The sequence below is a fragment of the Martes martes genome (assembly GCF_963455335.1).
Source record: "Martes martes genome assembly, contig: scaffold_248, whole genome shotgun sequence".
Taxonomy (NCBI): domain Eukaryota; kingdom Metazoa; phylum Chordata; class Mammalia; order Carnivora; family Mustelidae; genus Martes; species Martes martes.
In genome coordinates this window covers 4150-76238 of record NW_027666493.1, presented here as the reverse complement: position 1 = coordinate 76238, position 72089 = coordinate 4150, and the positions used below count along the sequence as shown (strand labels likewise).

At 47.1% G+C, this 72089-nt stretch overlaps 1 long non-coding RNA gene across 1 annotated transcript; it reads left to right on the top strand.

The window, feature by feature from the left end:
* The first annotated feature begins 36703 nt into the window (after positions 1–36703).
* Positions 36704–55535, top strand: LOC308337989. The gene is made up of 3 exons (XR_013966354.1): positions 36704–36765; positions 52254–52360; positions 54723–55535. It is a non-coding gene; the product is annotated as an uncharacterized lncRNA (long non-coding RNA).
* The last annotated feature ends 16554 nt before the right edge of the window (positions 55536–72089 follow it).

Genomic DNA, 72089 nt, shown 5'->3' with positions numbered 1-72089 from the left:
TAAGCCCTGCTCAGTGCAATTCTGTGTTTCTGTATGATTTGGTTAAGCTATGAGCTTCTTGTTTTTGCATCAACAAGGCCTAGAGAGGGCCTGGCATAGAGTGAGGAATCACTAAATAACTTCCGAAGGTATCAATGTCTAGTACAAAAATGTTTTTCTATTTACCTCTCCTCTTGTCAATTCCCAAACCCTCTAAAGTCACGGTCAGTCAAAGCATCACAATATTAAACTTACTGCTGACATTACAGAGTGCTTACTATTTGCCAGGTACTTTGTAAGCATTCTCTCATTTAATTATCCCCACAACAGAAGTGACTTAACTGACATTAAGTCACTTGTCCCCGGTTACATAAGTGGCAGAGCCAAGGAATGGATCCAGGCTGGAAAATCTCCAGTGTTCTCAACTACCAGCCTGGCCCGGTCTGACCTACTGCCCTCCTTCATGGTCAGAAGCCAAATCCTGGGGAGATGGTCCTGGGCCTGCTGAAGGATCACTCGGACGGGCCCCTTTGGGAGTACAATGAAGCGACCAGGCAGGCCGTGCCCACGGCACAAGGCCTTACCACGAAACAGCCACCGTGGCCTCTTGCCTGAGCCGTGGGACTTGGCAAAGTCACCAGATCCACAGTCACCCAGCAGAAGACCAATCAAGGCAGCCTCTTCACTGATTCTAGAGATGTCTCTTTTTCATTTGTAAAATAACCCACACTTTGACATTTAGGGATTTTCCTGCAAATGGCAGAGGCTAGCACAATAAGAGATGAGCTGTTGTCTTTGAAATCTCACTAAAACAATTTTTTTTTTTTTTTTTTTGGAGAGAGAGGTGGGGGGCAGTGCAGAGGGAGAGGAAAGAATCTTAAGCAAGTTCCATGCCCGGCTCAGTCAGAGCCCGACACGGGGCTCGATCTCATGACCCTGAGATCATGACCTGAGCTGAAATGACCCTTGACTGACTGAGCCACCCAGGAGCCCCTAAAAACACACTTTAAAGATTTTAAACCTTAAACCGACTGAGGAGGTAAGTGGGCGTCCAGCGACACCCGAGGGGGAGGAAGAGTTTTGGCTCCATTTTTATGACTGGATTCTCTCCACACAAGAAGGCCACAGCTGGTCTTTCTTCACGCCAGTCCTGTGTCAAAAACCGTCTGAGGTAACAGAGGTCGACTTCCTCCGGTTTGAGAAATGCTGCTTGGCTGCACAAGTTTCTGTCCAGAACACAGGGAGTCTTATCTTATAAAAACCAGCTTCAAACACGGTATGAAGTCGAGGAGGGAGACAAAAGTAAGAGCCACCTTATAAAAGCTCCTTCCCGCTTCTCGATGTTGTTACCAGATTCTCCGTAGGAAAGGTCCAGCACAGGCACACGGCAGAAGACACAGCCATGTGGTTTCATTTTTCCAGGGATGAACCTCTCAGGAGAAACACTCGTTTTGGAAAGAGAGGCACGCATATCTGGACAGCGAGTCAACCGTGACCTCTAATCCTGGGTTCCTTTTCTTTTGCTGGGAATCAGCATGATCCGGGGAGAAAAAATCCTGGCTGGCGGAGAGCTCCGGAAGTCCTGGGGTTTGGTTCTGGCTTTGCCACTTTATGACTTGAACAAATCATTTAAGCGCTCTGGGCTGCAGCCTTTCCCAGAAGTGAAGGGATCGGGCCCAACTATCAAGAAGTCTCCTTTCAGGGGCACCTGGGTGGCTCAGTGGGTTAAAGCCTCTGCCTTCGGCTCAGGTCATGATCCCAGGGTCCTGGGATCGAGCCCCGCATCGGGCTCTCTGCTCAGCGGGAAGCCTGCTTCCCCACTCTGTCCCTCTGCCTGCCTCTCTGCCAACTTGTGGTCTCTGTCTGTCAAATCAACAAAAATAAAAAATCTTTAAAAAAAAAAAAAAGTCTCCTCAGCTCTGGAGCTTTCTGCTGTGATAGAGTCTATCATACGGAGGATGAGGACACGGGTGACCCACTCTTAGGGATCCCACCCCAAGGCAAACCTCTTCTAGCAGCAGCGATGATTACATTGGTGAGCTAGCATACCCTCCCCCCCCCCAGCCACCATTCCCTATACTTAAGCCACAAAGGTGGGAGATAAGGGGACAAGGATGAGTTTCAGAGGGAGGGACAGCTTTCTGTGGCTCTCACTGGCTCTCGTGGGTGTATATTTAAACCTTAGCAGCCACTGGGCCATGGTGGATTAGGAGTCCAGGTCTCAGCCAGGGATGCTGGGGACTGGGGCAGTCTGACTGCCACGACCCCATGTGGGGGTCGATGGCCACCAAACCTGATCGTCTTGGGCAATGGCTGAGCTGATGCGTCGCGCCGGTTTCCTGTTTCACCTGCTCGTCTTCCTGATGACCTTCAGAGAGGCTAGCACAATTAAACCGCAGAGCCCTCAAAAACCTTGAGAGTGTAATTCTACTTTTTGGCACTTAAGAAAACAATCAGATGAAAAGTAAGCCGGTCACAACAGCTACCATGTATGGAGAGCTCATGGTATGCAAGGGACTCTGCTAAGTACCTTATGTGTATCATTCTATATAATCCTTGTCACAGTACTTCCAAATGGGTATTATGACCTCCATTTTACAGAAAATGAAACTAATGCCCTTAATCTCGTTCTACTATTCAGGACACAAAAGTCTATGTGTGAGAATGTTCATTGCAACAAAATGGCCCAGATTTCCAAAAATGGGGACTTGCTTAAATGGTATTTCCATCTAATGGCATACTAGACATGCATGAGAAATCATGTTAGAGCAATGAGTGACACAGAAAAATATTCACAGCAAATTGTTAGGTAAGAATCTCAACAATTTGGGGCACCTGGGTGGCTCAGTGGGTTAAAGCCTCTGTCTTCGGATCAGGTCATGATTTCAAGGTCTTGGGATCGAGCCCCGCATCGGGCTCTCTGCTCAGCAGGGAGCCTGCTTCCCCCTCTCTCTCTGCCTGCCTCTCTGCCTACTTGTGATCTCTCTCGCTGCCAAATAAATAAAAAAATCTTAAAAAAAAAAGAATCCCAACAATTTACATATAATTATATATAACATATATGGTATGGTATTTGTTCTTCTTTATGTTTCTGCATTTTCCAAAATGTACAAAATACGCCTGTATCACTTTTTAAATTGTGGGGCTTTTTGAAGGCCCCATAGATGTGACCAAGAGCCTATCCCCATCCCACTTAGCGTCCAGATCCTGGGGAAGGGGCTTTCCAATAGATTCAGTTTCTAGACAATGGACATCTCCCCAGTCAGAACCAAGAGGTCCCCTCAGTCGGTCTTTTTATTCCTGAGACGTACGGTGCGTGAGTGAGGGACTGAAAAAAAACTGAAGGCAGACGAACACTTCTTTAACAGCTGTGGCTCCCACCAGATCCACTGGCCCCGATCACAATGCCCTAAAGAAGTCAAGCAGAGACTCCAAAATGAGGCCACCTGATAAAACAAAATCCACAAACACTATCTCTGCTTCGTTATTGCTATTCTGATCATCATTACGTAGTAGTTACTTAAATGAGGCATTAGTGTCTAGACAGGGAGATGAGATAGTACAGAGTCCGCTTCATGACTTGGAAAATTCTCTCAGCTTGGAGTCCTGGGAACACGGGGGAAGTGGCTGTGGAAAAGCGGTGAGATTCTGAGGTGCAGGGGGGAGGAATGTGGGCCTAGTCTTCAGGCCGCCAGGAGTTGGAACCTTGACCTCATTTACCAACTGAAGGACACTGGGCAAATCGTTAACTTTCTCATCTGTAAAATGGGTTTACAGGGGCTGTCGAGAGGGATAAAGATCGCATTTAAAAAACACAGCATAGCAGAGGCCTTGCAACTGGCTTGATCTCCCTCTTCCAGGCCCTCCTCATCCATCCTTCCCCCCAGAGCAACACACCTGCTCTCCATGATTCTCAAGTTCTAAAATCTTCCCCCTGGTGGGAGCATAGCACAAAACCTCCCATTTGAAACCCAGTGCTGGGGTGCCTGGGTGGCTCGGTTGGTTAAGCCTCTGCCTTCGGCTTAGGTCACGGTCTCAGGGTCCTGGGATCGAGCCCCGCATAGGGCTGCAGGGAGCCTGCTTCTCCCTCTCCTCCCTGCACATGCTCGCCCATCTTGGTTGTGCTCCCTGGTCTTGCTCAGGCTCTCAAATAAATAAATAAAATCTTTCAAAAAAGAAAGAGAAAGAGAGAAAGGAAGCCGGTGTTATGAGGGGCTGTCTCAAACAGAAGGCTTGAGTCAGAGGGCGAGGCATGTAATTAGCCATCCCCACCAAACTCGACTCAGGCAGGACCCTGCGGACGGCCGAGTGCCATCTGATGCACACCTGGAGAGGTCATGGCCTCACCGTACTGATTGCATCCTCCAAAACATCTCAGCGGAGGGTACCAGAATCATCTCCTGTTCGTGTGGCTTAGGATAAACGTGCAACTTTTCATATTTACTTACTTCACCTCCCCGGAGGCACAGAAAAGCTTCATTTAGGAAAAAACAGAGCTCATGCAGAGATCGGTTGACTTGCCCGAGATCAGCTGGTGTGTGAGAGCAGAGGTGGGGGAAGAAGAGAATCCAGGGGCGGGGTGGAAGTCAGTGTCGTGTCTGTTACTCCCATGAGGACAGGGAGAGGAGACGGGATATTCGGCCCTCTACCCTCTTCTCAAGTCCCCCACCCCGAGCCCTATTCATATGCCCACATGGCCTTTCCTCCAAGGCCACATTCTTTCCCTTTGCTTTGTGGCCAAGAGCCCACTCAGCCTGCACAGATCTAGTCCCCAAATATGCGTTAGAGTCATTTTCCTAACCTTTCAGACCATGTCAGCAGCATTTCACCCTTTCTTGTAAATCTGCCGCCGCACAGCCCACAGCATCCCAAAGTACCAGCTGCAAGAAATAGCGGCCGCAAGCTCTAAGCCCCACCGCCGCAAGGCTCTGCCCTTCCTCGCGGAACTGGATGTGAGTCTTGCTGACTCTACACCGGGCCACACGCTAACCAGTGTTTTGCATACCCTTCCTTGGTGGGCATTTGTCTCCGACTTGACCTCTCTCAGCCTGATGGAGACCAAGTCTGCTTCTGCTGGACCCACTCAGGCTTCCTCTGGTGGACGTTCTGCTGGGCGCTGAAGCGGTCCCCGATATCGTGTTCCCCTAAAAACTGAAAACCACTTAAGGCTGAAGACGGGTTCAGATTTCGCCAGAGGGCCTTCTGAGTGGCCTGGAACGAAAGCTGCTTTGTGTCGGTCTTTCTTTTCCACGGGCAGAGAAAGGGGATGGGCCTGAAGCTCTGACAGCACCATACGGGAGAGTGTGGTGCAGACTTTCCCGGCCCACCTCCCTCCTCTCTGCCTCAGTGACCTTGTGCAACTCAGCTTCTCGGAGCCATTGCTCTCCTCATCCATTCATGGTGGTGATAGCACCTGTCCTGCCCTCACCGTAACATGGCTGCTGCGTACGACAATGAAAACAGAAACACCAGGTCAACCGTAACGTGGAAGAACAAGGAGAGGGGCCGTCACAATCACGGAGATGTTCCTGCTCGTCACGCTTTACGTTCCCTAAGCCCGTTTTCCGCCTACGGGCTGCAGCACTCACACGAGTCACCGTCCAGAGGGAAAGACCACCCCGGGGAGGACGAAGAGGGACACAGCGATGAATTGTACGCGCTTCAGCGCACATGCTCTGGTGGACTCTTCTGGAAAACAGTAGCATCAGGACAATGAGGGAGATGGTCAAGGTCTTCGCTCTCAGGAAGCTACGTTCCAGTGGGAGAGCAGGCAGAGAATAGGCAAGCCAGCAAAGGAGGTCGAGATACGTGATCCTCCCACTGTGGGCGCAGGGAGGGGCTCCCACCTTCCCCATCTCCTTCTGAGACTGCAGGAATGGTGGCCACAAACTCCGTGTGAATCCTTGCCCCTGCCAGGACAAGATGTGAAGTTTTTGGCCAGCGCACATGAGGATGTGTTGGTTCTTTATATTTTTGTTATAGTGACAACATGATGAAACGTTGATGAGACAAAAAAGTTAGGGCATGAGAGGGGCGCCTGGGTGGCTTAGTCGGCTAAGCGGCTGCCTTCTGCTCAGGGTCCTGGGTTCGAGCCCCACGTTGGGCTCCCTGCTCAATGGGGAGTCTACTTCTCCCTCTCCCTCTGTCCCTTCCTCCCATCCCCAGTTTGTGCTTTCTGCACCTTCTCTCTCTCCCAAATAAATAAGAAAAATCTTTAAAAAAAAAAAAAAGGTTAAGGCATGAGAGATCCAGACAAATGATTTTCCAGTTATAAGAGGATTTCTAGCCTCAGCTTGGAATCCTTGTTGAAATCTTTTAAAAGGAATGCAAGCCTGCATCCCTTCACTTCCTCTCCATTTTTCCAAACCCAGGAAACTGCACCAAATACTTTCAGTTCTAAAACTGTTTGTCTCTCATCCTTCATAACATGTCACCTCCTCGGGGCGCCTGAGTGGCTCAGTGGGTTAAAGCCTCTGCCTTCGGCTCGGGTCGTGATCTCAGGGTCCTGGGATCGAGCCCCGCATCGGGCTCTCTGCTCAGCGGGGAGCCTGCTTCCCCCTCTCTCTCTGCCTGCCTCTCTGCCTACTTGTGATCTCTGTCTGTCAAATAAATAAATAAAATCTTTAAAAAAATAAAAAATAAATAAAAAAAAATGTCACCTCCTCAGGGAAGCTTCTCATCACCCAGTGAGACAAACCTCCCCTTTTTCTGCAGTCATGGCACTGAGAACCCCACACAGCACTTTCATGATACACTATCACCCCTGACTTGTTGGCTTGTCTCTCGCTAGAGGAAAAGCATCCCCGGTTAGGGCTATGCTCCATTTGATTTTGAAGCCCCAACACCTACTGTCATGGCGGACACATAGTAGGTACTCAATAAACACCTGTTCACAAGACCATGTCTCACTGGTCAATCTTGAATCTATAGCCAATTTAGAAGACGCGCTGAACGGAACACAGACCATAGGACATGCTGTGACAGTTGGTTTAATAAGACAAATACCCCACTTTTCAGTGATTTTCCCACTTCTCCTATAAGGACTTGTATTATAGCTCATGTCCTACGGAGAGTTCCTGGTCACGTGAGGTTTTGACCCAAATGATATCTACATAAGAACTGATGAGCATGGAGTAATGTACAGAATTACTGAATCACTATATTGTACACCTGATATTAATATAAGTTTATGCTCATTATAGCAGAATTTGAGGAAATTCATAGTGTCCACTTGATCTAACTACCAGTTTGTAACAACTACCAGAAAAAGATGTGCCATGACATCCTGGGGCTGCCATCAGCATAATCCAGACTATGGGAAACTACAGACACATGACCTAGTTTTGTCAACCAAAAAATTACAAATAAAAAATAAGAGAAGGATGGGAAGAGAGAGAGTAACCACACTAAGAGACATACATGTCAGTTCAGGTATGGGCCTTATTTGAATCCTGGTCCACACAAAAAAATTACTAAAAAAAAAAATCTATAAGGGGCCACTTGGGTGGCTTAGTCTGTTAAGTGTCTGCCTTTGGCTCAGGTCATGGTCCCAGGGTTCTGGGATCAAGTCCCGCCCGCATCAGGCTCCCTGCTCAGAGGAAAGCCTGCTTCTCCCTTTCCTGCTCCCCCTGCTTGCGCACTCTCTTTCTCTCTTTGTCAAATAAATAAATAAAATCTTTAAAAAAACAAAACAACAATAAACAAAACCCTCAAAACTATAAGGCAATAGAGGGTATGTGATCACTGACTACATACTTGATACTACCTAATTATTTTTCAGATGTGCTAATGACCCTGTGGTTATATTTTAAAAAGAGTTATAATCTTTAAGAGATACCTCTAGATGAAATGATACAATGTCTAGGAATTAATTTTTTTAAACCTGGAGTAGAGAAGTGGGTAAGACGTACACAGAACAGATGCCAAAAGGGCAAGCAGGAAGGGTCCGACACATTTGTTTTCATTATACTGTTCTTACTACTTTCATAAACGTTTGAAAATTACCATTAAGTAAAAAAATCAGTAGTTTATGGAAGTTTTGTTCCCTGAATTCCTTGGAGCAGGCAGCCTATGACAATGTTGCGCAGACTGGGTGGCGGCCCTTTCTGGGGGTAGGGGGCGGCGCAGGAAGCTACAGGCAACGGGGCGATTCCGCCAGTGCTACCGGAGAGAATGAGAGGAGAGCCGGTCCCCAGAGACCCGATCACTATCTTCCGAAGAGAGGCTCCTGGTTCCACAGAGATGTGTATCCCAGACTCTGGGAACCAATGGACGGAGATATTTCTCAACTTCTCAGATGGAAAAATAAATGCTCAGGAAAGGCCGACTGTTAAGGACATGGAATTTGGACCAGAAGGTGTGGATTCCCTCCTTGTTCCACGGCTGGGACCAGGGCACATCCCAGGGCCTCAATGTTCTCATCCGTAAAATAGGAATACAGTTCCCACCCATATCAGAGAACTGGTGTGAAGGTAAAAATGGGATCTCGTATGGGAACTGGAGAGGCAGCACGAAGCGGTGGGTTGGACGCTTGGGTCTGGACCATGGCTCTGTTGTACCATCCACACAGTCAAGTACTAAATAAATGAACGCTGTGAAAATTAATTATTTAAGAAAAAGCAATTTGTTCAAGGCCTCAAAGTGAGTCAGCAGGGTACTACTTGAGGGGGAGGATTTGCGCTCTGCTGTTGCCCCCACTAACCTCTGGGCCTCTCTTTCGGCTCCTGTCTGGGCAGCTGACTCACAACCGGTTGCTTTTTGCACAGTGCAGGAGAGTTGGAGACGGAGAGACGGGCCACTCCTGTTCGGACAGCTGGGCCACCCCGGGGGACAGCGATGAATCAGCCTTTGCTGCTGCCACACTCAGCACATAAGGCTTCTCAAGCAGAAGCAGAGCATCTGACCCAGGGCTGGGTGGATGATGGCAATGGATGACTGCCTCCTTGTGCCCCCCCCCCGCCCCCAGCACTCAGCAACGTCAGCCCGCTTCTCCAGCTTCTCAGTAGAAGCGTATTTTTTTTTTCGAATGCAGGGATCAAGCTAGCGAGAGGGACACGCGTGCATGTGCGCGTGTGAGTGGATATATGTGCACGTGTTGGAGGATGCTTGTAAACCCATGCCCATTACAATGGCTGACAAGACATCCACTTTCCTGGGCCCCGAGTCCCTTAGAGGTGCACAGAGTCATGATCCCAGAGGACCTCGCGGCACACGTGGTTTCAGAGCGGAGTCTTGAGTTTGAGTGATCCAAGACCTATATCCTGAATCTCATCATTGTCTGTCTAGAGCATAAGAGGGACAAGGAAGCAGGAATTCCATTTCCTTTTCGCGAATGACTGTTTCTGTTGGACCGAGGATTTGGGCTGGGCAAAGAGAAGGGTGACAGCTCAGGATATGCATTTATGGATGTGGAATTAATTGGTGGATTTATTTTTTTAAAATTTTATTTTATTTATTTGTCAGAGAGAGAGAGAGAGAGTGCGCACAAGCAGGCAGAGGCGGAGAGAGAAGCAGACTCCCTGCTGAGCAAGGAGCCCTGCGGGACTCATTCCCAGGACCCTGGGATCATGACCTGAGCCGAAGGCATCAGCTTAACCAACTGAGCCACCCAGGTGTCCCTAATTGGTGAATTTTAAAAAAAATTTATAATGTCTTAGATTTTGCAGTAAGAATCCTTTAGGCTTGCTCTATTGTCTGTAAGACAATAGGTGGGACACTCCATTCATTCTTTTTTTTTTTTTAAAGATTGTATTTATTTATTTGACACAGAGAGAGATCATAAGTAGGCAGAGAGGCAGGCAGAGGGGGAGGGGAAGCTGGCTCCCTGCTGAGCAGAGATCCTGATGCAGGACTCGATCCCAGGACCCTAAGATCATGACCTGAGCCAAAGGCAGAGGCTTAACCCACTGAGCCACCAGGCGTCCCCAATTCATTCATTCTATCATGCTTGTAAATAATGACTGAAATGAACAACCCATTAATTACCATGAATGAACAAGGTTGAAATAAAAACAAATAGGTATACATAAAATAATTTCTAGCCAAACTTCATTTCTTACAGAGTAGCACCTACTCTAACTTTTATTTTGCTAAATAATTAAAAAAAAAAAAAAAGCCTCGATGTCTTATTTTGGGCATTGAAAAGCCTCTGCAGAATACATTTTCCAAGGAAAAGCTGCTCACAGCATTTGGCTTTGACATTAAAAACGCTGTAACTAATTGTTTGCAATTTATCAGAAAGAAAAAGGTAATTAGTCTTTTAAGGTTTGCTTATTCTGCTTACGCTATGAAAAAAGATAAGACTCCAGTTCTCCTTTCAAATCGGTTATACGTGGAGTAGAGGATGAGCATTTGCTTGGAAGTAAGCAGGCCCATGTCTGAATCCTAACCAGTGAGCAGCTGTGTTGCCCCGAGAAAGTCATTTTTCCCACTTGGGCTCCACCCCCTCATCTGAAAATAGGGTCTGCATGTCATTCCCAGCTCACTCAATTTTCACAATAAATCATTACGGTCAGGAGGTTTATTATGTGAAAGCTGAGTACCTGACTCCTATAGATCAGGGATCAGCAAACTATAGCCCAAGGTCAAATCCAGTCTGCCACTCACTCTATATACAACCCACAAGCAAAAAATGGGTTTTTACATTTTTAAATGGTTGGAAAAAATAATATTGTTGTGACAGGTGTAAATAACATGAAGTTCAAATTCCAGTGTCTGTAAATACCCTTTTATTGGAACACAGCCATGCTCATGGGTTTACATGTCATCTGCCTGCTTTTGTAGGATGACAGCAAAGTTAAGCTGTTGCCACAGAGACCCCGAGGCCCGTAGAAAATATTTATTCTCTGGTTCTTTATCAAGTTTGCTGACCCTTACCATAGATCAGTATGTCTCCAGCTTTAACGTACATACCGATTACTGAGGGATCTTACTAAAATGTAGTTTCTAATTTAGAAGGGTTGGGGTGGAGTGGAGGTTTTGCATTTCTAACAAGCTCCGGGGGCTGCCTGAACTGCTGGTCTGGGGACCCCATTTTGAGTGGCAAGGCTAGGCTCGATCAGACAGATCTGGGGACACCATGATTCGCTCGACATCCTTTGGGGCCTTTCCAGAGGCTTTAAAACAAACTCAGACTTACTACTATGTGATTCTTAACAGTCTGTCCAGTTTCATTGCCTGCCCCCGACCCCATGCCTCTCACACACATACCTGGAAACACACTCCCACATGTACACACACGTGCCTTCTGCTCCCTGATGCTTTAGGCTTTCTCATTCACATGCCTATGCACACTCTGGACTTTCTGCCTAGAACATTCTCTCATCACCCCACCCCTCCACCCCGGACATGGCCAACTGTCCGGTATCTTGTCCTTCATGCTTCAGCTCAAGTGGCATCTCCTTTGAGAGGAGCCTTCCTGGGTTCCCGGAGGCTGAGGTAAGTGGCGCTGTCGTGAGGTCCCTTTAGGACCTCATCTCCCCTTCACAGCCTGAATCACATGCCGCGTGACCTGTGTCCTTAGAGCAGAGGTCATCTCACGAATTCCTGCTTGTCTACGAACCAAGCCCGGTTCTTGGCACACGGCAGGGGTATACTGCGTGTTACGTGGAACAGGATAGCAGGGACGCCTGGGATCAGCCAGCAAATCACGTGGAGAGCGGGGACTACAGCCTACCCTCTCTGAATCCTGGCATGTTGCTTTCTTTTCCCCGAGCCATGCTTCAGAAATCGATGTCCTCTGTTGCAACTGATGGATGTTTTATAGTGTTTCAGTGGGACAGAAATCCAGCCTGTGCTCTGAAACCCTCAGAGCCTTTGGGAACAGCAGCCTCATCCCGTGGCTGGCCACACTGTGGAGTACAGAGAACTTCTGAGCCTGGGGAGCAGCTCCTGAAAACATACCCCCCACAATGCAGAGCCAGTCCTGACAGCTGGACCCGCAGGCTCAGCACCCAAGTAGGGAGTTCCTTGTCTGGGGCCTGACTCGTGCAAAGTGCTGAGAAGGGCTCTGTGAGAAGCTCTGGGAAACAGACATCTTCTCATTTCTCGTGGCTTCGATTTCCTTACTGGTTACCGGAAGCCCGAGGAATGTGGATCGGCAGGACAGACTGTAGGCTGAGTGCAGCCACAGTGGAGAGAAGGGGAGGGAGCACCCGGCAGGGACCACCAGCCCTTCCGACCGCCCAGCTAGTTGAGAAGGCTGAGGAAGGATGACGGAGAGGAGGGGACAGTGTGGAGGGCCCTGGAACCCACCCTGAGTATGCCCTACCTGCTCGGTATGGTATCTTCCCCACCCCTCCTCCACCTGACCTAAAATTCCCTACCGGAAATCCCCAGAACTACTCTCTCCAGAAGGTCATTGAGAGTTGGTATGGACTGAACTGAATTGGGTCCCTTCCCCACAAATTCCCATGTTGAAGCCCCATCCCCTAACTGATAGCATTTGAAAATGGCGACTTTGCAACACCACGAGGGTTAGATAAGCTCAGGAGAGTACAGCAGAGATCTGACAGGACTCGTGGGCTATCAGAAGAGGCACCTCGCTCCCCACCAGCACCCACGCAGGAAAGGCCACGTGAAGGCACAGTGAGAAGGGAGCCCTCTGCAAAACCAACCCCAACCCCGCCCGACCTTGATTTGGACTTCCAGCCTCCACAACCGTGAGAGAGTAACTGACAGGGGTTTAAGTGGCCAGCCTGGGGCTCCGTGACCCGGGAGCCAGAGTGGACCACGCCGCAGCCTTCCTTCACAGGTAACCTGATCAAATGCGTTTCCACCAAGGATCCTTCATGAAGCTCAAGAAGGCGGCAGGGACCAGTCCAGTTTTCCTCGCCATCGTCTCCCCAGCACGTAGTACGAGGCACAGAAATAATGAATGTTAATGAATGAATGAACGTACTGAGTGCTCACTGGGTACTTGGCACCATGCAACGTGCTACGGAAAAGGAAAACGAAGATACCACCACACCAAGGAGACGGTGATGCGAATATGCGAAGCGCTCCAACAGAGCCACAGGACCGCGACCTGCCGGGCGGCGCACAGAGACGCGCATGCGCACACGTACACACGGGACCCGCGCGCTCGTTCCGCTTCAGGGTGGGAGTGGGTTGAGCCCGACCGAGGAGTGAGAAACGGCTAATGCAATCTGAGAAATTTTCTCAAAGGGAGGCGTATGTGAAAAAGACGTTTATGATTTCACTTGAGAGCGAAAAATGCACCCGGGAAAAAGGCACCTGTTGATTCATTGATCAACAAACCTGAGCAAGCCCCAGGGGTGTTAAAATTGTGGGAACTTGAGCTGTCAAAGATAGCTGGGTGGGGGTGCCTGGGTGGCTCAGTGGGTTGAACCTCTGCCTTCAGCTCAGGTCATGATCTCAGGGTCCTGGAATCGAGCCCGGCATCGGACTCTCTGCTCAGCAGGGAGCCTGCTTCCCCCCCACCCCACCCCCACCCGCCTCTCTGCCTACTTGTGATCTCTGTCAAATAAATAAATAAAATCTTTGAGAGCTTGTTTGGAGGTTCTAGCAGGGGAACGCAGCTACTCGTATACCCTTGACCGAAGAACGGTCCTCTCCTCTATCGGGGAAGGTCGTCCTCTTCGACCGAGCGCGCAGCTTCGGGAGGGACGCATATGGAGCGGTGAGGGAGGAAGGGGACACCCGCCTAGCCAGCCAGATCAGCTGAATCAACCCTGGCGATCAATGGGGTGACAGATGTCGCAGCCAGATCGCCCTCACATCCAATAAATAAAATCTTAAAAAAAAAAAAAAAAAAAGATAGCTGGGTGCTACAGAAGAGTACTGGGGCGGAGGGGAAGGTGAGGGCAAGGGGACCAGAGAGACAGGCAGCAAGCAGAAGGTGATCACCTCCTAACTGGAGTTATACCTGGAAACACAGAGAAGAGAACCAAAGGAAGAGAAGCGGAAGACATTACAGCAGCGGAGGAATGTTTGTTGGTCTCTTGAACTGTTAAAATGAAATCTTCAGGGCGCCTGGGTGGCTCAGTGGGTTAAAGCCTCTGCCTTCAGCTCAGGTCATGATCCCGGGGTCCTGGAATAGAGCCCCGAATCGGGCTCTCTGCTAAGTGGGGAGCCTGGTTCCCTTCCTCTCTCTCTGCCTGTCTCTCTGCCTACTTGTGATCTCTGTCTGTCAAATAAATAAATAAAATCTTAAAAAAAAAAAAAAGAAATCTTCAGAGGGTCTTGGGGGGTGGGTGGAAGGGGAAAGTCTCCAAAAACATACTAACCCAGGGATGTTGGTACAATCCCTTACAAGTTGGAAAAAGCCTTTAATTGATCTGCCTGGCTTTTCTCATTTGTAAAATGGAAACACTACTTACTGATCCCCCCTCAGGATGCAGAAGAGTAAGACACACACACACAGTAGGTTCACAACAAAAGTGAGCTCTTACTAGCTGTCTCTAATTAATAAGTTCAAAAAAAAAAAAAAAAAAGAAAAAGAAAAAAAGAGTTCCAAACACCCTGCAGTTTCAAGGCGGCCCTTTGAAAACTTGGAGGAAACCGGGCTTCCCTCACTGCACGTCGTACCTCCTTGTTTTGTAATTATCCCTGCTTCTGTATCTGTATGTCCCTCTCCTAATCTCAGGGATTCTCAGGGGCCAGGAATGCATCTGTTTGTCTGGGGCCCTTGGATCTACATGGTCCTGGGCTCATCAAGAGGCACTCCTTGAAACTCTGGATAATTAATTGCACAGATGGGCAAAGCAGACGTAAACCATCTTACCCAGAGTCACAGGAAAGATCAGCGGCAGAGCATGTTCTAGAACTTTGACCTCACAGTCCATTGATCTGGAGACCACATGGTCACAGACCAAACAGAACAAAGCCTCTGATCTCATCCGGGGACAGACACATTCTTCTCCAAATCCCCACCAAATGGGAACCGCCACCCAACACTGAGCAGCCCATGTCACCTTCCTCCCTCTCAGAAGTGGCATCCACACTTTCACAAGGAAAAGCAGACACAACACTCGAAACAACTCTTAAAACACCTTCCTGCAATGTGGGCTATAAACACAGGAAACGGCAGCTGGCTGAGCTGCCAGTAACGTTTATTTGCCAGTCAGGGTGCGAGAGCTCTGTGTGTGAGTTTAAAGCTGTCATCCAGGAACAAAAATAAACCGGTAAAGCAGAAACTGAGGCACCCTGACTGTAGATCTAACGGAAGGGGCTTTGGAGTCAGAAAGGCTAGGGTTACAAACCCAGCTCTGCCATTATTCATGAGGCATGTTCAGTCACCTTTTGAGCCCCCATTAGCTCATTTGCAAATGGGTCTATTAATACTAACTGCATGGGTTTTCAGTGAAGAGTAACTGACATGGTGATTGTAAGGTGCTGAGGCTAGCGAATTTGGCACAGAAGAAGATGATTATGAGTGGTATTTACCACCAAGCTCCTTGGTATTTCCCCAAAGCTGAACACTTTTATTTTTAAGATTTTATTTATTCATTTGTCAGAGAGAGAGAGCACAAACAGGAGGAATGGCAGGCAGAGAGAGAAGCAGGCTCCCCGCTGAGCAAGGAACCCGACGTGGGACTCAATCCCTGAACCCTGGGATCATGACCTAAGCTGAAGGCAAATGCTTAACCGACTGAGCCACCCAGGCATCCCAGAGTTGAATGCTTATGTCCACATGAAAACGTGCACACGGATGTTTACAGCAGCTTTATTCAAAATGCCAAATCTTGGAATCAACCAAGACATCCTTTATTTGGTGAATAGATAAACTGTGGTAATCCAGACAATGGAATATTATTCAGTGCTAAAAAGAAATAAACTATCAGGGAGCCAGTGGTTAAGTCTCAGTGGTTAAGCCTCTGCCTTCCGCTCAGGTCATGATCCCAGGGTCCTGGGATCGAGCCCTGCATCAGGTTCTCTGCTCAGCAGGGGGCCTGCTTTCCCCTCTCTCTCAGCCTGCCTCTCTGCCTACTTGTGATCTCTCTTTCTCTCTCTGTCAAATAAATAAATAAATAAATAAATAATCTTTAAAGGGAAAAAAAGAAAAAAAACGAACTATCAAGCCAGGAAGACATGGAGGGACATTAAACATATATTTTGGGCAGAATATAAAGATATATTCCAGATGGGCAGAAGCAGCCCATCTGGAAAGGCTATATAGTGTATGGTGCCAACATATGGACAGTGAGCTGAAAACGCAATGGAGTGGTTGCAGGAGGAGGAAATGCCAGGGTTTTGGGGGTAGGTGGAGTAGGGAGCGATAAATAGGCAATAGGTAGAACGCAGAGATTTTTAGGGCAATGAAAACACCTTGTATGATACTATGATGATGGATACGTGTCCTTACACATCTGTCCAAACTCATAAAAGGCATAACACCAGCAGTGAATCCTAAGGTAAGCTACCGGCTTTGGGTGATGGTCATGTGTCAATGTAGGGTCATCAGTTTTAACAAAGTTACCACTCTGGTAAGTGATATTGATGATGGGAGAGGCTGGGGCGCGTGTGGGGGCAGGGGTATTTGGGAAAACTCTGTATTTTGCTCTGAACCTAAAACACCTCTAAAAAAAATAGTCTTCAAAAATGCTGTTTCTCTCCAACACCCCGGAGGGCCTCATGTAAAGAAAGGCCCTTGACAATATCCAGATCTTTGGAAGACCCCCAGACCCCCAAGCAGAGTCATTTGCTGGCTCCCACGCCATTCCATAGCCCCAGCTATCTGTCTCTGTTTCAGGGCATGTGGCAGAGTGCGACACACTTATGTGACTACTTCTTGGTCCTCCCTATTAGACGGGGAGCACCAAGGCAGCAGGGGCCATTCCTTATGCATCGTTTTTTCTTTTGATCCTAGCAGCAAGCAAGCAACCCCAATAATTGCATGCTGAAACAAACAAACAAAACCACCCCTTGAATAGGAAACTGGCGCAAGGAAGAGAAAGAGGCACTCTGGACCCTGACATACAGCTCTCCGATGGTCCCCCCAATACTCTGGCAGGAGTCCAGCAGAGAGCAGAAAAAGGCTAAAGAAACATGGTAGTACTTCCTCCTTGATGGTGATCTTCTTCTTTTTCTATTAAAGAAGAAAGCTCCCTCTGTGAAAGGCAATTCCAGAGCAAAGAAAGCCAAACAAGGAAATAACCTCAGATCCTTTTAGCAAAAAGTGTTGCAACATACATTCTCTCCATCATCAGAAACTGCAAGGACAAAAGACAGAACATCGGCCCTTCTGGAATCTTCTATTGCAAGGAGTTCAAGGCTCACTTAAGGCTACTTCTTTTATGGCTGAAAATTCCAGTCTCCTGAGTCTGTTATAAACTCAAAGCAATCCTCCTTTCTTACAAGTTCTGCCGTCCTGCCCTGGCTCGGGTACACTGGACTTGTCCCTCTCCTCTGCCTGTGGCTCACTGCTGCTTGTCTGAGCCTCTGCCTACTCCTTCTGTCCCAAAGTGATCACATGCCCAGAGCTGACTACACATCGGTGAATACATGCCCACCAAGTGTGAGTCCCTTCAGCCCTTGTGTGAGGACAATGGAATCCTACCAACCTTCGTGGGGCTGATCCAAAAGGGATGCCTGGGAAGGGGATGTTCAGAGAATCCAGAGACTTGGCATGAACACACTTTAAAGACAGCAGGCTTGGAGGTCAGGTCAGCCCCCACTTGTTCTTCCTAACTCTTGGCTGTTCAATGAGTCAGTGAGTTCCCTCTGTGGGCTACTTGTATGCGCACGGTCCTAGGACCACCTAGTTGTACCCTTGAATAGCTTTGGGTGCATTTCTGTAGGCTCCTTTCTTTCCCCCCATATTTTATCTTATTTTTATTCTTTTTTTTTTTTTTTTTTTTTTTTTTAGTTTCAGAGATAGAATTTAGTGATTCATCAGTTGAATATAATACCCGGTGCTCATTTCATCACGTGCCCTCCTTAATGCCCATCACCCACCAACTCCATCCCCTCACCCATCCATATTTTAAATAGGGGAAATGATCTCTTTTACCGTCAGCACTGTGGAATCATGCATGTGAAAGCACCTATCCAGAAGGTTCCTCATAAAAAACACCCTCAGATTTCATATCCTTCCCCACAGACCTCAGATCCCAGGCTGGCCAATTCTAACCCTTGTGGCGGCTTCAGATATGTTCTCCAACCTATGTCCTTCTGAGGAGGCTGAGAAGGAAGCTTAGTCACAGTCGGTCATAACTGGGCAGAGAAGGTCCTGGAGCATACCACAGCCGAGCCATTGGTTTCCAAACTGTTCTTCTGGTGAACTGGCATTTGCCCCACCCCCCAGCCATATAACTGCCACCAAAGTCCACAAAACAAGCATCCTCTTTTCTTATGACAGCCCCCTAGATATCAGAGGAGAGAACCTTCCTCCCTCCCTATCTTATCACACGATATCGCCGTCTTCTGCTTGAGCCTATCTTGCCCAAGAGCTTGAGAGCAACTTGTGGTCAGGGACGGGGTCTTACTCATATCGGTCCCTCGAAAGCCTTCCCCAATCACACAGGACACACGCCATCTTGCCGAAGCAGTTTTACTGGTGTCCAGCCCCTTGTCCTCGGCCGGCCCACCTCCCTGCTCCGCTGGCCCGCAGGGCTGCCAGCCACCGGCCAGAACGACACAAGCACACTAGTCACCTTCCTGCCAAGGCTTGATGGATGAAGTGACACCCGGAGGTCTGGGGCGCCTGAAGCAGCTAGACAGCAAAGGGGTTATGGCTGTGCATCCGGCCTTACAGCGGACAGCCTGTGCTCCTACACTTGGAGGAAGATAGGGACCTCAAACGTCCTCCTCAATCCTGACCAAGAAGCTGCTGAAGATCTCTGGTGAGGCTGGAGATGCCTAAAGGCTCACCCCGATGATCTGTTGATTCTTCAGACCCACCTAAAAGCCGACTCCCCCAGGGTCCCCTGCCACCATGACCACCATGCTGGTGCGTTGGGGATCTTTCCTGATAAGGACAGTAGCTCTGAGTAGTTGTGAGCCAGAAAGGAGAATGGGGTGGTGTGGTTCTGCACGGAGTTCTGTACGGAGGAGAAGAGCCATTCCACACGCCTCAGCCAACTCCCCGCATCTCCCTGCCCCTCCCCAGAAGGCTTACCCAATCAACTGAATGCTTAAGCTATCCCTAGGCCCCAAGTCTTACAGATGTTGGGAGGAGAACTTGGGAACTCACCAAAGACTCGCAGTGACCATTAACTTATACCCAGAGCCCCCTCCTGAGTCCCACACAACCCTGTGATTCCAAAGTTAGTGATCTGCACCACTATACAGCTACCATTCATGGTGCACTGAAGAGTCAGGCTCTGGACTAACTATCTTGTGTGTATTACCTCATTCAAATGAGTAGCGGGCAAACCACCATGTACTCTGCCCAAGGAGTCACTCCCAGAGGCCATGGGGATAGGAGCACACTTCCTGTGTGTGTTGTGGAGGGCTCCGTTTGCAACACGGATAGAGGCTGGGAGACACGGCTCACGGGAACGTGGTATTCTGTAAATTCCTGAGTATAACCCCATGCCTGTCTTCCCCAAATCTGAAGCCAAGATGGGTAGTACACATAACACGTACACACGCTTTCGGAAAGGGTGATCATGTCATGGTAACTCTATACAAAATTAGTAGACAGTCAACCACACTGCAACTATTTGGGCCCACTGAGAGATGAAACCAATGAGATTAAACACGTGAGCAACCAATCAGGTTGCCTTCTTGACCCCAGTTCTATGTAACCTAAAGACATCAAGTCATTTTTGCTTCCTTCTGCCAATCGTCAAACGTTACTAAACAGCAGCTACGCATCAACACGGTGGGTGCTGGTTAGGAACCCAGACTTGGGAATCTGACTGCCCGGGGTCTGCCCCTTGGCTCTACCATTACGTGCTGTGTGGTCTTAGGCGACTCAAAAATTTCCGTGCCTCAGTTTTCTCATCTGTAAAATGGGGATGATAACGATTTCTATCTCATAAGATTGTTATGAAGAATAAACAAAATAATGCACATGTCATGTTTTAAAATACCGCCGGGCACAGAGTAGGCACTCGGTGAAGGTTAGCTAGGAATATTCAGTGCTGGGTTGGAATGGGGTGAGGGCGAAGAGACAACCAACCAGTGAGGAGTTAGGGATAAGAAAAGCTAATGAGGAGACCTGGTAGATCTCTGTCCTCTGCAAAAACATCACGAACTAAGAGGACATGCAGACCGAGAGTGCTACATGCACACACGTGCCGTGGTAGAAGAACGATGGCTCCCAAAGATACCCTCGTCCTACTCCCTAGAACCTATGACTATGTTCCCTTCCAGGGCAGAAGGGACTTTGCAGATGTGACTAAGCTCGGCCTCTTAAGCACTGTACAGAAACACTGGAGTCAGTAGGGTCTTTTTCAGGGAGATGGTGAGGCAGGAGAGGCAGAGACAGATGGAAGCCCAGGTGGGAGGGGAGCCTTCTGTAGAAGGAGGAAGGGGCGATGAGCCAAGGAATGCAGGCACACTCGAGAAGCTGGTGAAGTCAAGGGAACAGGCTCCCTCCTTGAGCCTCCAGCAAGAGCACAGCTCTAGCAACATCTCAATTTTAGGCCATCATGCCCACATTAGACTTCTGATCTCCCGATGTTAAGAGAACGAATTTGTGTTGTTGTAAGTCGCGACAAGTTTGTCAGAGTAGCAATAGGAAACTCTACTACACGGGCCTTTGGTCACATGTGCTGTATTTCACAAAACCTCTTGTTGTTCACAAAAGCCACTTGCTAACTCATTATGACTCACGTTCCCTACTTCCCAAAAAGGGTGAAGTGAAAATTTCAGCTTCCAGAAGGAAGTGTTCACTTTGATGCGGCTGGCCTGTCAAGGGGTTCCTCATGTTCCTCGTTCACAGCGTTAGCCTCTCGGAAGCAGCAGAGCTTGGTTAGGGAAGACCAGAACGGCCCAGCAAATGTCACACAAAACCAGCAGGACACAGGCTTTCTGGAAGAGCCTCAAAGTACCAGGACCCAACCCCTGACGACGGTAGTATCATTTTACACGTGCATGACCTTTTGTGATTTTTATTGCTTGTATATACATGGCCTCACTTTGATTCATCCAACCCATCGAAACACTCGATCAAGACCACATCCCGAGAAAGTGCCAGATCCAGAATTTGAAGCCAGTCTTTTGTCCCTAAAGCCAGTCTTCCCTCCACCATAGCGGAAGGCAACATTTGTTCTTCCCCTCTGAGGTGGGTAACTGAGACAAGTAACGGTCCCCTCCCACATCGCCCCTATCACCAGTGTGACACTTCCTCCCCCACCCAGCCCACCCTTCTTCTCGGAGGTGACCGCTCCAACTGGCCACAGACGCATTAGCTGCTTCTTCCACAGGCTGAGATGTAAACACATGACACGCACAAGGAGGGCAGCCAAAGGGAAAGAAAAGGCAGAGAAACTGTGAAAGGGTTAATCGAGGTAACAGCCCAGTCTGTTCCTCCAGAAAACAGAGCCCAAAAGCCTTGTTAGCAATCTCCTTCTCTGAGGCAAAGCCCGGGTCTGCTTCTGTCACTGACCAGCTGGTGGTCTTGAAAAAGTCACTTCATTTGTTTGTCTCATTTTAGTTCTATGTAGAAAGAGGAAGCTGGACTGGAAAAGTTCCACCAGCAATGCTAGCTGGACATTTCTGAGATGCTACCTCTACAGGTCTTTTCCATGCAGGAACAGTCTGTTTCAACAAAGACACCGGAGTCATCCCCGATGGAGGGCAGGAAAGTTCCTTCTTCACCCTGAAGCAAATCCTACCATCCCTCACGTGTACCTCTGGAGCCAGGGAAAGTGATCTCTGTCATGAAGTCAAATACGAGGCACAGTCTAAGATGGGAATAATAACTAACACTTCTTCTTTTTTAAATAAAGATTTTATTTATTTATTTGACAGAGAGAGAGAGAGAGAGATCACAAGTAGGCAGAGAGACAGGCAGAGAGAGAGAGGGGGAAGCAGGCTCCCCCCTGAGCAGAGAGCCCGATTCGGGGCTCGATCCCAGGACCCTGAGATCATGATCTGAGCCGAAGGCAGGGGCTTAACCCACTGAGCCACCCAGGCGCCCCATAGCTAACACTTCGTGAACACCTCTATCTCCGTTCACTTTCTGTCGTCTAGAGCTCTCTCTAAGTATGTGTTCAAGAAGTTGTTCATGGGGCACCTGGGTGGTCTAAGTTCAGGGGCTGGGATCGAACCCTGTGAGCCTGCTTCTCCCTCTCCCTCTGCCTGCTGCTCCAGTGGCTTGTGCTCTCTCTCTCTCTCTGTCACATAAATAAATAAAATCTTAAAAAAAAAAAGATGTCATTCATTTCCACATCCTTTGGAAACCCATGAAGAGCCACTATCACTCACCAAATGTCCTAAACTTAAAACCATGTATTACCCTGTGTTGACATTGTCCACGTCCACCGACGCTCAGAAATTCAATGCCCACAAGCATAAAACCTACCATGTAAAGTACAACTTCCACTCTTTGGGGTAAATGTACTCTCTCCAACCTTGATTCGGGTACCCCCATTCCAAGGTCTTCTGTTTCTTTCTCCCTCTTTTTTCCTCTAGCCTTTCCTTCCAGAGCACCCAATAAATCCATCATCCATTCACATTCCATACAGCCCTACTCGTGTCCAGGTTGTAGGTGAATGCAGGTGGGCCCGTGTGTGTAGGACAACTTGCAGTGACTTTGAAGAATGGACAACACCTTCCCTCGGGGTCACAGAAGGTGCTCTGGTCCCTGACCACTGGCCACCCCATGAATCCTGATGTCTTACAGACAGAGCATAGATCCCTGGGCGTTCCTTGGGGAGCTCTTTCTAATAGAGAGGTGGTGGTGGCAGGAGCTTACTGGAGAGAAGAAATTAGAGAAAATGAGCTTAGTGCATGGAGGGCTGAAATCTCAGCCGAGACCAAAGCAAGGAGGAGCTGAGGAGGTTTCTCAATGCTTTATTCTCAGTCCTTAACACATTGACCAGCAAGCAGCAACCACCAGGAAAGAGGCTTTGAATAATGAGGGAAGGGTCACTCCAGCAAGGATCCTCTGGTGATCTCGGCATGGTTTCCAGTGAGGGCACCTAAATGCAGATACGGATGGGTGAGGCTGGGTACCGAGGTATGGATGGGAGAGCACATAAAATCTCTAGAAGTGAGGGAATTCTAAAGCAAAGATGATTCTTATATCTAGATGGGTGGTCTAGAATCTAGCTCTCACAGTCAGATCTCAGCTGCCTCAGTTTCAGAACGAAGATTCTAGATGTCTGAGGTAAGGGCTGTCAGAGGGTAGGGCAGGATCCCAGGGTCCTGATCCTCAGGAGTCTGGGGGTGCTGGAGAGGATTACCAGAACCCCACAGAGAGGCTTTGGAATCTCCGTCCGGGAACGCCTCATTCACAACCAACTTTACGGACTTGGGCATTGGAAAGGGAACGGAATAGTTCGTTGACCTCAGTTTTGTCACGAAATTCTCTTCTTCCATGACACCTGTCATTTTGTTCTTTTCCTGCCTCTTGAACCATCCTCCTTAGCTTCCTTCACCTCTTTTTTTCTCTCCCCACCAGCTGGTCCCCAACAATACTACCCCTGGGGGTTGGCTTCTTTCCTCTCCTTTTCACTCTGCCTGGTCTTTACACCTACTGCCAGGCCTTCTGCTCCAACCTCTAGCAAACAGTCTGGTCCCAACTGATTTCTCCACCTCACGTCTCACAACCTCTCTGTCTCCTGTTCACCAATCCCAGCCCGCAGGGCGGCTGGCTCTGAAGTCAAGCTGTTCTCTCTGACTCGAAGGCCTCCCCTCCTCTCCGCCAAGAAAAGCTCTCCTCATTATTTAAGGTCTGCCTTAATTATCACCTCCTCTGCTTTCCTCAACCTTCTCAAGTTACTCTAATTGTTTTTTCTGTGGTCCCACATGGGTTTTTTCAAACTTCGACTACAGCCATAATTGTTATCGTGATATCGCCTTCAAGGTTTCTATGTCCTGCCCTCCTGAGGAAGGTTGAACTCCTGGAGAAGATAACCTTCACATCCCTAACAAGTTCTTGGCATACAGCAGGCACTCAGCAAATGCCCAGTAGAAGAGTAAACAAAACAATGTCAAACCTAAAGTCAGGCCCTACTATGGGCCAGCTCTTTTGGTAGCCAACATGTTTCCTTTTCTTTCTGAGCTAGATGGTGACAGAGAGGGAGAGGGTGGGAGAGTGATGAGCAGAGTGAGTCAAGAGACCCAAGTTTAGATTAAAATCTGCTTCTATCTTCCCTTGTGGTGTAGTATGAAATCATTCAAACGGTCTACTGATCTTCCCAAACTCCCACCTCTCAAACTGAAGGGTCCTGACGCCATCTTGTTCACACCCTGAATTCCCTTCAGGGCTCCCTGTCTAGTTACCAACCCTCCTCACCTCCTCACCTCCTCACGTACAACCTGCATCTACCTCTGCCAGCACACAGATCACACGTTAGCATAATTGTCTGTCTTCCACACTAGACTGCCAGGTCCTGAGGGCAGAGATTTTATATGTATATAATATACATAATTAATATATATTCATATCTTAAATATATATATATAAAATATATATATATAATGACTCTCCGTCCTCCTCCTAACTCCTGTTAGAATAGGCTAGCACAGTTGCCCATAAACACGGGGTGAAGTGTACACACGCACACAAAGTTGGCATTACCAAGGAAACGTTTGATGGAGAGAATACATATGTGATACTGGATTGTTGTTTTTTAAATTTCGTTGCAGTCTAGTTAACACATGATGTTATATTGGTTTCAGCTGCACAACAGAGTGATTTGGCAAGACTTTATGGAACGCTGTGCCCACCCCCAACCGTGAGTGTGGCTACCATCAGTCATATACAACACTACTGTGTGTGGAACCTTTGACTATATTCCCTACGCTGTGCCTTCTATTCCTGTGACTCATTCATTCCGGAACTGGGGGCCTGCACCTCCCACTCCCCTCCACCCGTTTTGCCCATCCCCCCACCTTTGGCAACCATCACTCTTGTTCTCCGTATTGATGGACCTGTTTCTGCTTTTTGTTCGTTTGTTTATTCATTTGTTTTGTTTTGTTTGTTTGTTTTTTAGATTCTATCTATATGTAAAACCATATGGCGTTTGTTTTTTTTTTCTCTCTCTTCTTGTTTTGTTCTCCAGATTTCATTTGTCAGGATATATCAGAAGAGGCCCCGAAGCGGAAAAAAAATCACGGTGCGTAAGTGGCCGCAGACCTCGGACAAAGGACTTGGGATCTTTGCAGGTAATCTAGGGACGACCCTGTCTCTTCCCTGCCTGCTTCACAGGGCGAAGCCTAACAAGGCTTGAGGGAGAAGAGACCAGAAAAGAAAGGGAGAGGAAGAGAGAAGAAGGGAGGCAGGGAGGTGGGGCGGGGCGTAGGGGTAAAGGGAAGCTCAGGGAAGAGAAGCCAAATGCGTTGTGATTGAACTAGTTCCCCAGGGTGGGTGAGATCTGCTTAGGCAGAAAGCAGACACATGCTGCGTCCACAGTCAACTCAAGGACAGGCTGGTTAAGGGATGACGTAGGCGATGTTACGGATTCAGAACTCCAGCAACTCCATGCTGTTGGGAGCGTGCGTCTGGGTTTCAACAAGACTGTACACAAAAGCAGCCATCGGGGCAGATTTCTTCCCTGCTCTGAAAGTGCTTCCTACCTGAGATCAGAGAAGAAACATTTAGGGAGTCAATGCTCACAGTCAATATTTTTGAATGGGGTCCCGTCAACTCAGAAGCGGGATTCTAAACAAGCCCGCCACCTGATTCATAGAGAAGGCTGAATCCGCAACACCTGAACAGAAATCTGAAATGTTCGGCTGCCTCTGGCCATCTGTGCTATCAGCTTCCTCTCGGCATTTTCCAGACGGCTGGGAGCTGCTCTCTGCTGGTGTTTCTTCCAGCTTCCCACTGTGTGTGGCAACAGCCCTCGTCTTGGTGGAGTTCACTGCCACTACTGGCTTTCTGTACGAGAATGTTTGTGCTTCCACTGGGGCAACGGAGCACAGTGTGAATTGTTACACAAGCAGCTGGTGACTTCCAGAAGGGAAGGTGCCCCTTTAATTAAAAAGGTGCCCAGGAGCCATTTGTTTCCCCCAGGGGCGGGGCTCAAGGCACTAACCTCCTCTTTCATTCAACCAGCACTTTGGCTGTTTTATGCAAGAAAGCACATTATGTACCAATTTGAAAATTATACCATTGTATACTACTTAAATGGCCCTCCCCCTCCCCATTGTAATTGGCCGCTATCATTCTTTCTGCTTATTTACTCTCTAGAATATCAATGGGCAGTCCTGAAGGGTTTTCTTTAAAGGGAGAGAAGAATTTGACAGTAAGGTACTGGGGAAAATAAAACAAAACAGAAACAGAAAAGCATAGGAGACACAGTGAAAACATCCTGTGCTGTCCAAAACCATGGGTCCATGTCACCCGCGGGTCCCCAGAATGCAAGAGATGTGGTTGACTTCAACCCCATTTACAGCTGGGAAGACTGAGGCCTGGGAAGAGACGGAGATGGGTGTGAACTCAAACAGCCGATAAGCAAGACCAGAGCAAGAACTCAAAGCCGGGGCCTGAAAGAAAGGGAAACTGAGTTTGCTTTCTGTTACCGCGGGGCTACCGGTGGGGTGGGAACCGAGTGCAGAACCTTCACACTATCTGTAAAGTGTTGTTCACCACGCCCAGAAAAAGCACACCTGCTCCCCGGAGGGTCACTGCGGAGGGTGTTCAGCCAGCTAGAGAGAGTCCCAGGCCGCCTCTGACAGCTGAGTTCAGAGTGCCAGGTGGTGAAACTTAGCATTCATCTTTTCCTCCTGAGAATGGCACAGAATTTAGTAGGGTACCATGCACCTAGCAAGAACTCAGACAATTTCTGGATGTTCATCGGAGGCCTTCCCAAGAGGCCTCACCCCCATAAACAGGAGGTGGCCAAGAACATGCCGGCAAAGCCATCAGGAAAAACGGGGGGTGTGAGCGAGAGGGGCCGACAAGAAAGGAGATGTTCTATCACATAATCCTGAACCCTGACAGAAGGTCTGGAGGGCAGAGGCCCCTGCTCCAGCTCTCCGTCTGTCCTCCAGGGACATTCTCCCACAAGCCTCTGGGTGATGCCCAGTGGCCCCTGGGAAAATCCTCCAACGAAGAAGACAAGAGCTGTCAGCCTGATGGGGACCCCGGGCATCTTCCTCTCCAGCAGCCGCGCCAACCTGCGGGGATTGTGCCCATCTCGGAGCAGAGAAGCACACTCTTGAGTGAGATTTTTTTCCTCTCTCTCTCTCTCTTTCCAGGGATGGAGTCTGATTCCATGTGAGGCTAAGCAGAAGACAACCATCTGGCACTCCAGCGCAACTCCAGCCCGGGCCATTCGTTACAGTCCGCAGCTGGGGCGGCGCTGGGGGCGGCGCTGGCTGTGCCCCGGTCTGCTTCTCCTCTGCCTTGCACCCCTCAGGGCACTCTGCAGACAGAGGTGCCGGGGAACAGAACCCAAGGGCTGGGGAAAGGCACAGCGCTACCTCCTACTCACGACTCCTTGCCATGAGGAGTGGGGAGCTGAACCTTGGAGACAGCCCATAAAGGAGCTGAGCAGAATAGAATCACCATTGCAGTAGAAGGACCGTCCCCGTCTTCACCGAGGGCTCACCGGATGCCACAGACTCCTTGGCCATGGGCATGGAATGGCACTGCTGGCCTTTACAGCAGCCCTTCGAGGTAAGGACTGCTACTAGCAACATTTTCCTGGCTAGGAAATTAAAGCATGGCATTTCCAGCCACTTGCCCAACATGTCCCGGCTGCCTGACCAGTCGCAGGCTAGACTTCTGTGTCTTGGGCAGCCAATGCTGGGGTCTCTTCCGTGCCTGGCTGCCCAAGCAGTGGGACACCCCATCACACACACGCAGGCAGGGGATGCTGCTGGCTGGCACCAATCCCTCTGCCGCCCCTGTCACTGGCCGGAGGAGAGCTGGCGGGAGACTCAGAGTCCCCTAGGTTTGCATGTGGCTTCTCTGAAAAGCCAAGCGTTGAGCTCTGAGAACGAGTGCCCACGCCCTTGGTGAAAAGCAGCTAGAGTTTGAGGCAGTGGAGGGCAGGGGGCGGGGTGGGGACAAAAAATCACAGGACAGAGTCACAAAGCACGACGCTCGTCACTCTCTGTGGCACTCACTCTTCCAAACCTTAGTAGAAACTCTCAAGGTCTGAGACTTGACAGTAATCATGCATATGAATCTGCTTCGCGGTCTCTAAAGGGATCTAAAAACCCATGGTACTATTTCCAGGGCGCAGTGGAAGTTCCGCAGAAGGTCTGTGCGAGGGGCTGTAATTGCGTTACCGGTCATTTCAAATCCACCGCGGTCTGCTAGCAACCGGAGGAGACGAGCTACTGATTCACGCAGCACCACGGAAGTCTCCAAAATATGCAGAAGGGAAGAAGCCAGGCGGGCACGAGAGGGTACACTGTGGGACTCCCCCCTCCGTGCAGATCTGGAAAATGCAAGCTCATCTACAACGACAGAAAGCAGGCTGGTTCCCCAGAGAGAGGGTGGAAAGGGGAACGAGGAAACTGTCAGGGGTGACGGGCAAGTGCCGGGTCTTGTGGTGGTGATGCCACGGGGGTACGCTTTGGACAAAACTGATCAATCCATAAATAGACTTAGTTTCAGGTACATAAATGATACCTCAATAGTTGAAAATAAAAATGTGTGTCGAAGTCTTCCCTTTGGAACCGGGGCCCGTGTGCGGCCTGGGAAGCTCCCTGGACTTGCAGGGTTAGCTCAAGCCTCGCGGGGCGACCGGACTGCACCCAGGTCAAGTGCCCGAGCTCCTCCGAGCCTCAAGCCTCTTCATCTTTAAAACGAGGCTGTCACCCCGAGCTTTGCCTCACGGGACAGCTGCGCCAATCAAGAGGGCTGTTTGGCGCACGTGAGAGCAATTTTCCGACAGCAAACTAACAGACGTAGGGGACTGTGGCGTGGGTGCACGGAGATGATGGGTGACTTCGAGGGAGTCCTTTGCCCTGCCCACCGAGAAGATCCCTTCAGCTCTGGGGCGCCCACCGCTGGTGTCCTCTCTCTACCCCAGGACCCCGGGGAAAGCAGCTACAGAATCGGCCACGACTCAGAGACGCTGAGTTGACCAAGGACTTCCACGGGATCCAATGTCAACCCCCAGGAAAGCTGGAGAAGGCCAGAGAAACTGGATACTGTAATTCACGGCGGGGCAAGGTGCCTCTCAATCCCGTGTGAAGGCAGCTCTGAGGGCCTTTTATCTTTGGGCGGCGAAGCATAGCTAATGCAGCTCACTATCAAAGCCAAGTCCAAGGTGCTTATCCCAGATCTTTCCTTCCTCCACTGTCCTGCTCTTTGACTAGGTAGGCGTTGTTCAAATATTCCCTGTAGCCAAAAAGGACGACCTGAGAGCATAGGTAGGTAGGTCTATGCCGGAGAATTCAACCAGCCACCACCTCACCTCCTGTTCCTCCAGTCAACACAGTAAAACCATAATCCTCTCTGTCTGGTGTCCAGATTATATGTTCAACTACTCTAAGTCCTTTCCTGCCCGGGACTCATTTGGTCTTTACAAAGCCTCGTGCGCAACACAGGACGGGCGCTGCTGGGTACCGAAGCTGATCAGGAACGCTGAGGAAAACGGAACGTCCGAAAGCTTCCTCCGTCAGAAGCTGGACAAGCGCTGGGCCATGGAACCCCCGCCACCGTGTCCTTTGGCAAGCCCGTTGTCTCTCCATCAGCAGCAAACATTAAAGCCATTTGCTAGAGGCAGAGTTCTCGCCACAGGCAGCCTCCAACAGACCCAACCAAAACAAAATTAAAGGTCAGAGGTGTTATCAGCCAAGACTCCTCCGATTCAATGGTGAGGTGATGCTCCTACCTTTGGCCTCAAGCTGCAGAAGAGATAAGAGATAAGAGCCTCGCTTCTCCACTAACCGTAGAGGCCAATAGGGGATGGTGTGAAATCAAGTAGCAAAGCAACAGCCGGTCCCACACACCCCCCCGCCCCCCCCCAGAGTTATGGGGCCGCCTTCCCTCCTGGCCCCCAGGCGTGCCTTCCCACAGACCTCCCTCGCTCCAGTCTTGACCAATGTGGACCATTCTTTTTAGAACTTTTGGAATAGGAATGTTTAGAAGAGCTACTATGTATGGGGGAGGGGGAGGGATAAGGCCATTTTGGCCCCTTGAAGGTTTCCTTCCTAAGACTTCCCTTAAACACCTCCTAACCTGGTGCACACCCACACAGACACCCCCGAAAAATCGTGACTTCTCAGTCCTCTCCATGGCAGGTCCTTCTACAGCCGTGTTTGTGGACTGAAGGTAATGGGGTGGGATGGAAAAAACCTAGTAAGAAGGAACATACCCTGAGGTCACCCAGCCGGCCCAGCACTCCTACTCCTCTCCCTTAGCTCTGCCTGGTAGTTAAAAGCGAGCATTAATTACTCAATTACTCCCGTACCCCTCAGAGGGAGCCAGTGAGGCCCCGAGGGGTTAGGTGACTTATCCAAGACCACAGCACAGCCCGTCTGGGATGGGACCGAGGCCTTGCTGGCCTGAGCTCTCTGCCAGCTCACCCAGAGCCCCGTGGAAGGTCTCTTCTTGCTGCTGCATGATGTCAGACTCAGTTACACACAAAAGGAAACCAGAGCTGCTGGCCTTGGCTACCACCCGTCTCTCCAAAGGGCCATGTTCCAAATATCTCTCTCATCCCTCCTTGAGGCATCCCAGCCACATCTCCCATCACTGCTCCCTCCTACCTGCAATTTCTTCACACCCTTTCCTCCAGGCTTAAGGCCCAAGAAGGAGGCTGCTCAGAAGCTAAGCCCATTGCCCTGGCTCTCTGTCTTCTCAACTCGGCAGCCCAGGGAGAGTAGCACTGGATCAGGGGACAGCCAAGGGCTCCGCCTCCTCCCGGGCAGGGAATCTGATGGAGACGGAACAGGAAAGCCAACTCCCCTCCTGGCCAGGCTGTTCCATTAGGACCCCCTCGGTCACCTGTTCAGTAAAGAGAGACAGTGCTAGCCATAACACCAGGAGCTGTGATGGGCTGAATAATGGCTCCCCAAAAGCTCTCTAAGGCCTAATCCCTGGAACCGTGAACATTACCTTACAGTAAAAATAAAAGAAAAAAAGGGGGAAAAAAGATCTTGCAGATGTGATAAAGGATCCTGAGACGGCTGATCCTGGGAAGGCTCTCCTGAATGATCTGGAGAGGCCCTAAGAGCCATCACTAGTGACTTTGCAGGAAAGAGGCAGAGGGAGCTTTGACACCACCAGCAAGGCAATGTGACCTTCCATTCCCAGGTCCAGGTGATGCGGCCACAAGCCAACCGAAGCCGGCAGCCAAAGACGTGGGTGAGGCAAGGAACGGATTCTCCCCTGGAACTTCCAAAGGAAGCCCCGCCCTGCCGACACCTCGATTTCAGCCCAGTGACACTGACTCAGGGCTTCATGCCTCCAGAACTAGGAGAAAATACATTTCTGCTGTTTCAAGCCAGCCAGACTGTGGTCATTTGTTATAGCGGCAGCAGAAACTAATACGGCAGCTAACACCTAATCATCACCCGCTGCGTGCCAGGCACTAAGCCTGACATACACTAAGCATGTCACTTACATTAACTCCCAGTGCAAGGGCTCTGGAGGTGAGGTTAAGCAGACCCCCTGAGGGTTTGAATCCCAGCCTTACTACTTAGTGTTGTGACTCTGAGCAAGTTACATAAGGTGACTAAGCCTCTGTTTCCAAATGCGTAAGATGAGCATACGTGTTACATTTCTCGCTGTGTTGCTAGGAGGATACAATGGTTAGGAAAGGCCAAGTGCCTATTAGAGTATATCCTAAGTACTCCATAAATGCTCACTACCATGAGATCTCAGGGGTTGAGCTGGCCAAAATTAGACCATCATCCTGATCTGTTGGGACATGGACAAGACCTCCTGGACCCAGCCCGGGAAAAAAAGGCACCCCCTTTAAAGCAGGCGTGAACAGCAAACATGACAGTCTGAGAAGTTCAGTTAATTCTTCTCTTAACTGAGCTACTTAGGTCCTTAATGCTGGCCTAGATGCCGGGGCCTATGCTAATTCTGCAGCCCTGCCCAGCAGACTCCCCAGCCTCTACCTCCCCTTGCTTAAGCAGAGCGCAGCCACCCACCAGAATAAGGACACAATCTGCAGCATCCACACCTGACACAGCCCTGCAAAGCCATCCCATTTTCCCTGTAACTCTGGCATCGGGAACTGGAGCTCCATTGCTTGGAAGTCAACCCGAGTCAAAAACGTCAATGTATTTCCTGACTTCCCAAGGTCCACTTTCCTGACTGTCTGTCCCAGTGGGCTGGGTGGAAAGATAAAACCAGGGGTGTGCTTTGATTACAAGGTCACAGTCAAGTTAGTAAAGAATAGAGTAAGGAAGGTTGACCCAAAGGCTGGGGAAGGGTTACCTAGACTTGCCACCTGAAAAAAGCGGGGAGAAAAATGTTTTTTTCATTAACTTGGCCCTTCCCCATAAAGTTTGTCCAACTCTCCCATTCAGGTGATGTCATTCAAAGGAGCAGCGCCCCCACAGGATCGCAGGCCCTGTGCCCCCACCGAAGAATTCTGCACGCGAGAAATTAACCGAAGGAGAAGGGCCTGGCCGCCCGGCCTTGGTTTCCTCCTAGGCAGGGTTCCAGCCCCACGGTCTTGGTTGGCCAGCTTAGGAAGACTCCTGCTGCCACTGCCTGGTGCAGGCGGCCAGGCCTCTTCCCAGCGGGCTGCAGGGACTGCCACCTGCGCTCTCTCCGCCCTTCCCCACCCCGCCCTCCAAGGGTTATTAGGATAAGGGAAGACAGCTCCCCTCCTTACTCTCAGGCACCCACAGATTTCCGCGCTGCCGTCACCACTGACGAGAACCCAGGTCCCCAGGAGGAATCGCTTCTCCTCATTCCATCCTCCCTATCAATGAACACGCAGCAACACCCACGCTCCCGCTCCTCCTACTCCGGAGGGAGACCGAACCCGAGAGCGACATCCGGAGCTGGAAGCCGCTGCGGTGAGAGCGCCGGCCCCTCCGCCCCGAGGTCCCCTGCCCCTTCCCAGCCGGCGGAGAAGATCCTAAACCAGCCCTGCGGTCCGGATCCGGAGGGTGCCCGAATCCTCGCTGGGGCCCCGCCTCCCCGGGGGCCGGGCGCCGGAGACCTCGGGGAGCCGGCGAGACACCCGCATAGCCCCACCACGGGGGCCGCCCGCCGGGCACCGTACCTGGGAGCCGACCCCGGTGCCCTCGCCGGGAGGGACGCCTCACCTTCGGCACCCCCGGCAGGCGCCCCCGCCCAACCAGCGCTCCCCGCCGCGCCTGCCCCGGCACCCGCGCCGGGAGGGGCCGAGTCCCGGGCCGCCCGCGCGCCGGTCCTGCCCCAGCAGGTGGTGGGCAGCGGGGAGCGCGCCGTCCGTCCGGCGGGCGCCGGGAGGCGAGCCGGAGCGAAGCCGAGGGCCGGCCGCGTGGGGCGCGAGGGGCGCGAGCCCCGCCACTTACGCGCGGGCTCTGGGGAAGCCCATGGAGAGCAGCACGTCCAGCGCCGATCCATGCTTGATGGTGCCGGGGCGCTGCTGGCGGCTCCTCCGCGGGGTGACTTTGCTGTACAGCTCCTCTCTCGCAGCCATGCCGAGCGGGCCGGGGTGGCCGTACTGAGCCATGGCTCAGCGGCCAGCCATCGCCGGGGAAAGCGCCCGAGCCCGAGCGTCCGGGAGGGAGCAGGGAAGGGGGCTCGGGGACCCGGCGCCGGGCGGGAGGCGGCGACGGAGGCGGCGCTCGGAGCTTCCCCAGAGTCGAGACTGACGCTTCCTGGTGAGGCCACCGGAGCCAGGGCGGCCCGCGGGCTGCTTGGGCCGGACCCGCCGTCAGCCGCTCGGCCCCCCGGGTGCCCCCAGCGCGGCGCCGGCAGCGGCCCTCTCTCCTCCGCCCCCTTCCTTCTCTGCTCCTAGCGGTCCGGGAATTTGCAATGAGTAATTTTTGAATGGATCAAAAAGGAAAAGGAGCCTTGTGGGCCGGCCCTGCCTTGCCAGTACCCGGGCCCCGCCCCTCTCTTAAAGCGACAGCGCCGCCCGAGCCTGCTCCGGGCCGGGCACGGGCGGTAGCGTCCGGGAGCTGCTGCGCGGAGGACTCCAGCGCACGAGGGCTGCGGGTGTGCGTGGGTTCCGGGGAGTCGCTCCCCGCGCCTCACCCTTCTCCGCGGCTCGCCCATTGAGTCAGCTGGGCCTCCAGGCGCCAGATCAACCCGTGTCAAGTTTAATGTGGTTCGTGTGGTTCTAGATGGGTTAATAATGGAAATTGGGCGAATTGATGGATGACAGTAATGAACCATAAAGCCAAGCCCTGTAGGCCCAGATAAAAGCCTTTGCTTCTGGAAGACCCTGCAAAATCCGGAGGATAGTTGTGGCCGGTGGAGACCAAGCTCCTGCCCGCTGGCCAGACCAAAAACCTACCGTGCTCTCCAGGACTTCTCGAGATAATGACTTCAGGACAAAGATTGGGAGCTCTGGCTCTCAGACTTGGGAGAGGAGAGGGGTGGAGGGAGAGGGCAGGGTGGAAAAAAGGAGAGAAAGGGGAAGGTGGAAGGAGGAAGGAGGAGGACAGGGAAAGTGGGAAGTGGAGGGAGGGTGGGGAGAGAAGGAACAGAGAAAGAACGCTTTCTAATTATAAAGGTGTTCAAAATGCAGTGGGTTGGTTTTCATTCGGGAATGAGCAACTTGTCAATGAAAGAATTCAACGGAAGACTAGATCATCCTTGCTCAGCGGGGATGCATAAGTGAATTCACATCATAGGTTGGATAAAACTACTCCCACCTCAAAGAAGGAGGGAGTCTTAACCACACTCACACCCACCCCACACTGCACACGTGAACTTGGCTTGGGGTTATTAATGCTCTTTCATTTGGAGACAAAGTTACTGTCTTCAGTCAAGGACAATGGCCCCACTTGGCTTAATGGAAGAGAGAAAGAGTAAACCCTGGCTGCTCTTTTTCAGGTAATAATAATAATAATAATAAGACCTAGCATGTATTGGACTCTCGTGTCCATCATTGTGCTAAGCATAGTAAATGAATTGACTCATTGAGTGTTTATGACCCTTATGGGGTGTATACAATTATTATCCCAGTTCGCAGTTGACAAAACTCAGCTCAGAAAGGTTGAGGAAGATCATAGAGCTGGTAAGTGTATGATGAAAGCTTTTATTGACTGTGGTGCCTGGATACGTTGCTTCTACCTCTCCAGCCCCACACCCTTATCCATGTGCATCATAGTAACCTAGCCTCACACACATGGGGTTCTCCAAAAGTGTCAACTCCTTTCCCTGCTTGGAGGGTGGGGGAGGGATGGTGACCAGAGCCCATGAACAGTTTTTTGATGCTGCTTTCTAAGGCATCTGAAGGTTTTACCAGGGGAAATGACACAGCTGAATTCTGTTACAGGGCTAGAATTGCTTTTCTAAAGAAAGTCCAGTGGTGGTAGAAGTGGGGAGATAAGGACTACTAGGGTTTAGCAACAATGTGCATAATTCTGCCTTCTGCTTGTGTAAGGGAGGAGGGAAAGTTCATGCTTCCTGGGTGAGAGCTTCTGCCAGAGCGGAGGAAACTTCCTGGAGCCTTTTGCAGAGTGCTTTTCCAGAGCAGCGAACAAAAAGACAGGACTGGGCTAAGAAAACCATACCTAGTAGACTAACCTCCGGGGGTGCGTTCCGTAAAGGATGCTGGACCTGACCCAATATTCTGAATTTCTTCCAAATGCCTGGGCTGAGAATCAAAGGATCTGGAGGCTAGTTGGGAGGTAGTAGTTGGGAGTAGTCTGTGGAAGTATTTTGTGGAAGCACGAAACAAATAATAACTCGAATTTATCAAGAACTTACTATATGCTGGTGCTGTTCTTAGTTTCCTACATATGTAACTCATTTACTCCCTTAAGACATTAAAGTGGATCCTGCCATATTATCAGTGGTCCCTTGACGAGTGAAGATATTGATGCAGACAGAGATCAAGTATCTTGTTCAAGGTCACAGAGCTAGTAAATGGCAGAGCCAGGATTTGAGCGCTTAAAATTTGTCCTAACAACCACTTACTGCCATGGTTATGATGATGAAGAGATGTCGACCATTAAAATAACCTGGTTACCTTCTGGACTCGTCCTAAGCCCCTTGACACAAAATTGGTGGATTTCTGTTTCTCCAGAAAAATTGAATTAATGGGTCTCTCTCCCTGCCTTCGGGCAGACTGTGAGAGGAAATGATGGATATAAAAATAGTTTTAGGTAGCCTGGAAAAATCACTATGGAAAACCAGACTCCTTGGATGGGAGCTGTTTGGTCTAGAGTGCTTTGACAGAAATCCCAGGCTGGCTTCCTCAGCCTGCTTCCCTGCTTAAATTTAGGACTGCTGCCGTTTGTCCTGCCCAGGATAGAGCCCTGGCAATCAGGATGCAATGTCCTTCCATGGTGTTAACTTTGAAACGCTAGGGGAAGCTTTATACATGTTCCTGTCGCTATAGTACACAGGAAAGAGGGATGACTCTTCACCAGACAGGGTGTCTGACAGCAGTGGGAAGGAGGAGGGGGGAAGGAGAGTGGTCCCGACCCATCAGCATCAAGCTACTCCCTCAGAAGGGACAGCACATTGTCCTGTCCCTCTGCGCCAAGAGGTCATACCAAAGTCCGCCCTGGACCGTGAACTTGTTTTTGTTCACGTCAGCACTGTTTAATTCCAGTGGTAGCCCTCCTGAAATGGTCACAGGGTTGCCAGGATGGGTCCAGTTCACTGCACTCGTAAGTTCAGAAGCCTGTCTTTGTCTTTTTCTTCTCTTTTTGAGAAAAGGTCAAGTGGCTGCAGAATGTTTCCAGTCCCGAGGGTTGGGATGTTGCTTTGGCAATGGAAGGCAGTTTTTGCCTCACTGGGAATGATTTTAGCCCCTGGACTTCAAGGGGATTCCTCATGGCCGGAAGATTTTGAAACCGTGCGGTAAGGAAAAGAAAGGACAGGCATGGGAGGGCTCCGGCACTGGGAATCGGGATGCCAAGATGTGTCGCCTGTAACTTGGATATGTTCTCTGCCCATTTCTGAACTTAAGCTTCCTCACCTGCCAAATGAGGGTGTTGGCTTTGGCTGGGGCTCCCTTGGACTTTGCCAAGGGACCCTTTATGGGCAGGGGTTGTTGGGGTTATCAACTGGAGGTGGTGTGGGTGAAGCATAGCATCCTTTCTTCCTCTTCTCAGAGCGGGTACACTTTGTCAGCTTTGTATCATGGGCGTTTTATGTAAGGTTTTCTGTGGGAAGATGGTTTAGAGGATCAGAGAACATTTTGAAAACCACTAAACTAGCTAATCTTTAATGCCCAGTCTAGTTCAGAGAGACCGTAACTTAGGAAAAGTGAACGTAAAGAGGAATGGAGTGGAACTGGCAAAAGGGGAGGGGGCTGCTGGGAAGAGGGTGAGGGGTGGGCTGGGGGGAGAGAAGGTTCCACGCAGGTAACATGTTAGAGAACAGATTCTACCATTAGAAGAAATTATAATTATGTGACTCAACAGAATGCTACAGTGTGAATCAGATTGCAATACAAATGTATCAAATCAGTATATCTTAAATTTACAGGATGTTATAGGTCAATTACACCGCAATAAAAGAAAACATTAAAAACAAAAAAGGCATGTCAGTCCTACCTTGTTCTGAGGCACAATTCTAACAGATCTAAGGACCTCAAGATTCGGGACTATTTCACAGTATTATATTTGTCCTTAAGACTTACTATAGGCACACGGAAAGTCTATGGTTAGGGTTAGGGCTAGGGTAAAGCCTACCCTAACATGGTAAAGCCATGTGACACAGGAGGAAAACTAAAGCAGAAACACAGTTTGGAGCATCACTCCAAACCAACACAAAGCTTGTATTTTTCCTCACACATTGGAAAAATTAAGATCCCTCCCTCCGTTACAAAAGGAAGATAGAGAGGGGGAGAGATTTATTTATTTATTTATTTATGCATGCATGCATGCCCATCTTTGAACAAAAATCCCAGCCTGTCATTCTGGAATCCTAGTAGGAGACACTCCATTGTCCCTGTTTTCTCTTTGTAAAGACCTTATCCCAAATATCATTGCCCCAGGGTTTGTGTTTCCAACTTGCACTTAACAATAGAAGCGTTGTGAAATAGGTACAAGCTAAAAGAAAAAAAATAAAAAGGGTTTTCCCTGCCTCACACCACTTCCTTTTTGTAAAAGCAGCAAAAGGGGAAATTTTATTTCTAAGAAATAGAATAAAACTTAATAGCTAGGTATGAAGCAAACCAACCAACCAACAAACCTTCCCTTGGACTTAAAAGAATGGGAGGGGCATCTGGCTGGCTCCTTCCGTAGAGCACGCTTGATCCCAAGGTTGTACGTTCCAACTCCAAGTTGGGTGTAAAGATCACTTAAAAATAAAATCTTATGAAAATAAATAAAAGAGTGGAAACCAAGATAATTGGAAAAATAATTTTCACCATTTAAAAATTCAGTGGGGTGCCTGGGTGGCTTAGTCAGTTAAGTGCCAACTCTTGATGTCAGCTCAGGTCTTGATCTCAGTGTCGTGAGTTCGAGATCTGCATGAGACTGCACACTGGGTGTGGAGCCTACTTAAGAAAATTTAAAAATAAATAAATAAATAATAAAATTAAATAAATAAATAAAAATTCAGTGATCTTAGGGTTATATGATACAATTTTTCAATATTTTTAAAAATATAAGTTTATTTTAAAATTCTACAAAAGACATTTTAATGAATCTTTGTGGGATTGTGTACATTGCTTTTTTTTTTCTGTACATTGCTTTAGATATATTTTTCCAATTCATGCATAACACACTGGAAAAAAAAACAATGGGCTTCAGATGGAGTCAGATTTGCTAAACCCCATGAAGAATTTTTTAATTTTTATATTTTAATTTAATTAACATGTAATGTATTATTAGTTTCAGAGGTAGAGATCATTGATTCATCATCTTATATAACACCCAGTATTCATTACATCATGTGCCCTCCTTAATGCCCAACATCCAGTTACCCCATCCCCCCACCTCCCTCTGCTCCAACAATCCTGTTTGTTTCTTGTGATCAAGAGTCACTTTTGGTTTGTTTCCCTCTCTGATTTCATCTTCTTTTATTTTTTCCTCTCTTCCCCCATGATCCTCTGTTTTGTTTCTTAAATTCCACATATGAGTGAGATCACATGATAATTTTGTTTCCCTGATTGACTTATTTCACTTAGCATACCACCCTCTAGTTCCAGCCACACCATTGCAAATGGAAGGAGTTCTTTTTTTTTTGATAGCTGAGTAGTATTCCTTTGTATATATATATGCCACATCTTCTTTGTCCATTCATCTGTCAATGGACATCTGGGCTCTTTCCATAGCTTGACTATTGTGAACATTGCTGCTATAAATATTGGAGTGCAGGTGCCCCTTCGGATCACTACATTTGTATCTTTGGGATACAAGTGTGTGATTGCTCAGTCATAGGGTAGCTCTATTTTCAACTTTTTGAAGAACCTCCATACTGTTTTCCAGAGTGGCTGCACCAGCTTGCATTCCCATCAACAGTGTAGGAGGGTTCCCCTTTCTCCGCATCCTCGCCAACATCTGTCATTTCCTGACTGGTTAATTTTAGCCATTCTGACCAGTGTGAGGTGGTATCTCACTGTGGTTTTGATTTGTATTTCCCTGATGGCAAGTGATGTTGAGCAATTTTTCATGTGTCTGTTGGCCATTTGGATATCTTCTTTGAAGAAATGACCGTTCACTCTTCTGTTCATTTCTTGATTGGATTATTTGTTCTTTGGGTGTTGAGTTTGATAAGTTCTTTATAGATTTTGGATACTAGCCCTTTATCTGATATGTCATTTGCAGATATCTTCTTCCATTTTGTCCGTTGTCTTTTGGATTTGTTGACTGGTTCCTTTGTTGTGCAGAAGCTTTTTATCTTGATGAAGTCCCAATAGTTCATTTTTGCCTTTGTTTCCCTTGCCTTTGGAGATGCAGCTATCAAGAAGTTGCCTCGGCCAAGTCACAGAGGTTGCTGCCTGTGTTCTGCTCTAGGATTTTGATGGATTCAAGACTCCCATTTAGGTCTTTTATCCATTTTGAGTTTTTATTTGTGTATGATAAGAGGATGGACCAGTTTCATTCTTCTGCATGTGGCTGTCCAATTTTCCCAACACCATTTATTGAAGAGACTTTTTCCCATTAAAATTTTTTTCCTGCTTTGTCGAAGATTAGACAACCATGGAGTTGAGGGTCTATTTCTGGGCTCTCTATTCTGTTCCATTCATCTATGTGTCTGTTTTTGTGCCAGTTCCATACCGTCTTGGTGAATACAGCTTTGTAATAGAGGTTAAAGTCCAGGATTATGATACCACCAGCTTTTGTTTTCTTTTTCAACATTCCTTTGGCTATTTGGGGTCTTTTCTGGTTCTATACACAAGTTAGGATTATTTGTTCCAACTCTGTGAAAGAAGTTGATGGTATTTTGATAGGGACTGCATTGAATATATGGGTTGCTATAGGTAGCATGACCTTTTAACAATATTTGTTCTTCCAATCCATGAGCATGGAACATTTTTCCATGTCTTTGTGTCGTCTTCAATTTCTTTAATGAGTATTCTATAGTATTCTGAGTACATGTCCTTTGTCTCTTTGGTCAGGTTTATTCCTACATAGCTTATGGTTTTGGGTACAATTATAAATGGAATAGACTCCTTCATTTCTCTTTCTTCCGTCTCATTGTTAGTGTATAGAAATGCAACTGATTTCTATGCATTGATTTTATGTCCTTCCACTTTGCTGAATTCCTGTATGAATTCTAACAATTTTGGGGTGGAGTCTTTTGGGGTTTCCACATAGAGTATCATGTCATCTGTGAAGAGCGAGAGTTTGACTTCTTTGCCGATTTGAATGCCTTTTATTTCTTTGTATTGTCTGATTGCTGAAGCCAGGACTTCTAGTACTATGTTGAACAACAGTGGTGATAGTGGACATCTCTGCTGTGTTCCTGACCTTAAGGGAAAACCTCTCAGTTTTTCCCCATTGAGAATATTTATTGTGGGCTTTCATCTATGGCTTTTATGATATTGAGGTATGCTCCCTCTATCCCTACACTGTGAAGAGTTTTAATCAAGAAGGGATGCTGTACTTTGTCAAATGCATTTTCTGCATCATTTGAGAGAGTCACATGGTTCTTGTCCTTTCTTTTATTAATGTAGTGTGTCATATTGACTAGTTTGTGGCTGTTCAACCACCCTTGCAGCCCAGGAGTAAATCCAACTTGGTTGTGGCGAATAATCCTTTTACTGTACTGTTGGATCCTATTGGCTAGTATCTTGGTGAGAATTTTTGCATCCATGTTCATCAGGGATATTGGTAATTCTTTTTGGTGGGGTCTCTTTTTTTTTTTTTTTGAAGATTTTATTTATTTATGTATTTGACAGAGAGAGAGAGGGAGATTGAGAGAGAGTACAAGCAGGGAGAGCAGCAGGCAGAGGGAGAGGGAGAAGCAGGCTCCCTTCTGAGCAAGGAGCCTGAAATGGGGCTCAACCCCAGGACCCTGGGATCATGATCTGAGCCAAAGGCAGATGCTTAACCAACTGAGCCACCCAGGCGCCCCCTGATGGGCTCTTTGGTTTTGGGATCAAGGTAATGCTGGTCTCATAGAAAGAGTTAAGAAGCTTTCTTTCCATTTCTATTTTTTGGAACAGTTTCAGAAGAAGAATTAATTCTTCTTTAAATGTTTGGTAGAATTCCCCTGGGAAGCCGTCTGACCCTGGACTCTTGTTTGTTGGGAGATTTTTGATGCCTGCTTCAATTTCCTTGCTGGTTATGGGTCTGTTCAGGTTTGCTATTTCTTCCTGGTTAAGTTTTGGTAGTTTATACATCTCTAGCAATGCATCCATTTCTTCAAGATTGCCTAATTTGTTCACACATAGTTGCTCATAATATGTTTTTATAATTGTATTTCTTCAGTGTTGGTTGTGATCTCTCCTCTTTCATTCATGATTTTATTTGGGTCCTTTTCCTTGTCTTTTTAATAAGTCTGTCCAGTGGCTTATCAATCTTATTAATTCTTTCAAAGAACCAGCTCCTAGTTTCATTGATCTGTACTGTTCTTTTGATTTCTATTTCATTGATTTCTGCTCTTAATCTTAATTCATTCTCTTCCTCTGCTGGGTTTAGGTTTTATTTGCTGTTCTTTCTCCAGCTACTTTAGGTGTAAATTTAGGCCCACCAAGATTTAATACCTAACCTAATAGCAATTTCAGCCTCTCTCAGGAGTGGAATTTTAAACTAATCAGTCCAGAATAAGCTGATCAACACTAGTAAGGTAATCTACTTAAGACCCCTGCCTTCCCCCTAAGGGAAGGTGACCTTGCCTTGAATGATCCTTTTTTTTCTTTTTCTAGTTACCCCTCTGGTCCCATCCTAGTTCTGTCTAGAAAAATCTGTCCATTTTGCACAGCTCCTGGGTGTCCCTCTTTCCTTGCTAGATGGGATACTGCCTGACTCATAAATTGTTGAATAAAGCTGATTTGACCTTCACATTTACCCAGTTGAATTTTGCCTTTTAATAATGCAATATAAACATAAATAACTTATGACCTATATAAACAGGGAAAATTTTGCTTATTATCAAGCCATAGGTAGACCAACACTCTGGCTGATGACAAGTCTTGCATCTCCATTCCGAGAATGAAAATATTAAAACTGCCTCCCTCACCCTCTGCCTGCCCTATCCTCTCCCCAAACCACCCTAGAAGGTATTTACCCACACCTTCTGACAAGCCCCAATCTAGGGTAGGTTTGGAAAAGTAAGCAAGGCAATTTGCTTCCGTTTCTTCATCTTTAAAATGGAAACAAACATTTACCTCATAGGGTTTTCGTGATAATTAAGTGGATCAAGAATATGAAAGTAGCAAGCAAGGTGCCACATGGTGGAGGCCACTTGTTGAGGGCTTAATGAAACTGTTTTTTTTCCCTGTGCACTCCTCCCCTTCCCATTCTCACAACATGTAGTTTCTTTGTTTAATTAGATCTTAGGACTGCAGAACTAGATCTCTCATGACATGTAGTTTCTTCGTTTAGTTAGATCTCAGGACTGCCGAACCAGATAATCATGATCCACGGTCTGCATGGATCAATTTGAGCTATTTAGCTACTTTCTGTTTTTAGTTCATTTTTATTTTTATATTTTTTTCAATCCTATTTATTAAAGAGAGTTAGAAAGAGACTCTACCTGATGGCCAAGGAGTAGGTACTGGGCAGAAAGGTGGGGTGGGCTCAGGCACCGGAGATTCAAAGGCACAGGAGACCCATTCCTGGCAGTGGCTGAAGAGATTCCCAAGGGTGAGCTTTCAGGCACTGGGGCAACCAGCTGGTTCTGCAGGGGGTGCAGGGTAAACTGGGCTGGCGCCATCAGAGCACTTGTCATCATAGTGCTCTCAGGATAGCTTGCCAATAGGTACCAGGTTATCATCTCTGTCTGTGATGCTCTGGAGTCAGGCCCAATGGTCTTGTTCTTGCTGCTGCTATAGCTCCATCTCGTCCATGCAGGGCCAATCCAGATCAAACCACAGGGCTCAGTCACATGGGGGAAGAGTGAGGGAAACAAGATGGGCATGGCTCCTAAACTGGGGTAGAGGGTCAGGTGAATCCAGCTTTCGGATGTGTTTAGTTTGGGTTTTTATTGGGTTATGGTACAAATTGGGGATGGGGTGCAGTAGAAAATAGGAGGCAAGTAGCTCTTAAGTCTTGGCTCCTCCACTTACTAGCTGTTTGACCTTGGCCAAGTCACTGAACCCCTCTGAGCCTCAGTTTCCTTATCACACCAGGAGGCAGCAGCTGGCTATCAGATCATTTTTAATAATACAATAATCATGCACAAACCCTTGACCTAGAGCTAAAGTTAGGACCTTGACAATAACCTACATCTTATCAGTTGACCACTCTCTCCTCCAGTGAGCCCATCCCCTGCCTCCCCATGCCCCAGGAGCTTTATCCTGTGTTCTGTAGTCATCATTTCCTTGTTTTCCTTTTCATTTAACTTTACTTAATTTATAAGTACTCTTGAAAAGGATGCCTAAACATTTTTAGATGTTTTTAATATCACAAAAATGTATAATGCTGTTTGAAATCTTTCGGGGTTTCCTCTCTTGTGTTCAGTAGTATATGGCAAATGTAGAGCCATACTGGTGAATGTTGGGTCGTTCATTGATTTGATTACTGTATACTGTATATGTTCATTGATTTGATACTGTATTACTGTTCATTCATGTTTGGATGGTTTGTAAGTTTTTGCTTTTATGACTCTTGCCACTAGGAACACTGTTTACATGCCTCCAGCTGTATGCGTATAAGAATTACTCTCAGGTATATCCTTAGAAGAAGTCATCTTCAACTTAGAAGGTAGTGTGAAATGTTCTCCAAAGTTGTTATGAGACAGGGAAATTGAATGACTCCATAAAAATCTGTGTTTTGTTCCTTTTCTTATTCCTATTCTTGCTAGGACCTGTACTCCCCCGCCCCACTATACACAAGCATCATAATGCAAATAGTGTTGTCTTTCTTGTAAGAGACAAGGAGTGAATGATTTCTTTAGAATAGATAACATCTAAGGAAGGACCAGGTGAGAATGACAAGCGAAGCCATCATATGCATATTCCAGACCACCAGTGCTAGACATCTCCATACCAAGATTCTCTGGCTCTGAGGAATAACACCTGGGCCTCCATCTTTGTTCTAACCAGTTCCTGGATGCCTGTGAGGACACATACCCCAGACTGCCATCCTCACTAAAAATCCCAGATCCTGAACATAGACAGGACTTCCTGCTTTCCTTTCTGAGTCTCCTGGACACTCTTTGTGTACCTGCAGTCTCTCTATACCTTCAGTAAAGTCTGCTTTTGCCTCCTGCTGGCTCATGTTTGATTTCTATCCTGCGCACAGCCAGAGACCCTCTTGGCTAGTCTTGTGGGATGCCCTTTAGGTCCTTGGACTGGCCTGCCAGCATTGATTATGCCAATTTATATTCCCGCCAGCAGCACCTAAGACATTTCTTTGCACTGCCATTGCCTGTAGTTAGGTAATTATTCTGTATTCTAGACTATTCTGCAAGCCACTTGAGGATAAGGTAATATCTTTAGAAAGATCAAGAGTATGGGGTCTAGGTCTGACTTCTACTTCCTTCCTCATTAGCCATGTGACCTTGAACAAATTCATTCATTCAACAATTATTCACTAAACATCTACTATGTGCTGAAGACATGGAAATAAACAAGATAAAGTCCCTGTTCCCAAGGAGTCTACATGCCAGTAGGGAGAAGCAGATAATAAAGGAGTTCATAGAAATTTCATACGATGAGATGCCCTGTGAAGACAGGAAAGCCATGATGTGCTAAAGAGTGACTGAGTGGGGAGCTACATTAGTGCAAGTAGGTAGGGGGGATCACCTGTGTGGAGGGGACCTCAGAGCTCAGATCTGAATGACAGGAAGTAGGCAGCCCAATGAAGATGCGGATGGATGGAGTTGGAGAAAGAGGGCACAGCAAATGCAGAGGCTCTCAGGTGAGAATGCTCCAAGGTGAGGATGTGGAGAAAGGGGAACCCTCTTAACACTCTTGGTGGGAAGGCAAGCTGGTGCAGCCACTGTGGAAAACAGTATGGCGGTTCCTCAGAAACTTAAAAATAGAACTTACCCTACAACCCAGCGCTACTAGGGATTTACCCAAAGGACACAAACATGGTGATTTGAAGGGGAAACTGCACCCCAATGTTTACAGCAGCAATGTCCACAATAGCTAAACTGTGGAAAGAGCCCAGATCGACAGATAAATGGATAAAAAAGATGTGGTATCTGTATGCAATGGAATATTACTCAGCCATCAGAAAGAATGACATCTTGCCATTTACGATGGTGTGGATGGAACTAGAGGGTATTACGCTAAGCGAAATAAATCAGAGAAAGACAAATACCATATGATCTCATTCATATTTGGCATTTAAGAAACAAAACAGATGAACACAGGGAAAGGGAAGGAAACATAAAAAGATGAAAACAGGGAGGCAAACCGTAAGACACTCTTAACTCTGGGAAATAACCTGAGGGTTTCTAGAGGGGAGGGGGGTGGAGGGATGGGGTAACTGGGTGATGGGCATTAAGGAAGGCACATGCTGTACTGAGCACTGGGTATTGTATGCAACTGATGAATCACTGAACTCCATCTCTGAGACTACTAATACACTACATGTTAACAAATTGAATTTAAATAAAAAGATGTAAAAAAAAAAAAAAGGAACACAAGGAAGGGTGTGGCAGTGGAAGCTTGAGGCAGGTGATAGGTGTGTCAGAGCCAGTTTGAGTAGCCGTCAGAGCCCACTGTCTAATCCCTGGGAATGCCTGGAGCCAGTGGTGAAACCATTAGCAGCCGGAAATCAGCCACAGTGGGAGTGTTCACAACACTACCCAGCAAGGGCATCATCAGGGCTGCTCCCCACCAGCCCTGCGCAAGAATAGTTACTGAACAGATGTAGTTAAAAAGTGAGAGGGAGTTACTTAACCTCTCAGAACCTAATCTCGAGGGGTTGCTGTGCGAATTAAATGAGCGTAAATGCATAAATGCATAAAGCCCAGGGCACATGCCGAGTGCTCAGTGATTAAAGAGACTTGCCTGCTTCTGCCAGTTTTCAAGCTCCTTCCCCAGCCTTGCTGCCCTCCAACACTCTGTTCATGATGATCCTTGGAGGAAAAAGAACAAACATGTTGAGTGGTTGTTTTAGGCCCAGACTTTCACATATCATTATTCCATACCATCGGCAACACTGTCAGGCAGATATCTGCATGGGCAGGTCACTTATCAATCTCTTCAAGGTCAGAGAGTTTATGTTACTTGCCCAAGGTCACACAGCTGCTAAGTGTTGGAACTGGCATGAAAAACTAAGACATCTGAATCTGACTATTACAATGAGCCTTAAATTAATTAAATTAATTTCAATTAAAATATTTTAATAGGCAATTCATTTCAGTGGATAATGTATTTCAGTGAACCACATGACTGCTGGCAGTAGGAGGTGGGGCCCCGTGGTTGGTGATTAGGTCAGGAGGCTGCAGCCCCCAGGAATGGGATTAGTGTCCTTATACAAGAAGCCCCAGAGAGCTCCCTCTCCCCTCCCACCCTGTGAGGACATAGTGAGAAGTCTACAGCCCCAAGGAGGGCCCTCACCTGACCAGGCTGGCACCATGGTCTCAGACTTTCAGCCTCTGGAACTGTGAGAAAGAAACTTCTGTTTTTTTATTAGCCACCCAGTCTGTGGTATTTTGTTATAGCAGCTAAAGAGACTAAGACACAAGGGCAAATCAAAGTTGAGTCTCAAAATACTGCTCATTCTTCAAGGCTCAGCTAAAGTCCTGAAATTTCTGGGGCATTTTCCCAAGCCCCAGCTACTAAGAACTCTCAGAGTACTTTTTAAACCCTAAGATCTCATGGATAATTTGCAATATGCTGCCTCCCCCCCCTTTACTTCTTCATTCTTTCTTTTAAATGTAAATGCTTTACAATATATATGTATGTGTATATATGTATATATGTGTATATATATGTATATATACATATATATACGTGTGTATATGTATGTATATATACATACATATATACATACATATATATACATGTGTATATGTATATACATATATGTGTGTGTATATGTATGTATATATACATACACATGTATAAGCGATACAGTAAGGTATTTTTATCATAAAGTTAATGTGAAAAAAAAAGGAAGGAAAAACAATCACTTCAAATAGAAGTGATCCATGGTAACATTTGAACACATTTTCTTCTGTTGTTTTTAGTAAAATTGATAATCAGTAGTCTAGCCCAGTTAAATCAACTCTACATGATTTGAGAGTAGGGATTACAAACTATTACTGTATCACATTTTACCTTTCATGAGAACCCCTTAACTGCTTGTCACTGAGGAGACAATGCTCAATGGATTATGAGCTTCCAGCTGGCTGGGACAAGGGCACATGACTGACGAGTGTGGTGATGTAGGTTTGCTTGAATTTTTGTGCCCCGTGTGGGTAGTGTGAAAAGCCCAGAAGAGAAGATGACACAGTCAGCCCTGTCATCTTCAGAACTACAGCCGTCCTCTTCACACCAGTGTGATTCTCTAGAATGGCGACCCACAGTGTTGTCTAATATCCCAGAGGGATGCTGGATCCACTTCTGGCGTGGGTGGCCAGACCATCTCTTGAAAAATAAAAGCAAAATTAATAAAGGAAGCAACAGATCACCCTCTTTCTCTCTCCTCGCCCTCCTTCTTACAAAGGCCTGGGAAAAAGTGATGCTTAGTCAATGTAGGAATCTGTTGTTGTTTTCTGTGATGGTTTAGAATAAGAGAAATCTATTCTTTCTCAGTCCTGGAGGCCAGAGCCCTAAATCAGGGCCACTGGGCTGGACACAAGCTGTGGACCAGGCTGTGCTCCCTCTGGAGCTTCTTCGTGGGGGAGGAATTCCCTTCCTACCTCCCAGCTTCTGGAGGCTGTCAGGCGTCCTTGGCTTGTGGCCACATCACTCCATTCTTCAAGGCAGCACCTGCAAATCTCTCTCTGCTCTGTCTTCCCATCACCTTCTCCTCAGAGTGTGTCTGTCTGAAATCTCCTTTTGCCTCTTTCTTATGAGAACACTTTTGATTGCACTTAGGGCCCACCCAGATAATCCAGGATAATTTTTCTATCTCAAAACCTTTACATCATTACATCTGCAAAAGCCCTGTTTTCCTTATAAAACACCTGCACTGCCCAGCATTTGGAACCATGTCTGTGGACGGACATTCTCTAGCCTACTGTACTAGAATTCCTTACAGCAGTTAATCTGGAGGCTGGATGGACTTCACGGCTCAGAAGAAGCTTCTTCACGCTCATGATTTGGGTTAAGTGGTGGAGATAGATCATGGAGAGGGGCAGGAAATGAGTAAGTAACAAATATTTTCCCAATCCTTCTAGAAGAAGTGCCTTTCTTCATGTATCCAGTTTTCCTCTGTCTGGAACCCTTCCTTCCCTTGACCTCCTCTAAGGGGCCTTGCCCAACCTCACCCCTCTTCCTTGCCCATACTACATGGATGAAATCTATGACCTGCTAGTCCTCTCTGCCCCCTTTATAACTGCGTAAAGCACAGTGAAAGGCATTCCTTTACTTAATGTTCCCCTCCAGAGAAGAATGGAAGCTCCATAAATCTCCCTGCCCAGAGCTGTGTCCTCAGTAGGTGCCTAATGTCTGCTGATCACACTTGAGTTGCATTCCAGTTGAGAGGACAGGGATCCTCAGCACACGTGTGATTGCATTTCCTTGCTTCTCTGATTTTGAAACTGAGGCCAAGAAGGCCAACCTTCTTCCATGCCATAGCCTTAGCCTAGCCACCCTGACTCAGAGCCCTGATCAAAAACCTCCTATCTCTGCCTCCGTTTCCTTGGTGATTAGACAGATCTTCATCCGAGTTCACGTCTCTACTGCTGAGAGTGTGGTGACTGGCCCGGAAGTCAGCATCCTTAAAGCCGTCTTTGTTGAAAGGTCTACAGGGCTTGCACCGGAAGTAGCGCCCCTGTGACGGGAAGCTGGTGGAGGCCTTGGAAGGGAAAAGGACCCTCTTTGAATGGGCTGGCCTGAACCAAAAAGAGAGTGATAATTCATCTCCAATGTTCAGTGGGAAGAGCGGTTTGGGAAAAGAGTCTCTAAACGACGATATCTCTGTTCTTTCAGGCCCTGACTTCACCTTCCTCATTATCCTCCCACCGGGCCAAGTGTGGGTGCTCCCGGGGGCAAATGTCTAGCGTGAGCAGGCATGGAGCCCCCAGGCCCCTACTAGAAGTTTCCTTACAGCCTGTTCTCTGCTCCTTAGTGGGAAGCTCCTATAAATGGAAGCCAGGAGAAGAAAAGAAATACAAGTCCAAACCAGCTCCTTAGTTAGAGACTTTAACTAAAGAGTTGAGGACTGAGTTTTTCTTGAACTTCAATGATCTAGGTGGCTTCTGCCTGCCCCACATGTTGCACTCTTGTTCCTATTTAGTGTTTACATAGCTCTATACAATTTTCAGACACTTTAAGGCATCATACCTTGTTTAATTATCATTCTGCTAAGAAAACAAAACAATACGAAGAAGTTACTCTCAATACACCTTTTTTTAGGGATAAGAAAAAAAAAAAGACTGAGGCTCAGAAAAATGAAGGGACATACCCATGATAATACAGTGATGCGGGAGAGTATATCAGTATTTGAACCCGCTTTTTCAGAAGTGAAAGTCATTCTAGTAATGTTCTTCTCTCTTTCTTGGGCTGGGTCCAAAAATGCCTTATGAATTGGTACTCTCACAGGGGTAGGGCAAGTTCCTTAAAGCAGTGTAGACAAATCTCTCCAGTGAGGCCAAGTGAAGCCTTGAATCACCCCTCAGCTTCTGAAAGGTGTCCAAATGGAGATTCTCTTAGGAGGGAGGGTTAACCGTCCCCTGGAGTCATGCTGTATTGCTGTTAGCTCTCCTAATGTCTCAGTAACCCCAGGCATAGTTAGCAGAGGCCTGGAAATTTATTGATTTAAAACTGCAATTCAGGGGGCACCTGGGTGGCTTAGTCTAGCTACACACATGCCTTTGGCTCCGGTCATGTTTCCAGGACCCGGGATCCAGCCCCGCATTGGGCTCCTTGCTTCTCGGGGAAGCTGCTTGTACACTCTTTCTCTGTCAAAAAAATAAAATCTCAAAAATAGAAAAAAATAAAATTGTAACTCAAAATTGCAGTTGAGAGAGCACCTATTACATAGACGTTGATTGCTAAGTACCATTTCCTACTAAAAAGAATCAGGGCCCCATGGAGAGATGTTGGTTCCAGGTCAGTGCCAGGGAGAGCAGAAGGTTGGTCTGAGATATCTTGGGCCACAGTGTAGGGGATTGCCCTGAGATCAGTGGGATGATGGGGTCAGGATACAGGAGCCAACTTGAGGGAACTTTCACGGCCAAACACAATTAGCTCATCCCTCTTCCCAGCCAAATGATGATACTGGATTACGATAGGCTATAGTAGGAAAAAAAAAAAAAAACCGTCCATGAGTCCATAGTGATGCTTTAAAAGGTAAAGAGAGAGGAAAAAGTGGAGAGAGAACAGGGGAAACTGTTCTTTATGAACAATGCCGACAGATAAATGTTGACAGAATTCATAAGTCCCCATTTCGTAGCCCTCAAACTAATGCCAGATTCAGGTAAGAGTAACAAATAGATATTGAAATCACCGAGTAGGACAGTTGTTAGGGAGTAAGATATTCACACTGTTTCAAAGTATTACCCCACAGATTATTTTTTTCATGTATTTAAACATTTTTCCCCCAAGTTTCTATTTAAATTCCGATTAGTTAACATACAGTACAATATTAGTTTCAGGTGTAGAGTTTAGTAATTCAATTGCTTCCATGCAACACCCAGTGCTCATCACAGAAAGTACCCTTCTTGCCACAGATTATTAATTATAGAGGGAGAAACAGGCCATTACAATGGGGAGATTGGGTAGTTTCCACCCTAATCAAGAGCTCATCATTGGCATTGCTGATTATGGGGTGGCCTGACCTGTGACTCCTGAGATGAGATGCAGTGGGAGGTACCCATCACAGCCAATGCAGTGCCCTTGTTGGGACTGTCACCTGAATGCAATCCCAGAATGTGGGACCTTCTGCAGGACAAGAAGCCGAGGCTCACTAATGGACACAGTGGGACATCAGAATGAGTAGAGGACTATTCTACCCTGGGAAAGCTAGAGAGACATAACAGCCAAACGTAATGCTGGACTTTGATGGGATCCTAGATCCAAAATAAAATCTGCTCTAGCACCTGGGTGGCTCAGTGGGTTACGCCCCTGCCTTCGGCTCAGGTCATGATATCAGGGTCCTGGAATTGAGCCCCACGTCGGGCTCTCTGCTCGGTGGGGAGCCTGCTTCCCCCTCTCTCTCTGCCTGCCTCTCTGCCTACTTGTGATCTCTCTCTGTCAAATAAATAAATAAAATCTTTTTTTAAAAAATCTGCTCTAAAGGACATTTTGGGGACAATTTGGGCAATGTGAATATGGGCTCAGTGTTGGAAGCTGTTATTGTATTAATGTTGATTTTCTTAGGCATGATAATGGTGCTGTGGTTATATAAGAGAATGTTCTTGTCCTTGGGAGATGAAAGCTGAAGTGTTTTTGTTTTGTTTTAAGCAGGTTCCCTGCCCAGCATGGAGACCAACGTGGGGCTTGAACTCATGACACTGAGATCAAGACCTGAGCTGAGATCAAGAGTTGGACACTTGACTGACTGAGCCACTCAGGTGCCCCATTTTTTTCTTTATTTTTTTAAGAGAGAGAGAGAGACAGACAGGCAGAGACAGAGAGAGCACATTGAGGAGGGGCAGAGGGAGAGAGGGAATCCTAAGCAGGCTCCATGCTCAGCATGAAGCCCAATATCGGGCTCGAGCTCATAACCCTGAGATCATGACCTGGGCTGAAATCAAGAATTGGATGCTTAACTGACTGAGCCACCCAGGCATCCCAAGCTGAAGTTTCTAAGGGTCAAATATGACAGGGGAAGCCTACTTTTGAGTGGTTGAGATAAAGGGTGTTATATATGGGAATGCAAGCTGGTGCAGCCACTCTGGAAAACAGTATGGAGGGTCCTCAAAAAGTCGAAAAGAGAGCTACCCTATGACCCAGCAATTGCACTACTGGGTATTTACCCTAAGGATACAAATGTAGTGGTCCAAAGGGGCACCTGCACCTCAATATTTATAGCAGCAATGTCCACAACAGCCAAACTTAGGAAGAGCCCAGATGTCCATAGACAGATGAATGGATAAAGAAGATGTGTTATCTATATATAATGGCATACTATACAGCCAGCAAAAGGGGGAATCTTGGCATTTGCAATAACATGGATGGAGTTAGAGGGTATGATGTTAAGGGAAAATAAGTTAATCAGAGAAAGACAATTTTCACATGATCTCACTGATATGTAGAATTTAAGAAACAAAACAGGATCATAGAGGAAGAGAGGAAAAAAATGAAACAAGATGAAACCAGAGAGGGAGACAAACCATAAGAGATTCTTATTCTTAGGAATCCAAGTGAGGGTTGCTGGAGGGGAGGGGGGGTGAGGGGATGGGGTAACTGGGTGATGGACATTGGGGAGGATATGTGATGTAATTAGCACTGGGTGTTATAGAAGACTGCTGAATCACAGACCTATACCCCTGAAACAAATAATACATCATATGTTAATTAAATGAATTTAAATTTTAAAAATCCTTAAAAAAAGTGGTATATGTATATATATATATGTATTAATATGGATAGTGTGAAGTAAGATGAGTATGGGAAAATGTGTCCATTGGTGCATCTAGGTAAAGGGACATGGATATTTTCTATATCACTTTTTCAACTTTCCTGTGAGTTTGAAACTTCAAATTAAAAAAAATAAGAAATTACCGTTAAGCCTTGCAGATAACCTCGGGTCCTCTCCAGTAGGAGCGATGCATTTGCAGGAAAGATGGCAAACTCAAGCAGGAGGTGGTCTTTGGTCTTGGAGCCGAGCTAACAGAACCAGAAATGAAGGTATCAGGCCAGGTCTTCCTAGCCTAAGCAGCAAGAGCCCAAAAACACAGAGCTATTCCTGCTGCCTGGCTTCTCGTTCATGGACTTTCCCTCTTCTACACCACGACCCAGGCTGCTCATAAATCCACAGATCTAGCCAGCAATCACGAGTTAAGAGCATCCACCTGGTTGGCCTTCGAAACCTAACTAAAGTGCTTTTTCTTCAGGATGCTCACAGTCAAAGCAAGTATTTCTGTAAATAAGGGCTCTTGAGACCATCTCCAGGGAAGTGCTATTCCCTGAAATAGGGTCGTCTCACTCCCGCGTTGGCCTTATTACACACCACCAACTTCTCCTCATTAAAGCTAGTGGTTTTGAACTTTTCTCTAGAGGAAAGAATGTTCTAGATATTTGTCATTCTATTTCTGGTCCCCTCTATTTTCAGGAATGTCACCATCCCTCACCTCCTGTGACTAATACATGCTGTCTGTCCCCCAGAGCCAATCCACTTCCTCATTTTGAAAGTAGCTAGTGGTGAAGTCGCCAACAAGTGCTTCTCTGAGCATTTCTGGCTAAAGTTCTGGGAAGCTGAGTGATACTCGATGGGATCGCTGAATAGCCACTCTGTTACGTGGTATTAGCGTTGTGGCTTGCTTATCTGTTGGTCTGTTTCGAAAAATAATCTCTCATTCACTTGTTCAGGATGAGTAACAATCCATGGTGGATGAATAACAACTTGTTGATTTCACTTCCTGTGGCTGTCTTCTGCCTAGAGGTCTGACTGGTAGAGAAGCATTCCAGAAATGATCTGAGCAAACACAGCAGAGTCAGCAAAGTGGGTAGCTTCCTAAGATGTACTGCTACGCTGGGGCAGCGTTCTTTCACGTGTTTGCACGCCTACCCATTTACTTGCAATATCAATCTTGTTTTTTTATTTTATAGTCATATCTCCTATATGGACTAGTAAATCACGAAGAACAAGGGATAAGGGAAGGAGACTAAGTTTACTTACTACCAATTGCACACCAGGTTGTTTACCTGAGTTAGTTAATGTAACCCTTATAACATCCCTGTAAATAAAGTTTTATTTTTTTCATCTTACAGGTGAGAAGAGTAAATTCAGAGAGTTAAAGGACTTACCCAGGGTGGTTAGAAGGACCAGAAGGTGAAATACAAGCTCTCTCTACTGTCTCCAGTAACTCATGGTCAACACTAGTATTTGCTTGACAGGTGATAGCCAGCAGGTTTTAAATCGCTAATCTCCTTTCACCCCCAGACACACATCTGGGCCATTTTCTCCTCATGACCAATCAGCGTCTGCTCCTAGTGAAATAATCTTTGGTGAAATATGTATGGAAGAATAAGGACACGCATTTTCTAGCCAGGCATTAATGAGGCCCATACTACTGCGTATCTCTATTATTCTGAAAAATACACTTGAATAACTCCATTATTGTATCCATCAATGAAATCACCGATTTCAGTAATTCTCAATCCTCCTGAAGTCGACAAATACTAGGATGTCACCAATTTTCTTAAGAGATGTTTTAGAAGTTACACATTCATTCTGAAAACAAGAACAGCAAACGCCTCTGTCCTAAAAACAACCGTATGGCACTTCCAGGAGACCGCACGGGATTGAAAAGTGTGACCCTTGCCATCAAATACCTGAACTCTTCTACTTGGAGTAACTCTGTTACTACTGCTTCTGCTCTGCAAGTCCCCTAAACTCTGTAAACTTCAGTTTTGCATGGCTAATAGAGATAAAAGTGTACTAGCTTCGTAAGTCTCTTGTGATTATTAAAAAAGCCAGCATAGGGAATAGCTTACAGACTTAGATACAACTAAGTGATGTCAAATAGCAGTGGTGATGAGGTGAAGAATATTAAACAGGTGAGTGGGAAAGAGAGCAAGGTAGAAGAGGACCCTTGGACAGGGCATACAGGGAAGGCTGGTGTTGCAGAGGCGATGCTGACGCTCAGGGATGAATGTCCAGCAGGAGATGGACACGCCAGAGGAAGGCTGTGGTGCCCAGCTTCAGTGCCCAGCTTCAGTGTGGAAGCCCTGAGCTCAAGTTCCCATTCTGCTACTTCTTACCTTCTTCATGGTAGACACATCCAGATCTCACACTCCTGCTCTGCAAAAAGAAATGAACATGAAGTAGGTGCTTGGGTGGCTCCATTGGTTGGGCGACTGCCTTCAGCTCAGGTCGGGACCAGGGTCCTGGGATCGAGTCCCACATCGGGCTCCCTGCTCAGCAGGTAGCCTGCTTCTCCCTGCTCCTGTCCTCTCTCACTATCTCTGTCTCGCTGTCTCCAATAAATAAATTATATCTTAAAGAAAACTATTACTTTCATTTATCCACTCACTTTCTTACATTTCTTTATTTCCTCATTCAATGTCAAGCTCACTCCAGCAGCACATAGACTCGTTCATTGCTCAGGGTCCTTGAAGTCCTGCTGTAAGCCAGAAACTAGATCGGCACTGAAATAGCTCTTATATGTCTGCTTTACAGTTATCCCATGAATTATACTCCAAGAGCCTTGGGAAGCTTGCGGTACAGCTGCCATTTAGCAGGTGAGGAAATTAGGGGTGACCTTTACGACATGGATGAAATGACCAAGCTTACATGGGAGGCTGGCTTCCTTCCCCAAGAAACATGGGAAATAAGCCTTGCCAGGCACCAGGGAAAGGTATGAGGCCACCTATAAACCAGGTGACTGTAGTTTCTGAACCCGACAGCAGCGACATGACCAGACAGGAAGATAGGATAGTTAGGGTCAGACTGCCCCTAATGGGCATACGCTTGGCATACGGTTGCCTTAGAGAGAGGAGTCATGCTTTACAATGCGATTGGGTCCAGCTGACTGGCTGATGGCCAATAATACTGGGATTAGACTGGGAGGGAGGACAGGAAAAGCCGAAACCAAACAAACAGGTTTGGGCAAAAACAGTCTGGGCCCATCCACCTGCAAATTCCTGAGTTCTCTTCCTCTTACTCATTAAAACCTGGGGAGGCGGTTCTCCGTGTATTCCTAACCCCCTGAGGCAACAACCATGGAATGAAAGCTGGTGTGGGGTTTTGTAGGAATGATCTGTAAGCAATGAAAATAAGTAAGTTTCTTTTCTTTTTTTTTTCAAAGATTTTATTTATTTATTTGACAGACAGAGATGACAAGCAGGCAGAGAGAGAGAGGGGGGTGGGGTGGGAACAGGCTCCCCGCTGAGCAGAGAGCCCGATGCGGGGCTCAATCCCAGGACCCTGAGATCATGACCTGAGCCAAAGGCAGAGGCTTTAACCCACCGAGCCACCCAGGCGCCCCTAAAAATAAGTAAGTTTCTTGAAACGCCTGGCCACTTCAGATCCCCCTGGGCCCATCAAAGGGGACAGAAGCCAGTCGCAGAAGCCCCCTAATTGATGTGCCTCACGGTGAGTCTGAGGGGACTTGGAAGCCTTGCTCTGTTCAAAAGGTAGGTGTGGAGGAGCCGAGTGGGGAGGGGAGACGGGAGGAGGGAGACGCGGTGGAACTGGCTACTCTAACTGCTTCCTTTTGTTGTGGTGGCTGTTGCGCTTCTCAGGCTGAGGCAGGATGTGAAGTGGGAAGTGTTTTGTGGTCACAAAAGTGCAGCTGTGGGGATGCTGTGGGCCGGTGGACATTGGAGAGAGAATGACAGCACACGACGGGAGGAGGGAGGGAAACAGCCTGGGGGGGCGGGTGGCAAAAACACTATTTCCCCTCCCACCAGGGCAGCTTCCTTGTTTGCAAGTCCGAGGGTTTCAGATCAGTGCCTACGGGTTGATGTCCTGCGGCCCTCCCTGGGTTTAGTCCATGGGCTTAGTATTTGGTTGGGGATCGCTTGCTTCCAGGCAGGGTGGCCCTGGCTAAGTCCCGTGACCCACTGGGCCTTAGGGTCCTTCCCTATAAAACGGAGATCATACCATTTAGAGTAGAAAGTTGTGGAAAATAAGTGAAATGCCTTGTCCATGGAAACATGCACACATGTAGGCTACTCTTAGCGTTTTCTAGAAATGACTAGAAGACATGAGGGCACAAGAGGGCTCCAGAAGGGCAGCATCTGGTGTGGCAAACCCAGTTAGCACACATTGTCCTGTTCTCTGCAGCTCACCTGCGTTTTCCAGCCATTTCCCAGTTTACGGACATCAGGTTCTCCACTGGGGGTCCGCCAACGCCAGCCGGCGACCTTCCGTGCCACTCATGCCCCCATTTGTCCTTGCAAGCCCCCTGACCCCCTCCTCTCCTTCCCTGACTACAGAAGCCCTGGGAGGAAGATGCAGTGTCTGCCGTTTGACTGCTTTCTTCAAGTGAGCCTAAGTGGGAGAAGGAAGGCTGGAGGGAGGAAGGAATGAAGGAAGCGGGGGTTGGTTTCCCATGTACTTCTGCTGGCTGCAGCCTCTACTCTGCTTACCCTAATCACATCATGGCCAGCACCTTCTCTGGTCGTGCATTACCCCAGGACTCCTAGTCCTTCATGGTCATCACCTCCTCTGCCCCTAAATCAGTTGCACTTGAGCTATGCAAACAGAGAGGAGTGGAAAAGGGAGAGATAATGGCAAATGCACGAACATTTGAACATCATGGTGCAATTTACAGTCATTCTGCATTCACGACATCATGCGGGGCCCGGGAAGTCTCCTACTATTGTTACCCCCATATGCAGGTGGGAAACTGTGGTACAGTGAGGTGAGCAGATTGACCTACAGTCCCAGAACTGGGGCTTGACCCTAGGGGCTCTGACTCCAAAGCCTGACTTCTCCCTTCTCTTCTACATCTGTCTCAGGAGAGAAGCGGTGAGTGTGTGGGGAGCGGAAGGAGACCATTCTTTGATGAAATTTGCACCTTAATAAAGCTGGAATAAGAATGATCTACAGGGGCACCTGGGTGGCTCAGTGGGTTAAGCCTCTGCCTTTGGCTCGGGTCATGGTCTCAGGGTCCTGGGATCGAGCCCCGCATCAGGCTCTCTGCTCAACGGGGAGCCTGCTTCCCCTCTCTCTCTCTGCCTGCCTCTCTGCCTACTTGTGATCTCTGTCTGTCAAATAAATAAAATCTTTAAAAAAAAAAAAAAAGAATGATCTACAAAATAGTGGAAGCTATGTATAAACCGTCCCTCCGCTAACCCAGTCCAACCCAAGCATTGTCCAGAGTCTCAAGGGAATTTAGAATCACACTTTTGGAAAAATTATAAGCATTTCTCAGTGCTTTGGGCACTTAAGGAAATACCTAAAAACTTATTTTCTTAAGTGAATGAAGGTGTCTGGCTTTCATATTTTGGCCCTACCCAGAGTGTGAGGAGTGTGGAGGTCCCGGGGGTCCTGAATGTGACAGTCCCTTCCTTTCTCCCAGGTGGAAGGATAGAATCGGCAAATGTCACCATGTGACTTAGAATCTGATGGAACAAACGTGAGCTCAGGCCCCCACGTATTAGTTCACTTAAAAAGTTTTTTGCACCTGTACTAAGAGAATCAGAATCTGACCCAAATCCAAGCAAGAGCCTAGACCAATATTAATGTTGAAAGGGCTGTCCTGGGGGTGCCTGGGTGGCTCAGTCAACTGAGTGTCTGACTCTTGGTTTCAGCCTAGGTCCTGATCTCAGGGTCATCAGATCGGGCCCTATGTCAGGTTCTGTGCTTGGTGGGGAGTCGGCTTGAGATGCTCTCTCTCTACTTTCATGCTCTCTATCTCTAAAAAGAAATAAATCTTTGGGGGAAATGGCTGTCTTGTTATCAATTAAATTAGGAATGGACTTGTAGATAATAGTGTATTAATCAGGGTGGTCTTCTGAGAGTGTAAGCCAAAGAGAGCCCACACAGTAAAGACCAACAGCACCTGAGGCCTGTTCAGAAGCCGGGACATCTAGATCCCTAGGACAGATGCTTTGAGATCAGATCTTACTCGTCTGGATTACTGTCTTAGCTCATCTGCGCTACTAACAGATACCATAGACCGGGCGGTTTATAAACCACCCAAAGTTATTTCTCACAGTTCTGGAGGCCAGGAAGTTTACGATCAAGATGCCGGCATATTCAGCGTCCGAAGAAAGCCCACTCCTTGGTTCCTAGATGGCTATTTCCTTGCTGTGCCCTCACATAGCAGAAGGGGCAAGGGAGATCTCTGGGTCTCTTTCCCAGGGCACTAACCCCATTCATGAAGGCTTCACCCTTATGACCTAATTACCTCCAAAGGTCCCACACCCAGATCCCATCACAGCGGGAATGAGGTTTCCAGACATGAATTTGGGGATGGGGGGGTGAAGAACACACACTCAGTTTATAACACTCTCCAAGAGTGAGATGATATTTTTTTTAAATTTTTTTAAGATGACATTTAAATTATTTTCTGTTCCCTGAGGATCAATCCTTCGAAACTCCCCAGTTACCTGGGGCTAGACCTTTGCCCAGCTCAAATGGTCTTTATGCCACGAAATCTTGTTACTTCTCTTCTCCCTTTGGTGGAAAACAAAACCCAAAAAACCCTTTTTCTCTTCTCTGAAACTCAAAGTCACTTTGATTTGAATCCTCACAGCAACCTTGTGTGTGGGTTAGAGCCAGAAGCGTCTCAGCCCGGGTCCCATGGCTGGCTGTAATTGAAACCAAAATTACCTTTGGGTATCCTGACTCTAGACCATACTCTCCGCACCACACTTCCTTATCTGGAAGGACTATGGCCCCTGTAAGCCCATTAGCAGATTAGTTTTATAACTGCCGTCACAGAACAAGACCGCACGGATCCAGGGCCGGTCAGTGTTGGCCAGGGGCCAGGGGGTCAGGAAAGAGCTAGACTGTGGAATGCTCAAGAGCAGGACAAGCCTGGTGACAGTGTTGAAGGTGGGGTTAGGGAAGGAGTCAGTCTGGGCCATCATCCATCCTCTACACTGGAGGTAAAACACTCATTCTAAAATCTTTCCAGGAGACGCGTGCCTGTCTTTCCCAAGCTGGAGACCCTCTAAAGGGGTTCTTTCTTGCCCTCAGGATAAAGTCCAGCTCCCTGGCATGGTATACAAGGTGCTCCTCAGTGTGGCCTGTTTTCCTCCACAACTTGCCATGCAGCCATTGCCGCCAACACACATACTCTTTGTTCCAGTTCGACACAACAATGAGCGAACCAATGACCCTGCTTTGCAGACACGCACTGGGGCTCTTGAAGGTAGACAAGCAAACAGGCAGGCCCAGTGCAGAGACATCAGTGCTCTTAGGGGAACATCTGAGGGTTCTGGGAACTTAGAAGAAGGACACCTGGGCCAGATTTAGGAGCTCAGGGGGGACTTCCCAAAGGGGGTGACATCTAAGTCTCTAGCTAGATGATGATACTAGATCAAGAGGGTAAGGCAAGTGTTTCAAGCAAGCAGAATAGAACATGGAAATGCTGGAGACAAGGGCAGGGGTTCAGGAACCGAAGCAAGAAGGGGTGTTTGGTGGGATGGCTGGAGATGAAGCTGGTGGTAGGCAGGGGCCAGATGTTGGCCTCCAAAGGCTGGCCAAGGAGCCAGACCATGCCCTGAAGGCCACGGGAAACCAGTAAAGCGTTGTAAGCTTAACCCGAGGTGAACAAGGAATTGAGGAGAAAGAGTGGGGGGAGGGAGAGAGAGAGAATTTGAGAAAAGAGATGTCTAGCCCCTGCTAGCTTTGCTCTATCAATAAACGATCATTAAAAGAACCACACAAAGCTCTTTGCCAAACCTAGGAGGGAATACCCAGAAAAAAAAAAAAAAAAACCAACAGAAAATCTTTCCCCTTAAGAATCTCACAGGGGCATCTGGGTGGCTCAGTCGGTTGGGCGTCTGCCTTCAGCTCAGGTCATGATCCCAAGGTCCTGGGATCGAGTCCTGCCTTGGTCTCCCTGCTCAGCAGTGGTGGGGGGGTGCTGCTTTTCCCTCACCCCCTGCTTGTGCTCTCACTCTGTCAAGTAAATACATCTTAAAAAAAAAAAAAAAAGAATCTCACAGTCTAGAAAGAGAGATAAGATAAAAATGAAAACAAACAAGCCAAAAAAACCGCCGGACCAGGCAGAATCCTGAAATTGATAATAAAGATACAAGGAAATGGTAGCAGAATTCAAGAATGAGAATAATTCAATTCCGTTAGAATGTCAGTCAAGATCTCGTGAGGGAGATGCTCTTTGAGGCTGTGTTGAGGGACAGGAAGGATTTCAACTGGCAGAGATGGGGAGTGCAAGGAGCCCAAGGTCCAGGCTGACGGAGGGGCAGGAGTGGGAAGGAGAACAGAGGAGCAGGGGCAGCCTCCTTGGATGAGGTCCTTCCAGGACGGAACACGGAATGCTGGGAGATGAGCTTGGTGGACTGAAGCCCGAGTACTAAGGGCCCCAAATGCCAGGCCAAGGAATTTGAATTTAACTTAGCAAGTAATGGGGAGCACTGAACGTTCTTAAGCTCAAAAGAATCACGTTAAGAACTTGAAGATTAATTGGCAGGGGAATCCATACACCAGTCAGCTGGGGCCCGTATGTATTCTCAGTGCTCTGAAAACTCTACAGTAATTCTCAAAGTGTGCATTTTCTCCTGAATGAGAACCTTAAGGTGTTATAATATTCTGGAGTATCTGAATGGCCACTCCGTGTAACAGAATTCTGCCACCCAAGTTCAGTGCCCATGCCTTCACAGGAAGGATTGCCTGAGCACCTACTATGTGCCAGGCATTGTTCTAAGCACTGGGCATATAGCGCTGGACAAAACAAAGGTCTCCCTCTGTGAAACTGAACACTAATGGGATATTTTTCAGTATTAAGAAATTACTGGGATTGGGTGCCTGGTTGGCTCAGTTGGTTAAGCGACTGCCTTTGGCTCAGGTCATGACCCGGGAGTCCCAAGATCGAGTCCTGCATCGGGTTCCCTGCTCAGCAGGAGGTCTGCTTCTCCCTCTGACATTCTCCCCCTCTCATACTCTCTCTCATTCTCTCTCTCAAATGGATAAATAAAATCTTAAAAAAAAATGAAATTACCTGTTTTTTTTTAAAAAAGCACGATAATGATATGTGGTTATGTTTTAAAAGGAGTTCTTATCTTTGAGATATACTGAAATATTTAGGCATGAACTTACCTGGCGTCTCGGATTAGCTTCAGAAATGTCCGGTGGGGGCGGGGGAACACGGGTGAGGATGGAGATTGTCCCGGAGTCGATGTCACGGTAGCCGGCTGAAGGGCGCAAAGAGATTTGTCACGTTCTTCTCCTTACTTCTGTGCACGCCTCGCATGTTTCCGAAAAAGAAAGAAACGATGAACACCTGCCTTGATGGAGTTTACTTTCTAGTGTGTGAACTTGTAGTGATGACAGCACTGACACCAAGTGAAGGCAGCGTGACATCAGGGCCGCAGAAAAGAGCAGAAGGCGGGGAGGGGGCGGCAGGCTGAAAAAAGCTGAGTGAGGGAACTGAGACACGGGGGTGGGGGGCGCCTAGCGATCCTGGATTCCAAAGAGTCAGCTGGATACACGGAGCGCCTTGAAAAGTGGAAGTTTCCTGAGCCTCCTGTCTCTGTACCTCTTATCTAGCCACTGTTCATTAGCAAGTAAATAAAGCATTATAACTTTTATTTTTGAATTATGGGGTACACCATTAAAAATCATCCAGTGACAGTTTCAGAAGTGATGATTCTTTTTTTTTTTTTAAAGATTTTATTTCTTTATTTGACAGACAGATATCACAAGTAGGCAGAGAGGCAGGCAGAGAGAGAGGGGAGGAAGCAGGCTCCCCGCTGAGCAGAGAGCCCGACTTGGGGCTCGATCCCAGGACCCTGGGATCATGACCTGAGCCCAAGGCAGAGGATTTAACCCACTGAGCCACCCAGGCGCCCCTCAGAAGTGATGACTCTTAAATAAACAGTGTGACAGTAACTCACAAAGGGGCTTGTCACACTTAAAAGAATTCAGTTAAGGTGCGCCTGGGTCACTCAGTCAGTTAAGTGTCAGACTCTTGGTTTCAGCTCAGGTCAGGATCTCAGGATGGTGGGATCAAGCCCCATGTTGCGCTCTGTGCTGAGCATGAAGCCCGCTTGGGATTTTCTCTCTCTCTCTCTCTCTCCTTCTGTCCTCCCAACCTCATCACTAAAAGAAAAAAAAAAAGAAAAAGAAAGAAAGAAGGCGGGGGGAGAATTTAGCTAATAGCTAGTGAAACACAAATTTACCTTTTTAAAAAAAATTTTTAGTTCACCTTTCTAATACTAGTTTCAGTAAAACAATACACTATATTAAAATCAATGTATTTTAATTTTGTTAGCTTTCTGTGTCTATATAATTTAATGTAAAATGTTTTAGTTATCCTGTATAAGAACAACAGGTAGAAAATATTCATAAATCATTTTATGTTGGCATATATTTAAATAATAGCATAATAAAAAACGAATTACATCAACACTGAAGGACTCTAGGAATTCTCCCCCCTCTGATATAAAGTCAGATTCGTTTTCAGGGATATAGAGAGATTGATTATAATGGTACAAAAACCCAGGTGAGAGCAATGAATAGGATGTTGGCAGTGCAGCTGAAAATGAAAAATGAGATTCGGGAGATATTTTGGAGGTAAATCTACATGTGGTAGAGGATCAGAAATGACTTGGATACAGGGAGTGAATGAGAAACGTTTGAATCTCAAGGACAAAGAAAGTGCCGTGCTCAAGAAATTGGATCCTCGAGAAGAGAAACTTGATAGGGGGCAGGAGGAGAGGGGTTCGTGAAATGAATTTTGGACGTGTTGCATTTGAAAAGCCAGCATGGTGGCGAGCAGGAAAGATGAATCGCAACTTGAAAGACATTAATTTCTCCCCAGAACCGAAAGACACACCGCCCACACTCACTACATCTGGGACCTGGGGTCTGTGCACTCCTCACCCCACGGGTTGGGCTGAGTATGGATCCCACAGGCAGAGCCCAGAGCGAGGCCAGTTCCCAGTCAGCCCAAAGCCCTAAACTGGAAGGCTATGGGGCCAGCAGGAGCCTGTGGCCAGGACCACGTAGGGGTGGGGCAAAGGGTCCAGGGCTCCTACTTACCCAACTCCAAGCCAGAGGGAGTTGGCTGGCATGACTTCCTGCCCCAGGTTTTGTGAGCTGTCACTTGAAGGCAATGGTATCTACCCTCCTGTTTTTGGTAAACAACCAAAAAAAAAGTTTCCGGTTTGAAAATTAAAGGCCATCTGTTTCTCATTCCATTTTCTCTCTTCTCTGGCTTTCTTTCATTCTCCCCTCTCTCTCCCCCACCCTAAGAACTCGCAGCTCAGCTGGGAGCATAGTGACCTTATTTGACTATCTTTGCTTTAATGAGAATGTTGGGTTTGTCTTTGGGATTAAAACGAGAGCATTCCTTGTTCCCACTCAAAATAGGTGTCTTAGATTGTTTACTTAAAAATCATTTTTCCCCCCATGAAAATGAAGTTTCTCTTTTTAGTCTAAGTAATAAGCACATCTAAATAAAGTAAAATAATTATAAAACCGTGACGGACGAAGCCAAATGCAATTTGTTGAAGGCAATGCACGAGCTCTTTAATGTCTTGTTAGCACACTCAGCTAAATGTGACCAAAGGATGAGAGTTGACTTTTAAATCAGGATAAAAATGAAATCTTGAGCTGGTTAACTTGGCGGCAACCCCATGGCCAGGATGTGGCTTCTCTCCTGGGATTCTGGAGTGGGCAGGCTGTTTCCAGCGGGTTCTATTTTCCTATGTCTGGTGTTACAGGTCCCTCTTGTGTTGGTTGTTAACATTGTCTCTAGAAGTGTGAGAACACAATGATTGTGCATTTCCGTTCATCAGCATCTGGCAACCAATGTCCTCCCGTCCCCATCCCCATTACCATCCCTGTCAGCACCAACGTACTGGGCAAACCATGTAGGATAGTTCAAAACCACATGGTTTGCAACCAGACAGATCTGAATTTGCATTCTTTTACTGTCCCTTGGGCGAGTTACTTCCACTTCCGTATGTCATTTTCTGCATTAACTAGAGGGGCTGATGATACTCACATCATTGTTTTCAGGAGAAAAAAGGAGAAAGCAGGTAAAGTGTCTGACATTCAAGCTTGAAAAATATGACTCCCTTTCTCATTCGTTTCTTCTTTCTCTAGGGAAGACAGCGTTCTCACAAAGAAAGAGTTAAGATGTAATGGGGGGAAAAAAAAGATGTAATCGAGACAAAGTGGATGTAAGGGGACCTTACCCAAGGATCAAGTCATCTTCAAGCTCCCTATGTAATAACAAAGCGATCACACTTGAAAAAATAAAAAAAATCAGTCTGTGATATTGTTTACATTCATTGTTATGCCCAGAAGGGGACCCTTTGCTCACTTCCTGTTTTCCCATTCCCCCCCCCCCCCCCGCCCCTTCACTGTCACTACTCTCAAAGGCAGAAGGACCTACTGTTTCTTCCAGCTGTGGACATCTGACAAGTGCCTGTTTTTTTCTGTCCAATGGCTTGTTCTTAGCAAGGCCCCAGGTCAGAATACAAACACCTTTTCTTGAAATTCGTTAGGAGTGTGGTATGTAAAAGGTATTACTATGTAATCACTGCTCATACATTATGCTTCTGCTCCAATAAAGGACTTCTCCGTCTTCTGAATTCATGTAGCTTTCATGCAAAAAACTCAGCCCTTAGGGTAGACCATCTTGTTGTTTCATACTGTTTTTTTCTAATGTATGCATCTCCAGGATCCTCGGGGCTGTCTCCACTCTGAATTTTTACCAATGAGCATGGGCTTAACCTCAAACTCAACTCTAACAAATATTCATTGAATTAAGTTGAATTGTGTATCTTGTTTGCCTAAGGATACTGCAAGTATTTCAGAGATAGGAACTTTATTCTCCACCTCCTCTTACCCACTTTACTCTCCTCTTACCCCACCATGATACTCAAAAAATGATCAATAACATTTGATGATATCTATGATCAACAGTAGAACAAAGCGGAACCCCAACCCTGCAAGGAGCCTTCACAAACATCCAATCCAGTCTTGAATTTCGTGACAGTAGTGCTGCCAAAGGCCATCCCCTTTTTGTCAGGACGACTCTGGGAATGTCAGAAAACAATTTTCTCCTTATTGAGCTACAATTTTTCTTCCTTTAGCCTTCATTCTGGATCTAAAATCTACCCATTAGAGGAAAGCAAAACACTTTCAAGCCCACCTTCTACATGACCGCCCATCGCATACTCAAAGATTGCTCTTGAATCTCTTTTCATGATGAAAACTTCTGTCCATTACATGACTGAATTTCTCTGTCATCCAGTTCTCTCTCTCTCTTTTTTTTTTAGAGAGAGAGAGGGGGCAAGTAAGTAGGGGTGGGAGGATGGGGAGAGAAAGAATCTTAAGCAGACTCCATGCTGATCTAAGAGCTCGACATGGGGCTTGATCCCATGACCCTGAGATCATGACCTGAGCTGAAATTAAGAGTCAGACACTCAACTGAGCCAACCAGGCACCCCTCTCTCGCTCATTTTTCATTTCATTCTTCACTAAGACTAGATGCAATTATCATTATCTTTAATTGAGAATTTACTCTGTGCCAGGCGTTGTGATGAATTGCTTACAAATGTTGTCTCCTGTAATTCTCCGAAACTCATGAGGTAGCTGTTCTCACCACAGATAAGCACACTGAGGTTTAGCAGGGATAAGTAACTTGCTTAAACAGTAGACAGCAAAGCTGGGTTTGGAATCCAGAAATGTCTGGTTCCCAGGTCCACACCCATAGGTACTATAATACCCTATCTCCCCAAGGTAAGTCGGATCATTCTATTCAGCTCTGAGTTCATTCTTTATCTGCACTGGATTCTTTTTGCTTATTTTCCCCAAATCCCATTTCTTCTCTCACTGATACTTTTAAAGAAATCTACCTGCCTTCTAATGTGGATTAATTTTTTGCCCTCTAGATGTTCTCCTTACTCTTTGTAGCTTAAGGACATTTCCTTTTTTGTTCTTTAGCTTAAAAAAAAATCCTGTTTTTAGGATTGCATGGTGACACGTTCTAATTTAAGTCATGTTGGGACACATGAGCTGTTATAGTCATCGGCACATGGTAGACCAAGCAGAAACATTTCTACATGCTAACTACCATGCTTTCATGTCCACACAGCATTGGTTGGGCTGATGTTCTAGTCACCCTGGCAACATGGCCAAAGAAAGAGAAGAAGTGAGAAGGTGTCCTAAGGCAAGGGGGAATCCACTGGGACGCTACTCATGAGTTCCTGGCAGAAGTACAAATTCGAGGTCATGGCCGCCAAATGCTGGGGGCCAAGGCGGGTGGTGGGGAACTACGTTGTGGTGCAAGAGGCAAAACCCAAGCCAAACAAAAACAATTCCAAAGTCATATGATGCCAAGTGTAATTACCCAATGGTGAGGTGAGAAAGAGACTTAAGTTCTGAATTCAGGAAGATTGGGGATGTAATACACAGTGGGGTCAGGGTGAGAGGTTCAGGGAAGAGACTATGGACAAAGAAAGGGACTCATTTCTGGGGCAGAGGGGGACTCAGAGTCAGATGAGATCATCTAAAGGCATTGGGCAAGTCTAACTAGAAATAGGAGAACCAACGCTATTTTGTTTTTCTTTTTTTGCCCTGCTTTTAGTCGTAGACTTTTTTTTTTCTTCCAGAGCTATTCTGAAATGCGACTCAAATAATTAATGTTTTCAACCAACTGATTCATTTGGCAGGAAGAACATTTCCATGTGCCAATGTGTATAGACTGAACTCCGTGACCTCTCCACTGGGAAGTATGGTGGTTCTAAAGTTCATCACTGGGTCACCACCTCTGAAACACTGGGAGGTAGTAAGCTTTCCTTTTTCTTGCCTTTTTATATAGTGACATCTTTGACCTACAGCTAGTATTCTAGATGACACATATGTGCCGAATGTTCAGATTTAATGGAAAATTTGAGATGAGGTATAGGAAAAACCCCAGGGGGCAAGATGGTGGAGAAGGAGAGCGACAGAATGATTTTCTAATTCATGAAATTATCAAATAAGTATCATAAAATATACGTAACATGAAATATACCTGACATAAAAATTCAGGAAATTTTTAACCATTTTGAAGTTTGGTGACATTAAGTAGTCCCATTGTACAACCACCACCTTAGGTTGTACAATGTTTTGGTACACTGGATGCATTTTGTCTTTCCAAAGACAAAATAGGATGTTTTTGTCTTTCCAAATGGAACCTCTGTACCCGTTAACAGTAAACAGTAACTCCCTACTCCTCCCAACCCAGTCGCCGGTGACCACCGTCCTGCTTCCCGTCTCTCTGAATTTGACATTCTCTGTAGCTCACGTGAATGGAGCCTACCTATTTGTCTCTTTGTGACTGATTTATTTCACTTAGCATAACGTCCTCAAGGCTCATCCATATTACAGCCAGTGTCGGGATTTCCTTCCTTTTAAAGGCTGACTAGCGGGGTGGTGCCTGGGTGGCTCAGTCGGTTAAGCATCTGCCTTCAGCTCAGCTCATGGCTCAGGTCACAATCCACGGTCCTGGGGTCGAGCCCCACGGGGGTGGAGGGGCAGCAGGGGAGGGAGACGGACAAGAAGAACCTGTGCTGACGCGGGGCTCAATCTCACCACCCTGAGATCATGGCCTGAGCCGAAGTCAAGAGTCAGACGCTTAACCGACTGAGCCACTCAGGCGCCCCAGAACCACACATTTGGAGGCTTTTTTGAGGTTTGACCTGGGCCCTGCATCCCTAGGGGCTGGCTCCCATGGCTGGAGGAGCATGCCTCTCCCTTCCCGAGCACGCTGCCCCGAGTCTGTTGGAGGCATAAACCAAAAAGAACAGTCTGTTTGCCAAGGGAATGTGTCTGTGCAGAAGCATAGCGCTCACCACAACGGCTGCACTGGGAGGAAAATCAGAGCATCTGCCAAGCCACGCAGCCTGCTCACAGCTTCCCCTGCTCTCTCTTCCACTGCGGAGCACAGCCCTGTGGTTATTCCAATCACAGCTACACGATCATCCCGGAAAAGAAGAGCACAGGCCTGGAACAGCCATCTGATCTAAGAGCTAATTTGTACTTGAGCAGAAGATGAAAAGTACTGGTGTGATTGACCTCAGAGAGTTGAAAGCCACGGGCTGAAATTTTAATGATGTTTATATTTTCAAAGAGATTTTATCCGGGACTTTTAACAGAGGAAATCTGTCCTATGTATAAACCCCGGTAAATTAATGTTCAATGCTAGGGAGACCTAATGAAGCTTCTAGCAAATATTTATAGCATAGCTATTACATTACAAGGGCTCTGCTAGATGACATAGGGGAGGTAGACCTACTTTATGGGGGCCCAGTTTTTCTTCTTAGTCTCTACTGAGCTTAAAAAACCAATAGTAGTGTTTCATTTGGTTCTTAATGGATCCTCGTACCGTGATCCATTATTGTGCTCAGGTTTATAACCAGTGGATGTGTACGGGACTTTATTTTTTTTAATGAATTTATTTATGTATTTACTTATTTTTTTAAAAAAGATTTTATTAATTTATTTGTCAGAGAGAGAGAGAGAGAGAATGAGCGCACAAGCAGGCAGAGTGGCAGGCAGAGGAGGAGAGAGAAGCAGGCTCCCTGCTGAGCAAGAAGCCCGATGCGAGACTCGATCCCAGGACCCTGGGATCATGACCTGAGCTGAAGGCAGCGGCTTAACCGACTGAATCACTCAGGCATCCCTGTATTTATTTACTTATTTATATTCATTCATCAACTGTATTTTGGTCTCCAGCCACAATTTTTTTTTAATTGGGCAAGAATATTTAACATGAGATCTACCCTCTTAATTTTTTTTTTTTTAAGATTTATTTATTTTGAGAGAGAGAGCGAGAGAGATCACAAGCAGGAGCAGCAGAGGGAGAAGAATCTCCGGCAGACTCCATGCTGAGCTCGGAGCCTGATGCAGGGCTTGATCTCGTGACCCTGAGATCACGACCTGAGCCGAAACCAAGAGTTGGACCCTCAACCGACTGTGCCACCAGGCGCCCCACCCTCTTAAATTTTGAAGTGTACCACAGGGATTATTAACTCATGGTACAACATTGTACAGCCATCTCTAGACCTGATTCTAGAGCAACTGCCCATTTCCCACTCCCCTCCATCCCTGGCAACCACCATTCTACTCCCTGCATCTATGAGTTTGGTGATTTTAGCCACCTCATGTAAGTGGAATCATGCAGTATTTGTCCTTCTGTGTCTGGTCTATTTCACTTACACGATGTTCTCCAGAGTCATCCACGTTGTTGCATATGGCAGGATTTTATCTCTGTGTCTATGCATCTATTTTAAAGTTTTTATTATAATTCCAGGGTCATATTAGTTTTAGGTGTACAGTACAGAGATTCAGCACTTCCATACATCACCCATTGTTCATCACGACAAGTGCCCTCCTTCATCCCCGTCCCCTAGTTTCTCCTCTCCCCACTGCCCTCCTCTCTGGTAACTATCAGATTGTTCTCTATAGTTAAGAGTCTGTTTCTTGGTTTGTCTCTCTCTCTCTTTAATTTTTCCCCTTTTGCTTGTTTCTTTTGTTTCTTAAATTCCACATATAAGTGCAATCATACGGTACTGGTCTTTCTCTGACTTATTTCATTTAGTATTATGCTGTCTAGCTCTATCCATGCCAATGCAAATGGCAAGATTTCATTCTTTTTATGGCTGAATAATATTCCATTATATGTATGCACAGATATAGTTTGTTTTTTTAATTTTTAAAATTTAAGTTCAACTAGTTAACCTTAACATACACTATATTATTAGTTTCAGAAGTAGAATTTAGTGATTTAACAGTTGCATATAACACCCAGTGCCCATTACATCAAGTGCCCTCCTTAATGCCCATCACCCAGTTATCCCATCTCTCCACCCCTCCCCTCAGGCAACCCTAAGTTTATTTCCTATGATTAAAAGTCTCTTATGGTTTGTCTCTCTCTCTGATTTTGTCTTGCTTTATTTTTCCCCTCCCTTCCCTTGTGGTCTTCTAGTTTGTTTCTTAAATTCCACATATGAGTGAGATCACATAATAATTATCTTTCTCTGATTGGCTTATTTCAGTTACCATAATACCCTCTAGTTCCATCCATGCCATTGCAAATGGCAAGATTTCATTTTTGTTGGCTGAGTAGTATTTATATGCACACACACACACACACACACACACACACACACTCAGAACTTCTTCGTTCATTCATCTGTCTGTAGACACTTGGGCTGCTTCCGTATCTTGGCTATTGTAAATAATACTGCTATAAATATAGGGGTGCATGCACCCTTTTGAATTAGTGTTCTTGTATTCTTTGGGTAAATACTCAGTAATGCAACTACTGGACTGTAGGGTGATTCTATTTTTAACTTTTTGAGGCAGGAGTTCTAAAAGCCGCTGTCCTACGATCCATTAAGGAAGCCCCACTTCCTTCCAGAAGAGGAGATTCCCCTTCCCTAGGCCAGTGACCTCTCTGTCACTCCGGGCTTTAGCCAGATGGGCAGCAAGCTTGA